At 44.6% G+C, this 68,212-nt stretch overlaps 9 protein-coding genes across 15 annotated transcripts; 1 reads left to right on the top strand and 8 right to left on the bottom strand.

Annotated features, from left to right (window-relative positions):
- Nucleotides 1-1,488: 1,488 nt before the first annotated feature.
- Nucleotides 1,489-5,349, bottom strand: c10h5orf24 (chromosome 10 C5orf24 homolog). Of its 2 annotated transcripts, none has more exons than XM_030101272.1 (2): nt 5,199-5,349; nt 1,489-2,711 (listed from the first exon to the last, which is right to left on the bottom strand). In XM_030101272.1, the coding sequence occupies exon 2, from the start codon at nt 2,703-2,705 to the stop codon at nt 2,082-2,084; it is 624 nt and encodes a 207-aa protein (XP_029957132.1). In that variant the 5' UTR covers nt 2,706-2,711; nt 5,199-5,349; the 3' UTR covers nt 1,489-2,081. The 2 variants fall into 2 exon arrangements, with proteins under 2 accessions (XP_029957132.1, XP_029957131.1); XM_030101271.1 differs by having other exon boundaries at nt 1,490-2,708.
- A 313-nt stretch (nt 5,350-5,662) lies between these two features.
- On the bottom strand, nt 5,663-13,647 carry ddx46 (DEAD (Asp-Glu-Ala-Asp) box polypeptide 46). Its single transcript, XM_030101005.1, has 23 exons — nt 13,541-13,647; nt 13,145-13,309; nt 12,892-13,017; nt 12,351-12,438; nt 12,056-12,224; nt 11,639-11,880; nt 11,341-11,451; nt 11,009-11,174; nt 10,759-10,879; nt 10,448-10,623; nt 10,240-10,361; nt 10,012-10,090; nt 9,270-9,352; nt 8,965-9,129; nt 8,695-8,857; nt 8,229-8,422; nt 7,939-8,076; nt 7,671-7,820; nt 7,356-7,583; nt 7,059-7,277; nt 6,819-6,963; nt 6,273-6,346; nt 5,663-6,158 (listed from the first exon to the last, which is right to left on the bottom strand). Exons 1-23 carry the CDS (start codon nt 13,555-13,557, stop codon nt 6,111-6,113), a joined length of 3,189 nt encoding a protein of 1,062 aa, XP_029956865.1. The 5' UTR covers nt 13,558-13,647; the 3' UTR covers nt 5,663-6,110.
- Nucleotides 13,648-16,228: 2,581 nt separating this feature from the next.
- Nucleotides 16,229-18,614, bottom strand: camlg (calcium modulating ligand). 2 transcript variants are annotated; one of them, XM_030101831.1, is made up of 4 exons: nt 18,306-18,614; nt 17,188-17,639; nt 17,030-17,095; nt 16,229-16,920 (listed from the first exon to the last, which is right to left on the bottom strand). In XM_030101831.1, the coding sequence occupies exons 1-4, from the start codon at nt 18,454-18,456 to the stop codon at nt 16,729-16,731; spliced, it is 861 nt and encodes a 286-aa protein (XP_029957691.1). In that variant the 5' UTR covers nt 18,457-18,614; the 3' UTR covers nt 16,229-16,728. The 2 variants fall into 2 exon arrangements, with proteins under 2 accessions (XP_029957691.1, XP_029957692.1); XM_030101832.1 differs by having other exon boundaries at nt 17,188-17,636.
- A 1,445-nt stretch (nt 18,615-20,059) lies between these two features.
- Nucleotides 20,060-35,129, bottom strand: sec24a (SEC24 homolog A, COPII coat complex component). 3 transcript variants are annotated; one of them, XM_030100856.1, is made up of 24 exons: nt 34,793-35,129; nt 31,924-32,517; nt 30,010-30,204; nt 29,685-29,762; nt 28,810-28,872; nt 28,459-28,592; nt 28,056-28,243; nt 27,797-27,899; nt 26,033-26,159; nt 25,823-25,932; nt 25,583-25,695; nt 25,163-25,281; nt 24,873-24,928; nt 24,512-24,718; nt 24,213-24,336; nt 23,927-24,085; nt 23,597-23,770; nt 23,393-23,503; nt 22,378-22,553; nt 22,077-22,214; nt 21,891-21,995; nt 21,571-21,663; nt 21,380-21,483; nt 20,060-21,259 (listed from the first exon to the last, which is right to left on the bottom strand). In XM_030100856.1, the coding sequence occupies exons 1-24, from the start codon at nt 34,851-34,853 to the stop codon at nt 21,145-21,147; spliced, it is 3,447 nt and encodes a 1,148-aa protein (XP_029956716.1). In that variant the 5' UTR covers nt 34,854-35,129; the 3' UTR covers nt 20,060-21,144. The 3 variants fall into 3 exon arrangements, with proteins under 3 accessions (XP_029956716.1, XP_029956718.1, XP_029956719.1); XM_030100858.1 differs by having other exon boundaries at nt 26,033-26,156; XM_030100859.1 differs by lacking the exon at nt 29,685-29,762.
- Nucleotides 35,130-37,915: 2,786 nt separating this feature from the next.
- On the top strand, nt 37,916-45,740 carry sar1b (secretion associated, Ras related GTPase 1B). The gene is made up of 7 exons (XM_030101066.1): nt 37,916-38,077; nt 40,911-40,986; nt 42,288-42,407; nt 42,635-42,700; nt 42,804-42,907; nt 43,734-43,865; nt 44,064-45,740. Exons 2-7 carry the CDS (start codon nt 40,929-40,931, stop codon nt 44,178-44,180), a joined length of 597 nt encoding a protein of 198 aa, XP_029956926.1. The 5' UTR covers nt 37,916-38,077; nt 40,911-40,928; the 3' UTR covers nt 44,181-45,740.
- Nucleotides 45,741-47,111: 1,371 nt separating this feature from the next.
- Nucleotides 47,112-48,080, bottom strand: LOC115395002 (olfactory receptor 1M1-like). The gene has a single exon (XM_030100341.1). It carries the CDS (start codon nt 48,078-48,080, stop codon nt 47,112-47,114), a length of 969 nt encoding a protein of 322 aa, XP_029956201.1.
- A 1,802-nt stretch (nt 48,081-49,882) lies between these two features.
- Nucleotides 49,883-50,860, bottom strand: LOC115395001 (olfactory receptor 1496-like). Its single transcript, XM_030100340.1, has one exon. The coding sequence runs from the start codon at nt 50,858-50,860 to the stop codon at nt 49,883-49,885; it is 978 nt and encodes a 325-aa protein (XP_029956200.1).
- Nucleotides 50,861-52,389: 1,529 nt separating this feature from the next.
- coa4 (cytochrome c oxidase assembly factor 4 homolog) lies at nt 52,390-53,590 on the bottom strand. Of its 3 annotated transcripts, none has more exons than XM_030101141.1 (2): nt 53,481-53,590; nt 52,390-52,908 (listed from the first exon to the last, which is right to left on the bottom strand). In XM_030101141.1, the coding sequence occupies exon 2, from the start codon at nt 52,876-52,878 to the stop codon at nt 52,636-52,638; it is 243 nt and encodes an 80-aa protein (XP_029957001.1). In that variant the 5' UTR covers nt 52,879-52,908; nt 53,481-53,590; the 3' UTR covers nt 52,390-52,635. The 3 variants fall into 3 exon arrangements, with proteins under 3 accessions (XP_029957001.1, XP_029956999.1, XP_029957002.1); XM_030101139.1 differs by having other exon boundaries at nt 53,454-53,588; XM_030101142.1 differs by having other exon boundaries at nt 52,390-52,914; nt 53,460-53,508.
- Nucleotides 53,591-63,527: 9,937 nt separating this feature from the next.
- Nucleotides 63,528-67,477, bottom strand: LOC115395000 (olfactory receptor 1L4-like). Its single transcript, XM_030100339.1, has 2 exons — nt 67,456-67,477; nt 63,528-64,474 (listed from the first exon to the last, which is right to left on the bottom strand). The coding sequence occupies exons 1-2, from the start codon at nt 67,475-67,477 to the stop codon at nt 63,528-63,530; spliced, it is 969 nt and encodes a 322-aa protein (XP_029956199.1).
- Between the last annotated feature and the right edge of the window lie 735 nt (nt 67,478-68,212).

The raw sequence follows: 68,212 nt of genomic DNA, 5'->3' as shown, positions 1-68,212 counted from the left end.
CTGGCTGGAGGTGTGTGTGTTCTCAGGTTATTCCTGTCCAAAAATAGCTTCAGTTTGAGGTAAGTTAGTGACTTTGGAGTGTGTGACGGACCGACAGCCTGCCCCGGTGCACCCTGGGTAAAGCCCTAGCACAGATTATTGAATGTACAGTGACTGGTGAGTATTTCTGATCAGAGTGTACGCAGATCAGCAAGATGTCTCTGTTGTTGATAACTGTCAGGCATGCAAATATTACATCAGATGAAAACATTTACGAGGGTTTTTTGTACCTGCTGTATTATTTAAAGAGAGTGCACTCAGCAGCACGATCATGACTGAAGTCCAAATAAAAAGAAAAAAAAAAAAGGAATTTTCTGTTTTCAACGAAAAGCTGCAACTGTGAGTTTTAAACAAAGGTCACAGTAATTCTTTGGGTCACAGACTTTACCTCCAATGTGACAATGACACAAGATTTCAAAGTATAAAAAAAACAATGTGCTCATTTCCACACAGAAAGACCTCGGAGCAGCTGAATCAGGTGGTCTGGGCTACATGTCTGATTCAGACCTGAACCAGCGACGACATGCCGACACACAAACGCGGCGAGACACACAGGTTTTGTTGAACGGGATGAAATTTAAAGCGATGCGTTTCGGTTGAACTGAATGAGAACAGAGTGAAAGGCTGGGTGTCAAACTGAGCTGTTACATATTCACGGAAACAAAGCCAGGTTTCTCCTTTGATGAAATAAATCTGAACTCTGACAGACATTTTTCGTATTCAGGGTGTTTCGGTGCAACGCTGTATTCATGGCTTCAGCTTGTGTGTCTACATGAGCAAGAATATTACAGTTGAAGACAATATAGTCAGATTTTATTAGTTTAGTAAAGGCAGTATTTCCATATATGTGGAACTCTTTGTTAGTTAACTGATTCTCTAGCTTTTCCTTAAATTGTGATTTCCCCCAACTTGAAAGCTCAAAGCTGTGTTTTTTTCTCCTTGTTATGCTACTTTAAGAAGAAACACATCAAATACCGATGGCGAGTTAATGACGACTCTAATTTTAACATCAACCGTAACTCCTAAATCACGCCCAGCAAAAATCAGAAGAGAGAAACACGAGGCGAGCCAGCTTCCCCTTTTCCCCCGGTTTGTCTCCCAAACCTGAATTTACTGAAATGAAACATTCAGAAGATTTAGGCATCGTTCAGACGTTCGATAGAACAACCCCCCCATGGTGACGAAGCGAAGTCTGAATGAGATGATACTCAGCAGAACTGAAGAAAAGCCAGAAGTTTCTGGGGTTTTTTTTTCCTTTTTAGAGTTTTAGTGATTAAAAGAAGTTGCATTACAAACCAAAGCTCAGGTGGGAATTAGAATAACAGCGTCGCTTCTCACAACAGTCGGTGACATGAGCCAGAATCTGCATGCAAACAATACGAACGGCTCCCAGCAAGTTACTCAGAGGAATTATGGTTTGGATGAAGTTAATTCTGGAGCCACAGAGTCAAATTTCAGTTTTGAGGGCACTGCTGTAGGTTTATCTCTGGAGTGCCAACGGGCCAAGCACTCAGATCCCAACCAGTCACTTGTGATCGCTGCCAAACAGCACATGTTCTCTGACCCTTCCTGACAGTGTTTCTCCTCCTCAGCCTGCAGACTGCAGAGCGACCAACATTCAAGCAGTTCCATGAACCTGGTGAGCGACCCTCTCTGCTTGGTTTGCAGCATTAATGCAGGAAATAACCTTTCTAGCCACGTTTTCCATTATGTGATGGTGTAAAAATGCTACATATAGCACGCTAAAAAAACCCAACTAGCACTACAGTAAGATAAAGCCCCTTGCTCGACGAACGTCTTGTCCTTTTTACACAGCTTCCCCACATTATAGACCTCCAGCAACAGCACTGAGAACCCGACAGTGATTATATGAGGCGGCAGGCACACACATGACACAAACACGATTAATAGAAAACGTCATCCCGGCAGCCGCTCGGCAGACTGGGAAGGATCGGCATCGCCCTCCACAGGCGGCGGGAAACGTGAACCTACGCGTGTCTCATTCCAGCGGCGAAGGACGGAGTAGAAAGTGAGTAAAGCTTTCACTCGTCGGTGGTCTTCTCTTTGCAGGAAGGTTCACAGAGGAGTTCTTTGTGCGGGAGCGGGTAAGGGAAGGCCGCTCCGCTGCAGGTGCTACTGTAAGGCAGTTTGTTGAGGCGCGACAGGCCCTTGATGCTGCCGGGGGGCCGCCCGGGGCTGACCTTGTACCCCGCCGCCCGGGTCGTGCCCAGCGGCCTCCCCGGGCTCGTCTTGAACCCGGCGGCCCTGGTGGTGCCGAGCGGTCGCCCCGTGCTGGTTCTGTACCCGGCCAGCTTGGTGGTTCCCAGAGGCCGCCCCCGTCGGCCCGTCTTCCCCGCGGCCTTGCTCTTCTTCTTGCCGTCTTCCGGCGTCTGGTCGGCGCCCTTCAGGCCGGGCAGTTTCCCGGCGGGGCGGGGGTCGGCCCCCAGGACCTCCTGTCTCTGGCACAGCATGGGCTTGTGGCTCTGGGCGGGTAAGCTCATGGGAGCCAGGGTCATCTGCAGCGACGAGGGCGGCGGCGGAGGGTAGAACTTGCTGGCCTGCGAGGTGCACAGGTCGAAGTGCGAGGCGGGGAGGTGGCCGTCCTCCGCCAGGCACGACGGCCTGCTGTTCATGCAGAAGTCGCTGCTTGTCACCTGGCGCATCATCTTCTGCTGGAGGACGGACGTCACACACACACACACACACAAACACACACACACGAAAATCATATTAACATGTCTGCAGAGTCAATTTATGCCTCATCATGCAGCTACATGTGTCTCATCCACTGTGCAGTAAAAGAGCAGAGCATCAGGTTGGTGTGTTTCTTCCTTGAACAGTCTCCATCACTCTGTAGTCTGCTCACTACTGCCCCTCTGTGGCTGGAAGGCTATGAAACCATGGAGCGGTTCATTCCTACTGCAGGGCACACCTGCATTTGCAGAACATGTTCAATTCAGTGACCGCGTGGAGGGAACAAAAGCCTGCAAATTTAAACAAGTGTGTGTAACATACTGACAACACGCAGGCAGTAAAACACACACTTCCACTGACAGCAAAATGAAATACATTGAAATGTATTGATTCAATTCAAATTCAGACATCACAGATGATGTACGAGGCCAAAAATAATCTGAAGATCATCATTTTGAAAGAAGGTGGCTGTAGTATGCGAGGAGAACTAAATATCAACAAATGTATGTAAATCTATGTACACATGGACAACCTGTATGCATGTATACATGCTTGCAGTGGAGTGTACAGTGATTCTGTTTCATGCTGAAATAATCATAATGCTGAAAACAATGTATTTCCATGCTGGACCACTGGTGGGTGATGTTGTTTGTTTTTGCAATGAAACCACACACACAAAAGTGCACAGAGAAGAACACGCTATAAATCTGAACAATGGTGACGATGTGGACAGAGGTATGGACAGATGAGCCAGTTGGGTTGTTATTCTGGGGGATGGACCGGGAGTTACGCCACTCTGGAGGCCGCCATTCCGGCTGTTGTCCATCTACTCCTGCATGAGCAGAACAGCTGTTCACTACAGCAGTGGTGCACGTGCACACTGGCAGCGTTTCCCTCGTCGGAACGTTTTCGAAAAGTTCCCCCTTGGGAGCCATTTTCAAAAAGTTGTGTTTTGAGCGGCTCCGAGTACCGATGATGAGGAAACAGACCCCTCAAAAAGTTTCACGCTTTCACTTGAAAAAGTGCCGTAGGGGAAATAGGGAGCTTAATACAGTAGGCTGGGACACCGAGCAACGCACGGGCTGTTTTCTGAGTATCTTCCTTTTACTCCACTCTGAATAAAAAGTTTTCATTTTTACTTGGCATCAAAGTAGCTGGGAACGTCCCCTGTCCCCTGAATTATTAACTCACTAGAGCGTTTTGATGTTAGGGTTAGGGTTAGAGTTATGTTGTTAATGATGCTTGGAGCAAGTGGAAACTTTTTAAAACAGCCTCCAAGAAGAGACTTTTTGATTCCACACCGACTCTGTAGATGATGGAGACGTCTTCCTGCACCTGAGTCGATGGACAATAGCCTCCCGCGTTCCTCCAGAGTGTCGCGACTCCTCCATATTCTATAGGATTTAATAGTAGATTAATAGTCGACAGTGTCTGGAATAACAATCCAGCCTCGTCGTCCGTCCGTACGAATGCCCGTGTTCTCCTCTTGTTGTTATTTACAGCAGACTGCTCTCTGCAGAGCGTCTGTGTGGCTTCATTACAAATTCCAACAACAGCAGCCACTAGTGGCCCAACATGAAAACTGCCATTTCTGTGTAAACGCACATCGTTTTTGAAGCGTCGCTGTGTAAACGCGACACAAAAACTCAAAAACACCGTGTTTTCATTGGACACGTCGTCACGGCACACACCTGGACTCACAGCTTCACCTGTCTGATCACACTTCTGTTTCTTTACTACTATATGAATTATACTGGCTGCGTTGTTTCCTCCTCAGGATTGTGGCACGAATATGATTCCGTGGAAATGAGCCCGCCTGCCTGATTCCGGGGCACCGAACACCCCTCTGCTGTTTACACTGAGGCGTTTCTCAAAGTGGGTCAAACTGTGACAACAGATGTAATTTTAATTGAGGAAAGTCTCAGCGCTTCATGCATGGATTAAGTCGGTTTAAAGAGATAGATAGCGGTGCCGAAGTGCCTTTGAGCAGCGCCTTTCACTGAAGTGAGATGATGTGTTTGTAACACGGTATATAATGTGTATTAACCCTTTTATTATTGATGACTGGAGCGAAGAGAAACCGATCACGAGCCTCTCCTCTTCTGCAGAGGGACTGGAGGAGGTGTGGACTCGTACTACCACACACTCCACACTGTAGTAATATTCATTCACAAAAATAAAATGAAATTAAATAAAAATATGCACAGGGGTTCCGCATCCGTGCGCCCAGACGAGCGAACCCGGCGTCCCCGGTGTCACTTTACCTCCCCGGTGCGATGTGCAGCATCGCCCACATAACGGGCTTTAAGCTATTTTTTTCTTTCTTTCTTTCTTTTTTTTTTTTTTTTTGTTCCAGGACGCACGGGAAAGTGCGCAAATGTCGCGTCCGCGCGGCGGGCGCGTGCGCCCGGGCTTCTCTTGTTTGCTCTAAACCGCCGCCGGCTCCGGATCGAAGGTTACCGTACCTCGATTGTTCGCAGATCGGGGAGCAGAAAGGGTTAAGGAGAAAAACGATCTTTCATCCCTCTCAGAGCGCGAGTCGATCCATTTCCCAACAAATGTTTTCCGCACCAGGACGTCGCTGAGGTCGCGCACGATCAGCGCATCGGATCGTTTTTCTAATGTGGCACAGTTTAGAGGGAAAAAAAAAAAACAACTAGAAGAAAGAGGGAGGGAGAGAGGGGCGAGGTGGGCTCAGTTGGAGGCGCTTTTCTTTTAATTCCCAGCTCCAGCGGTTTGGATAAGAAACGCAGCCATTTTCCATTAAAAATTAATAAGACGGGAGCGCAGTCTGGGCATGCGCACTGCGGCCGGCGGAGGATGTGGACAGGCTGCTCTTCTTCTCTCCCACACCGTGTTTTCACTCTAAACTCCTTCCAAAAAAAAAAAAAAAAAAATCGGATTTCCATGACACAGGGTGGAATAAAGCTGCAAGAACTTCCTTTATTGTCCTGAAACGGAGCCGTGATCCAGTTTTTACTCAACACTTCCCAACACTGATGAATAATATACAAAGGAAAGACTCTTGAATAATTAAAATTATCAGTTGGTACAAATACACAGTATCCTAACAGAGCTCTATTTCCTTTGGAGCATGTTTCATTGTGGAGTAAAAACAGATTTCATGTGGCGGCTCTCTTATAAAGACAACAGTCGGCATGTAAATAACAACAGAGCAAGAGTGTGTCTTTATTTAAAGAAACATGTCTGCCGATCTGATGACTGAAGACATTAGACTGTATAAAAACCACAGCGAGGCGAGCGGGGCGCCGAGGAGACGAATGGAACAACCCAAAGAAGAACTAAAAGACATTAAAAAATTTACACGAGAACATTTTGAACTGCTGAGAGGCGGACGGGCCTCCTGCCACACTCCTCTACAGCACTTTGTATCTTCCTTTGCTCGTTGGCTGGTAGGAGTTTTGCTAAAAGACAAAAAAAAAAAACGGAGGAGAAATATAATTCAGTGTCATGATGATGCAGATATTTCCTGAATAATTTCAGTACAACAATGTCAGAAATGATGAAGAGGTACTTACTAATCTGATGAGCTCCTCCTTGATTAAGCGTGTAATCTCCGTTTTGGCTTTCTGCACGGCCAGCTCATTTGCACCTGGAAAACAAACACAGCTTTAACCTTTGGTGTTTTTAATGAAACAAACAAAAAAAAACTCTCTTCATTAGAAATGAAATCATTTCCCTCAGATCATTAAAAACATGTTAAAAGAAAGCAGAACCGTTACAACTGGTGGCGTTTTCTCCTCAGCTCGGCTCCATTCAAGACATTTCTACTCAAAAACATAAACCCGCACAGGGGGAGGCCTGGGATGTATTGATCAATCCACTGCTAGTTTCAATCACGGCACAAGTGCTGGATGATCCTATTGATCAGAACGTTGCAGGGAAACTATGAATAAAACATGGCGGGAGCAGAGCAGTGTGAAAACCCCGCCTTTGAAAAGCCCGCTGCTTTTCACTCGAGCACAAAGAGCCTGGATTCTCCACGAACGCAGGCAGACAGCAGCAATGAGCCGACGTGAGGAAACAAAACATTTCCCGACAGACACACATCTCTTCAGACGTACTCTCAATAGCCAGATAGATCTTGCGCTCTCCCTCTTTGGGCTCTTTGCCGGGCGGGAAATAGGTTCCTCTGATGGTGATGGCGGCTTCAGAGTACTCCCCGATCCTCTGCAGAGCTTCTTTCGAGGTCACCTTCCACCTGGCCGTCTGGGGAAACACACAGAAAGTGACTCGGTGTCCTTGAGAGATGACCCAGCGAGCCGAGAGGAGTAAATGTCCGAGCGCGGCTCGGAGCTGCCGACCTGAGGGAAGTCGTTGATCTCCAGCTCCTCCTCGTATCTCTTGATGGTCTCGGCCTGCTCGGCCGCCTGCCGCTCCTCCTCCAGCTTCTCCACGGGGGTGTAGTTCAGCTTGGCGTTGATCTTCTCGGCCAGCTGCTCCGCGATGGTCTTGGCCGACACGGACGGCGTCATGATGGTGCCGCCTCGCAGGATGGCGTTGGTGGCCTGCTGCATCACGTCCTGCAGGGACCACACGCGCGCTTATTCCCTGGAGAACCGTGATACGAAGAACTACCTGAACAAACAGACGCGACGTACCTGAGCCTCGGCGCCCAGGTTCTTCTGAGCGTTGATCTTGAGCGCCAGCCTTTTGGCCATTTCCAGCTTCTGGATGTTTCCGGCGGACGTGGGTCCGAACCCGGGCAGCCCCCCGGGGGCGGCGGCTGTGGCGGCCACGGATCCGCCTGAACCGCCGGAGGAGCCCGGGGCTGACAGATCCTTCACCCTCTTCTTAGAGTTGAACATGCTTTCAATCTGCTCTTCGATCTGAAGAGGAAATATGGAAAAAAAAAAAAATCATTACTATTTACAGATCTGCACTTCAGGATTAAAACATTTCACGGCTGTACGGACATCCAGAGCTCCGTCCTCATCATCAGAGTCCTGCAGTCCCAGAGCAGCCTTCTGCAGCTTCTTCCTCTCGTTGGCCAGGGCGTGTTCCGTCTCATCGAACTTGAAGCCTTTCCCCGAGAAGCCACTGCTGCTCTTGATGGTTTTTCCCTCCTGCATTGTGGGAATAATCAGAATGAGAACAGAGCGGTGCAGCGTTCGGCTCTGCTTCAGGACGGACAGACGCCACAGATCAAACCTGCTCACAGAGTTCACGTTTTAACAATCTCACCGCTTTCTGCTGGTCTTTGAAGGAGGACCAGAGCCTCTCCAGCTCTGCCGGGACAGGAGAGCCCGACAGCTCCAGGGCCTTGATGATGTCTCCAGCATAGCGGACCTGGTCCTCTGTGATGAAGGTGTAGGCGTAGCCCTGAGGGGGGGAGCGACACGAGGAGAACAGCGGGCACGTTAGGGTTCCTCAAACTCTGGTGAAGCTACAGGATTATGGGTTAAACACACAAAATCAAATTCAGCTCTCAGTGAGGCTGCAGCATGATCACGCCCTTTTTAACAGAGCCTGACCTTATTGCCGGCTCGGCCTGTGCGCCCGGCCCGGTGCACGTAGTCCTCGTAGTGGTTGGGGCAGTTGTAGTTGACCACCAGGATCAGCTGCTTGACGTCCAGGCCTCTGGCTGCCACCGAGGTGGCCACCATCAGGCGGCACGCTCCGTTCTTAAAATCGTTGATGATGCTGTCTCGGTCGTACTGATCGATCCCTGAGGAGACGGCAGCAGAGGGACGCATGAAGAGCTGAACGTGGAGCGATACTTTTGCAAATGACCGTGGCGTTAAAGAACGCTCTAAAATCACCCACTTTAAGTTTTGACTCCTGATTTTTCATACTGAGGCTTGGAAAGTTTTAATCAATTGTAAGTCAATGCAATGCTTCACACACCAAAGTCACACAGTCATATTTATTCTGCCTGTTCTACATTCATCCGTCCACATGATGGCGCTGTAGAGCACGGCCGCTCTGAGCAGCAGGTACCTCCGTGTAGAGACATGCAGGGGTACGAGGCCTTCATCAGGTCTTTGAGCAAGCCGTCTGCATGCTCCTGTTTGTCCACAAAGATGATGACGGAGCCCTTCTCCTGGTAGTGGCCCAGGATCTCCAGCAGCTTCAGGAACTTCTTCTCCTCGTCGATCACCAGCTACGGAACGGAGAACGCAGAGCGCACGAGAGCGCCGATCAGACCCAAGAGAAGGTCGACCACTCGACCTTTCCTTCGCTGAGAGTCAGCTGAAGCTGCTGGCTTACCACATGCTGCTCCACGTCGGAGCACACGACGCTGCGGCCTCCCACCTGCACCTCGATGGGCTTCACCAGGATCCTCCGGGCCAGCGCCTCCATCGCTCGCGGGAAGGTGGCAGAGAACATGACGGTCTGCCGGTCCGGCCGCACATTGTCCACAATACGCATCACCTGGTGGGGAAAAAGCAGACGACATCTGTATCAGCGCGAGTTCAAACAACAAACGGATTAATGAAATTCCATTCCTGGTTTTGAAGTGTGCTGAAGTTCACCATGCAGGATGTGGTGTTGCTGAACTGCAAGACGCTCACCTGTGGTTCAAAGCCCATGTCAAACATCCTGTCTGCTTCATCCAGCACCACATACGTAGCTCTGCGCAGATTTGTAACCCGGCCTAAAAATCGACAGAGGACGGCGAGAGGAAATCAGACCGCAGTGAGAAAAATGTAGCCACAAAATCATCCTGAATTCTAAAGAAACATGTTCTAACAAGCTCTGAAAATCTTTTCAAGGATACAGCTACTTGGCATTTGTGACAAATAAAAGGAAAATTCTGCACATTTTCTAGCCGCCAGAGTTTGATAATATAGACTTTCTGCATTTGTCTGCTTGTCTCTGGTCTTGCGTACCATCTCAGGGGCACGAGGGACCTGTAAAAGTCAGAAAACAGCCTCAAGATACAAAACAAGAGATGAAGCCCCTTCGAGCATTATCTGACCGAGTGGCTTTTCACCTACAAGGGAAACATATTACAGATTACCTCGCATGTGTGGAAACAACAAGATCCCCCCTTTAGCAAAAACAAGGTCTGAGAACACAGGCATTAGGTCTAGACAGCATTGTGATCATTTCCAGCTCTGAGGTCCACCTACCTGCACCGGCCCTGCTCTTCAGGAAACACACCACTGTCTTGTTGATCCCAAAAGTGATCAAATAATAACGTCAAGAGTTTAGTAAAGAGGCACTGGGTTTGCTTTAACGTGTGCTTTGATCATACTGCAACATTTATTCAGTAGAATGGAGGAGCGAGGCGGTCGCTGTGGGTTAACTCACCGCTGTTGGCCCCCAGCATGTCGATCATTCTGCCCGGCGTGCAAACGATGATCTCAGCTCCTCGCTTCAACTCAGCAATCTAGAATTAACAAAACAGTTAATGGTCAGATTCCATTATTCTTCTCATGGTAATAGTTTAACCAGGAGCCAAAGTTATACTTTAGAAACATCTAATATATTTCTGCTGTGTGGCTGTAATCTCATTAAAGCTTTAAGACGGAGATTTACCTGCTCGCTGATCCCCGTGCCTCCATAAACACACACCACCCTGAGTCCCAGCGGCTTGGAAAACTTCTTACACTCCTTTGTGATCTGCAGAGCCAACTCTCTGGTGGGAGTCATGATGACAGCTGCAGGAAAGAGACTTCTGTTCAGATTCTGTTTGATTTTGATCAGCAGACATAAAAACAACACGACACTGCCATGTCCTCCTCACAGATGGGGCCCTCGCTCTCCTCCAGCGGCCTCTGGTCCATGATGTGTCGGAACATTGGGAGAAGGAAAGCGATGGTTTTCCCGCTGCCCGTCTTGGCGATCCCGATGAGGTCCCGGCCGGACATGATGGCGGGGATGGCCTGCGCCTGGATCGGCGTCGGCTTCTCGTAGCTGTGCCTGGGTGTCACCAGAAAAGCAGAAGGCCAGAGCGAGAGCCGGGTCGCAGGTGAGCGGCAGTTCAATCGTACCCTCTGCGTGAAGCAATTCAAACATAAGTCAGCTGAATGATCTGCTGTTATGAGTCAAACTCACTTCTTCAGGGCACTGAGGATCTTCATCGACACGCCACACTGCACCCAGGCCTTGATGGGTTTGGGGCAGCCCTTCCCCTTCACCGTAATGCCCTCCAGTTCCAGTCTGTACGAATTTACTTCTACAATTTACAAAAATAAAATGATCATCACAAGAGAGAAACTGAACGTTTAGTGACAGATTACAAAGGCAACTCCTCTACTCCCGCTGATCAGACTGGAGCTATGCTCTTGTCATTGTGGTCTCAGACCTTCTGCCGTCATCCGGGCCAGCTCGGGCACCTCCACGTAGAAGTTTTTGCGGTACGGCTCGTACTGGATCTTCCCGTGGTCGACGGGCTCCAGGACCTTCCTCTGTTTGGTCTGGAAGCCCGTCAGAGCCGTCTGCAGGTCCACCTCCTCCTCCTCCGACGAGTACTGCCAAACACACCACAGACTTTTCACAGGGAGGCTGAGGAGACACGCTTCGATGAATCAATTCTGAAAATTAACAAGTCTGTTCAAACAGAGGTGAAACCAAGAAAAATGGAGACTATTTCACAAGCGGAGAGTAAGAATTTGAGCTCAACGTTCAGAAACACACCTCCATGGCATCTTGGTCATTCTCCATCAGTTCACCCTTCTTTTTGTGTGTGTGAGGTCCTTTCTTGGTTTTAACAACTGTCACCACTTTGGTTACTGTCATCGCTCCTTTCTGTTGAAGACAGAGATGAAAATAAAATGTGCAGTCAAGAAAGGAAAACATCCACAAAGATGACACCTGGTCTGACACGAGGGGACAAAGGCACTGAAACACACTTTGTACACTACAAATTAACATCAAGAAGAAAATGACATGTACACTGATGCCACTGAGTTGAATGGATGAAGGGTTTTCCCACCTTATCGTTTCCCTTCATGGCTCCCATGTTGAACTTCTTCACCTCCTGTTTGACCTCCTCCATGTAGGCATCCAGAGGATCCACATCATCCTCCTCTGCCTCCTGCTCCATGGGCGTCTCCTTCTCCTTTTCGCCTTCCTCTTTCTTCTCCTCCTTTACTTCCTTCTCTTCATTCTCCCCCTTGACGTCAACGTCCTCGTCGTCATCGGCATCCATTACTGCCGAGCCCTCCTCATCATCATCTGAAACAAGCACATGGTTTCAAGACTTCCTTTGATAGGCTGATAATGCAGACATCAAATACCACACTATGAGAAATACCTATCAGGAACATTAACCATTAAAAAACAATGGAAATGGTCTAGATGTATGCTACGTAGACTGGAAGTGTTTGTTTCGTCAGCAGTGCTTCCTCACCATCGTCATCCTCCAGGCTCCATTTCTTGCCCTGTTTCATCTCCTCCAGCTCTTTCTTGATCTCTCCGATGTTTTCGATCGCCTTCTTCCGTTGCTCTTCTCTCCACTTTTCCACTCGCTCCTTCCTCTTCCTCATCTCCTCCTCCAGTTTGTTCTGATCAAAGTCTTGCTGCATGGGGACAAGAGAAACACCAGAAACAGTCTCCACCTGCTTTCCTTTGTTGTTATCATGACAGTACAACTCAAACACAGCACCGGAATGGCAGAAAGGTTAGAAGGAGAATTTGCTACTTACATCCTCAACCTTCTCATCTTCTTTTTCCTCTTTAACTTTTTTCTTCTCGGACACAGGATCAACGTTGTCTTTCTCTTTACTCCGAGGCCTAAAGATGGGATTAGCGAACACAAACTTAAAATAATTAGATTTATTAATAACAACAACAATAAAAATAAAAAAACAGACAGTAGTGCACAGTGATGCAGTGCTCTCAAAAAGGTCTGGGTTCAAATACCACCCAGGCTTTCTCTGTCTGGAGTTTGCATGTTCTCCCCATGTATGAGTGGACTGCATCCGATAATTCAAATACATAATCTGTGACCCTAAATCGCCCCAAGGTGCGAGTGTGTGTGGTAGTCCATCTCGCCATGTCTATGACCTGTCCAGGGTGCACTCCATCCTCACCCATAGTAAGATGGATCACAAATAACGGATGCATTATGTGCGCAGTGCAGTCGGAGATTACCCAGATTGCTTTACACACACACACAAACACACACACTTTCAAACCTGCAGTCAAAGGTTGGGTTAGCACTCATCGACTTATTCAAGTTCTCACTTTTCATCTGTCCTCCTGCTTTTGCTGGGACTTCCAGTAGACCGGGACCTGCGGGCTCGGCTCCTGCTTCCTGACCTCCTCCTGTCCCGACTTCTGGATCTCCTCCTTTCCCTGCTCCTGGAGCGCCTGGGCAGAGACAGACAGATCACACGTCCGGACACAGTTCTGCTGTGGTCTCGCCGAACAATGGAAAGACTCTGGGCTAAAAGCAGAACGCCCCCCACTACGGAGGGGGTCTAACAGTGCAGCCCACCTGGCCCGTTTCCTGTCTCTGGACCGGGACCTGCGCCGATCCCGGCTCCGGGACCTCTCTCTCCTGCTTCGGTCTCGGTCATCTTTCTTGGAGCGTTTGTCCGGGGAGCGACTCTTCGATCGGCTGCCTGAACGGCCACGGGACGTGGAACGCTTCCGGTAATGTCTGGGGAGCAAACAGCACAGTGACTGACTAACTGCGAGTGAAGCGTGTTGAAGAGGTCCTCAGTTCCTCCTCCATGGCGCTCCTGCAGACTGACGCGTGCTGAACGCAACAGCAGCCGACATGCTAACGTTAGCCACTGACATTAAAGCCGCTTCCCGTGAGCGGCGGGAGGTTAAAGTTCAGCCACCCGAGGACACGGAGGGCAACGTGAGCTCGTGAATGCAGACATACCTTGATTCACGCCCCATTTTAACTCCGCGGAGTTAGAGAAGCCAAATTATCCACAGATAAAAACGAGTCGAATCGGTGTTTATGTCGTTCAATTTCTACGTAGGAACCCTGCGACTGAAACGTCACGAGGTGGTGCGGTGAAAGAGCGGCGCGCCACCCCGCGGTGGGAGGGCGAACTGCAAGCCAAGCTGCAGGGAAAAAAACAGAAAAAACAGCTACAGTGCAATAATATGAAGATTGAAGTGCATGCTAAACATTTACAGAATTATTGAAAAGGGGAAAAAATTTTAATTGGTGTGTCATAATCACCAAATCAAAGCACCTTATTGCATCTGTCAGAATGTGTGGCTCATGACTACACATGCTGTCTGTGTATCAGACGACCTCCCTATTGTGTATAAATAATGTTGAAAATTCATTTTTACTTGTACCTTTTCACTCCGTTTCAAAAATTTGAATGAGAGCTTTACCTTTGCCAAAGTCCTTTTTGACTTTAACAGACTGTATTTGTCAACTCTTGCAGTTTCTTCGTGACAGTAAATTGATCACAGTGGAATTTGAATGTTGATCCACTGATATTAAGAGATCCTTTTTAGATACTTTTAAACTCTATCATCCAAATATTCAATCATCCTTCATCACCCCCTCACTCATTTACAGTTTCCAACTATCTAACTGGGTTCAGTTATGTCATTCTTTTTCACTGGAATGTGTTGAATTTTGTCTAAATGAGCAGTAAGAAACAACAGAGTCAAACTAGAGTACATCACACAAGTAGTATTTATTTGGTATGACCTGCTCTGCTCACGAGGCCGTTTACTTCACATTGACACTAAATCAATTACTTTAAATATGTAAGATACTGTCAGACATATTCAAAAATCTTTTTCTGTAAACCCATATCAAAAACAATCAAGTAGATCAGACATGATCACACAAAGTAGATTACATGAAGAGTATTCACAATAATAAATTAGTTTTGTGTCAAATTAATGGGAGGACACGTAGAAGTAAGGAGAATGCGACAGGTATGAATGAAGCTGGGCACGTCACCAGAAATACAGCATTTAACACAAATGAGCATATAAACTCCCACAAACCCCCAAACGTTCGCTGCGATTTTTAAATCTCACAGCCGTGCAAAATGAAACACTCTACATTTCAGGACTAAATGCTTCTGAGTTGAGTAAACCTAATGTCAGTGGACCCTTTAAGAACACTGGAAGAAAAACACAACGGAAAATGTACACTCTGCCGCGACGGAGGTTTCGAACAACACCAACACAAGCAGAGCAAAGAGAGAAACCCTGAAATGTGTCCGTCTGAAGCATGATGAAATCTGAAACGACAGCGGGACTAACTTTTAATCTCTAAGGCTGCGGGGCTCGGGTGTAAACATGAATGATTTGAGAAAGCCTAAAAGCCTGCGTCCGTCCTCTTCTCCACTCGTCCGGATGATGCTGACCGTCTATCCTGCTGTCACTCACTGCAACTTCCACTGTCAGGTTAAACAAAAAAAAAATCTCAGCTCTCCAAGGAATAAAATGGCAGTAATTTCATAACAAGAGTTAATCTGAACAATTAACCCAGAAACCTGAGGAAAAAAAACAAACGTCTGATTATTGAAGTGATTATTCTCTAAAGTTGTGATGTTTAAAGTTCAATTTCAGGAAATTTGTTATTTTATCCTTTTATTTTTGCAAACACGTGTGTTTCTCCCCAAGAACAGTGTAGTTAGGAGTTAAGGCAGGATGAGAGCCCGGCTCTGGCCGACACGCTGCAAGCCCCTCAAGTACAACCACGACCACTGAAAACGCTTCCCCCAAAATCTCTGAGCGCTTTTTCAACACTCTGGCAGCAGAATCCAGAGGCTCTGCTGTAGAATGACTCATATCAGGGCTGGGCCATCTTTCAAATGACTCTTATCTTCTTACATTTTAACCAATGAGACCTGAAGTACCTGCAAAGCTCAGATGATCGAAGAATTCATTTTTGAGTGACTAAAGTACAGGAAGAAAAACACAATCTTCTGACAGGAATACAAAAAGTAATCAGGCTGAGGTTCAGAAATGAAAGCCTAACAGCCCCAAATGAACATTTCCATCAGTTTAACAGACGGAGTAATCCGCCATTATGAGTAAATGGCGGATGTTGTAGTGTATTTGTATTTTACATCTGTCAGTGGATCAGAGTTGTAAGCAATGGAAGTGTACTGCAGCACTTGACATGACAGTAGAGATTTAGTTTGTAGGTAATCTGATGAAATCTGAATATTTCTGGATTGGAATTAACAGCTGGCAACATGAGGGAATGAGATATCCTGTCCAGGTATTCTGGGAGAAGATTCAATGGATATGAAATAATAAATCTCCCATTTGTCTGCTTGGATCCTTGAAAATGTTTCCGCTACTAAATCCAACACACTTAACAGGGCTCCAGCGGTTTTCTGGCCAAAATAAGAACAGAGACCCCTTTCAACTGATAATGTAAAGCAGACAGTAAACTGTGTGAGTGTTAAAATATTTCCTCAAGAATTAGGTTTTCCGATATAAGGCATTCGACTGGAAATGGTCATTCCCAAAATTCCAGAATAAAGTTTGTAAGTTAGTGAATAATATCAGCCAGCTGTGGGCCAAAACAGAAAGACACGGACCAACACAAGTTCACACACATCAGAGGAAGCTGGTGCACCTGGAGGAAAGCCACACAGGCACAGGGAGAACATGCAACTTGGAGCTCACACGCCGAGTGCTGCAACAAACCGCCTGGAATGAAGGCTGAGCGGGTAAGAAGATGGATGGATGGATTTGCGTAGTGTGATCTGAAGTTAAATGACAGACAACACCCAGCCCGTCAACAAACTGCAGCGTTCCCCAACAGAGTGGGCGTCGCCCAGTGCAACACCATTCTGTGCTGAACCTGACGCACAGTCGACGACGATACATTCTTCGCTCGTACGCAGAGGACAGACGGCCTGCTCTGCAGCTCCGGCGGCCTCGGCAGGCTGGGTCGGCTCAGTCCCCAAGAGCGAAAACAATGAGAGGTTGTCCAAGCGTTGGAGTGCGGCCCTGATCGTAAGGCAGCGGGGGTTCCATTTCCAGACCGTCGACGACAGACAGGCACCAGGGGGCGCAGACGAGCATGCGTTGTTGGAACAGGAGGGAGGGGGGTTTAGGGGGCCGGGGCCATCAGGGCGCCTCCGAGCCGAAGAGCAGCAGGATCTCGTGCGAGAGGATGAAGGTGAAGAAGTAGACGCAGAGGTCGGCGAAGACGTCGCCCATCCTGCGGTACGTGTCCATGGAGCGGTTGATGACCTCGGCGGGGATGCCGGACAGCAGGAGGGCCGCCGTCAGCACGGTGGTCTGGCTCTTCTTCTCCACCTGGAGGCCACAGCAGGCGCAAGCAGTCAGCAGGAATCTGATCACACTTCATTCATCATGCATCAGTTTAAAGATGCTCCTGAACTACAGCCAATGAGGAGAAGCTCACCTTGGGGAAGTACTTGGACAATCCCATGTAGGCCAGTTCCAGAGTCAGAAAGGGAGCGAATATTGACTGGGAAATAAACATGGAGGAATAAAACAAACTTCTTTTTAAATGCATAATTTTCATGCTCAAAACAACCACGTCATCCACAGTCAACTCACCAGATACTTGCAGACAAAAACACGGACGAACACGGCGAGGAGGACGCTGCCGACGAGCCTGAAGATCCTGAAGGGATCCAGCTCCTCTGCCTCCGACCCGCCGTCCTGGGCGGGCTTCTCATTGGCCAGCTGACCCCGCAGCTTCATGGCGTCGTCGAAACGAGACAGGTACTTCTGGAGGCCTCGGCGTGGCGAGCCGCCCACGTCGCCGGACGCCCACTCTCCCCTCGGCCTCTGCCGGAGCCCGCCGACGTCGTCGTCCAGAGGGAGGGAGGCCTCGCCGCAGTCCGGCAGGGGGGAGCCCCTCCGCTCGGGGGTGGCGCCGTGTGACCGGCTGCCGAGACCCGAGGCCTCGGCCAGGAAGGGGGACGGTCTGGTGGAGGACGAGGACCATGGCTCTGTCCTGTCCAGGTCCAGGTGGAAGCGAGGCTCTGTGGGACGCCGAGACGCTCCTGTTGACAAGATCACTTTATGTCACCTGTTGTGCTGCTTTGGGATCAGTGTTGCATTATACTTCTTTATTTCAACGCAATTCAACACAGATCAACATTGTTAGGAGAGGAGTGTGTGTGTGGTTGTCTGTCTGTGTTTGTGATGGCCTGGCGACCTGTCCAGGGTGCATCCAGGCTTTTATCTCGGATTTGCCCCAGCACCAGCCTGAACAAGTGCTGGAGGAGAGGATGGAATCCGTTCAGTCGCTTTAAGATTGTCCATTGATTAAAATGCAACCGAGATTCTCCGATCATCCCTTCCAATCTAGTATTTTATGATTTTCTTTGAAACAATGTTGAAATATAGTCATATTTCTATGAGCAAAACAGCGTGTTGTGGAAGCTGTAATAATGCAGATCTTCATGGGTTCAAATATTCCTGAATTGTTTTAAACCATAATTTTCACTTAGATCTGCTGATTCCAGTGCACTGGCACTAAGAGCACGTGACTGCTGCGTTGGGAGCCTCCCTTTTCAACGAGCAGCACATCTGAAGATCAAGATGAATCCTGATTCCTCGTGGACAAGCGGTCACGCGCAGACAAAAGCAGCCAGTCTCTCCAGTTAACCGGGACCGACCCAGCCGCCCGGCGGAGGCTGGACACGGGCCGGTTCATCTCCACTCACCGTTGTTTTCAGACTCGTTTTTGGCGTAGCCCACGATCCTGTTCATCCGATCCTCTGAGTTCATGAGCAGCTTCCTCCTCCGGATCTCGGCTCTCCTCTGAGCCGCGGACACGGAGCCCGTCTTCTCCTCCCCGCCCTCCGCGGACTCCATGTTTAATTAAAAACGGAGTAAATTCACACCGACTACAGGATGTAGAAACGGCAGGAAAACGCGTCGATGCTCGGGCCGAACGTTGAACACTCAGAGGCCTCGGATCCTCAGATTAGACGGTAAACATAACGGAGCGGACCGAACCTGTCTGCACACACAGGGCGCACACTGATGACGTAGAAATAGATGACACAGTGGTTTGGTGGGTGTTTTCGCCCGGAGTGCTGCCTGTCAGGCAGGTTAAACCCTGAAGGCTTGTGGAGGAGGGACGTTTAAATACGAATTCTTATGGAACCGGGGCATTTATTGGTCTAATCATGGACTGAACTTGTGTTTAAAATGTTGTCCTTAACCCCCTCGTTAGAGAAACAGCAAACAGTTGGACTGTTGTTAAGGTCTTAGTGTATTTTAGGTTCATATTGACATTTCACTACCATGCCAAATATCCCTAAATTTTAGTGAGAACTGAATACATTGTGTATAAATACATATTATCTGAAGTTTAATTCGAATAGTAAAGCCTATACACATTACACACACAAAGATTACTTTTGAGAGTTATCACTATCTTGACAATCTAAAAAATTATAAAACACATAATAAAAAATAAACAGTCAATACTTTGAGACTGTTTTTACAAAAATTACAGCACCAGACATTTTTTTCATCTCCTATTCTTCATCTCTTTCTGTTTTCCCGCTTTAAGCTCTTGTTTTATATCTATTGAGTTTTCTTTCAAAGTTGCTTCATATTTTTGTCATGTGGATATCACCTTATTTTGCACACTGAATTGTATTTTATGTACTAGTCGTCAGGTCTGCCTTCATTAGATTTCATTTATCAATTTTTTGAAAAACCAAATTGCGTCTTTTTTCTTGAGTGCCTCAAAGTTTTTGAATGAATATAAAATTACCAAGTTCACCTCTAAATGCCTTTTTTCAGTTAATTTTATTGTTGTAACCATTTAATTTTCGTCTTTTGCTTTGTCATATCAGTTGTCCTGTAAATACCTTGGACTGTATCACCCTGTATGAGAACTTTGGTGTGAAGCGAACGGTGAGCTGTGGGATTACTTTTCCTCCTTTAAACTGTTACCAACAGATTTTCCCTGAGGTTGGGGTCGGTGCCGAGCCGAGGAAAAGCTTCACCAACAAATCAGTTCTGAGGAGACTGAGCACTGACATCCAATTCAAACTCCTGCTGGAAAGAGAAATGAGTTTTGACAGAAGGGAGGCACTGACTTCACTTTGGGTCCAAACAGACAGCAGCTGAGCAGATAGGATAACTTTCCTGCTTTCAAATTAAAATACACTTCAGAGCTAAAACTATGGCAGACTGACAGGAAAAGCCTCCATCCATGACTCCTTCATATCCTCTGTACAAAAACAAGGCTATTTTTTTATTTTTATACTTTTTTTTATGAAAGACATTGTGCATAAGATCAAAACATGTTAGCTTCTTTCCTAAATACATCGTTTTACTCATATAATACATAAATTACAAAATGTGTGAAATCCATTAGCTTGAAAATTAAAATCACTGAACTGGTTCATTCTCTGTCTTGCTGTCTCTCCCCACAGAATAAACACTTTTCAGCCACCAAAACATTGAAAAAGTCCCAAACATTTTATTTTCTGAGCATCATTTCACCTTAGTTTATATACTAAAATCATCAGCAATTCTTTACCTTTATATAATGCAGTCTGTTCAATATACAAGTATCAATAAGCATGATTAAAAGATCACAATGGCTTTGTTATGTCTGTGTTAAAGAATTTCCCATATCCTATTATATTAAAATATTCCATATATAGAGTCTGTATTTAAACAGAGGTTTAATAATAAAAAGTGAGTTCCCATACAAGGCAATTATAGAATTTAATCAGGTTGGGAGTCTCATAAATTAAACAATTATAGGGAAAAAAAAGGAAACAGACTGAACAGGGATGTTGTCAGAGGTGTCCAGAGAGAGAGAGAGGATAGCAGAGTCTCTGAAGGACAGACCAGATCGACCGAACGGCTTCTCACTGCCAGATCTGCACATTCACGGCAGCTGGAGCGGCGAGGCCGGCCGACTTTCCGACATCGGTAAAAACCCCGAACGACAGAGTCTACGGCTTTGTTCATCACACAAATATAAAGACGATCAGATAAAAAGCACGCTGTCCTTCAGGTACATTAGAGTGTTAGATCTCAGGTGTTGCGTATACAAATACTCCAGGTGACGCCCAAAAAAAAAAAAAACAGTCTCGAAGCACAAACCTTCCTCATGAACCACACATACATCTGACTTGTATTAGTAAAGACCACAGTGCTTTTTCAACAAAAAACACTTCACACTTCTCCTTGCCTGCGCCGTATCTGAACGATACCTCACTTAGACAGCATTGTTCTATGAGAATAAACACTGATTCATTCAATCATTGCAGATTTCGATTTTTCTTTCCTTCCGACGTGTCGCTTGAGGCGAGCAAAAAGTGCCAAATGGGGGAACAGAATCTACCGTTTGAGGAATCCTCGCTTCTTCAGCCACATGATCTGATTCAGCTCGGGTTTCCCTCACAGATATGGTGGACCTGGACAGGCAGCCGAGGCGGAGCAACAAGCATCCTCGAGTGCGCGCTCACGTCATGTACACATTCACACCGCGTGTCCGTGCTTCAGTGTCCTCTCGCATCCCACGCGGGGTTATTTGGAAATCTTCTGCTGGAGGTGGAGGAGGAACTCGTAGTAGGAGAGCGCCGACTCCGTCCGGTCTTCGATCATGTTCTGCATAAAGGTGGGCTTCAGCTGGCTCTCGTCCCTGGTCACGCCACAAATGGAAGGAAACAAAGCGTCACCCGGACTATCAAGCATCTGAACACAGTGGAAACCAAACCCTAGAACCATTCCACTAGGCGAGTTTCCACCCTGCGACACTCACCTGATGACATGCAGGGAGGGGAAAAACGGCCTCTGATCCCTCAGCCAGCCCACAAACGCTCTGGTTCTCTGGGACTCTGCGGTGTCCAGCTCTGGGAGCTGATACTGTTCAGGGGGAAAGTAACGGTCAGAGTGAAGGTTGAGGAAAAAGATGGAGAACAGAGTGAATCGTGTGTGGAAAAGGTCTCCTACCAGATTATCAGGCACTGCAGCGTAGCTGGGAACTCCCAGCACTTGTGTGAGGAAGTTGGGGTGGCAGTTTCGTCCGATCCACAAGTACATCACCTGGAGGAGAAAATGGGGAAAGAAAATCCACAAGATTCTAAAAACACATGAAATACACAGCAGAATATTTATATAACAAAGCCTGTGTAAACATTTGCGGCAGAGGAATCAGGAAGTGGATATCTGCAGGGTCTTTAACGGGGATCAAATAAGTGGAGTTACTGACTAAATGAGACTGCTGTGTGAGTGAAAAAACACCACCGATGTTAGACGCTCAGAGACGTTACCATTCCAGCGTCCATGAGGAAAGCTCCCTCCCTGCTGAGCTTCTCCACCGACAGCTGCAGCAGTTTGGGCTGAGGGATCGTCCGCTCGTTGATGTTCAGAGCTCCCTGAGGACGAAAGAATGAGAGATGATTCAACCGCTCTTCCACTACAATTAGTGGTTGTATGATGGCGGCGAGCTTCCTCACCTCATCAGTCAGGTCATCCACTCGATACAGGGCGGGATGGATCATCAGCATGGCGTAGGCGAGAGGCTGGTACTTCAGCTGGCACATGGCGAACACTCTGTCGTCCAGCCTGGTGCTGGTGCCTGTCCTGAAGGCTTTCTGCACAGTGCAGGCACAGAAAACTCATCATTAGTCCTCCATGTGGAGCCACGAAGCAAGACCGGAGTACAAGAGGAGAAAAAAACGCAGGAAAACAAGTTCAGAGTGTCAGAAAATATTGTGTGACAGTGTTGTAGCAGAGGAATATAAACAAGTGGCTGACCTGTTTGAGGAGGGCGAGGATGTAGAGTGGGAAGAGTCTGAGGCAGGCTGGAGACAGCAGGCCAGGCTGCTGGATGGTCAGCGCAGACTGCCGGTACGACGCCAGCGAGTCGATGGCGGCGTTGGTCATCGCATCTCTGGCGTCACTCAAACTGGCCGTCACTGAACGGTCCACAGCTGCAGAGAGAGGAAGTTTAATCCTATAGCGGCAGAACAACTCGGAAAAGAACAGACCTCTGGACCCATCACAAGAATTACCCTGAAAGACAAAGGCGTGCAAGACCTGCAGCTTCACATCTTCAAGTTTTTTTTAAACAAATTCTCTGATTCAATGAAAATAAAAAGTCACAAAAAGTTCAGTGAATGACTCTATAATATAGACAACTCTCAGATGATTGAATTATAACAACATGGATAACATGTGAAACAAGACAAGTCAGTTAAATGCTATATGAGTGGCAGCTCCAGTGGGGAACTGAGAAATGAGCTGAATCTGTGGTGGAAACTCGTTTTGAAAATTTCAGAAAAAAAAAATCTGAATTCTTTTGAAAACAGCCGCTTAATTTAAATTTTATTTTCTCAAATCTTGTCGAACACTGAGCCGCCATTAAAAAGGGAAACAGTGGCAGCATCACAGAACTTCCACGGAGCTCAGGTTGATAATATTCATGGGGCCCACTCTGGTGTGCGACGTTCTGAAGACAGCAGCAACGTCTGCGTCTGTCCTCTAACTTAATGTCACACGAGCCGGGACGGAGTGCGGTTGCTAGGCAACCACAGCTGTCGCCACTCGTCACCATCTGTCAGCGCTAATAACAGTGAAGTGGATGGAAAGCCGGCGAGGATTTAGTGTCCTGCCAATCTAAAGCTTAATTACCGTGACGAGAAGAAGTGACCACATGTTTAAGGAAATGATCTCAGAACTGAACCATATATAAATGTGTGTGACAGGACGTACAGCTCGGAGACATGAAGAGGTGCACGCAGTGTAAATACAGCCAGTACTCAGAACGTACCCATACAAGCCAGCAGTCCTGAGATGGCCTGGACATCAGCGCCGGCAAAGATATCCGACATAGAATTGACCACAGGGAGACACAACGTGTGCACACGGATCCTCCTCTCGCCTGCAGGACAACGCTCGGGTTACACAAACACACCCTGGTTATGGAACAGTTCCTGACATAAAAAAAAGGCTGATAAACTGAAAGTGTGTGTACCTTTGCTGGATGTGTAAAGCAGGGCAGCTTGGAAAGAGACGACCTGCATGTCGTCCAAGTTTTCCTCGATGGACATTTGGACCGCGAAGCCGGCGTCCGGGTTGACGTTGGGCAGCGACAACAGGTCTGTGGAGCGCACGAAGAAGTTCCCGTGGAACGTGTGGATGGACAGACCTGCAGAGACGAAGCAAGATGAGTTAAAATCAAACAACCGACAAAGGCACTCGGCTCTAAAGCATGTTTTAGCAAACAATTTCCTAATAAAGACATGCATAATGCACGATTTTAAATATAAACAGTGAATAATCCTGAATAAAAAGCATTTCAAACCTTTGGTGCAGCGTATCCTCATGACGGCCTCAAAGCCAATCTTCCTGGTTAGATATCTCTTGAGATCCTTCTGGAAGCGCTCCACCTGAGCAGGGTTGTGCTGGTGGTGGTAGGAGGGGTAGTAGTGAACGCTCCCTGCAGAATACCTGGATATACAGCCTGGAGGAGAGACGGGCCACATGACACGGATGGCTTTATTGTCAGGCGAAAAAACCCCCACTACATTCCACTCTGAGCAGGTGAATGAGCCGTTCCCCCCTCGGTCTTCACTTCTGTCGGGACTCACCAAGTGAGGCCAGATCACAGTACTGAGAGCTGAGCAGGAACAGGTCTACGGCCACCTGCTGGCCCGAGCAGTCCAGAGCCAGCTTCTTGTAGAAGTCTGTGGCCGGGGCCAGGTGCTGGACATCCTTGTGGGCGCAAGGGAATACAATCAATGCATGAAAAGCAGAAAGGATCAAACACACATTAAGAATGAGCGGCCGTAACATTTATAATGTCTGAGTGAGTGAAAATAATCCATCAAGTGAGAGATGAAGACAGCACAGGTCTGAACTTCAGTCCCCGGGTGAATCCTGGCTGTACCTTGGCAGCGGCCCGCTGGTTGGGGTCCTCTCTGGACTGCAGCGCCCCAACGCCGAGGTTCGGCAGCTGGGTCTGGAAAACAGACATGCGCCCCCCTGTGGGCGACAACAGCTTGAAGGCTGCTTGCAGAGCGGAGCCCAGCGCCGACTGAGTCTCCATCGTCTTCTGAAACAGGCTGGGCAGGCTCTTCAGCAGGTCCTGCACCAGCTGAAACACAAACCAGGAGTTTTGATGAGACACTTTCGTGCATTTGCAGCTCAGACGCTCCTTCAATTAGCACTGAGACCACAGGAATAATGGAGTCTGCCTCTGAAATACACACGATTGGTGGTTGCAGATGTCCACAAGTCATATTTCTTACCTCTTTGCATTCGTTGAGGTTTACAAGAAGGCTGTCTGGTGTTGGTAAAAAGATATCTGTGGAGCACAAAAGGTTTTTCACCAACCAATGGCAATACGGTTGAAATACAAATTACACAAAACAAGCTTTTTTATGTTCACAACAAGATACTATTTAAGATACAATGAATGAATGAGACACCTGTCAGTTGGTTTCAAGTCAGCCACGCTTGTGGACTCGGAGCTTCCTACACATTTACCCTCGCCGAGCGTCAGCAGGAGGTCTGACCTTGGCCGTCGGCTGCGTCTCACCTTCTATGTCGGACACGATGAGCATCTGAGGCTGGGAGAGCCCCTCCTGGAGGTTGTAGAAATGGATGGTGCTGTCGAAGGTGATGAAGCCCACCTTTGTGCGTGAATCTCCAGGAAGCCTGAGGCACACAGAGAGAGGTCTAAAACGCGGAGACTGAGACCAACCTTTTGGAAACTGAGAGTGCCACTGGCGTGCTTGCACTACGTTGGTTAAAAAAACTCAGTCATTTCAGTCACTGTGGTACATGTAACACTCGTTGCAGACACACACACCATCTAGTTTTGAGTGGAGGAAAGCCTAAATATTTTATATTTTTGAACATATATATGTATATACAATGAACCATTCAGTCACCTGCTGTACAGTTTAAGCACCAATTACTTGGAGTTAAACTTTTTCTTTTTTTTAATTTTACGTACGCATTGATGTTGTCCAGTAGTGACTGACAGAAGACATTCAGGTAGCCCGTCTCCACTGCATTATGGGAAACGTCCAAAACAAAAAGGTAAACGGCAGGTTGTGGTGGCCTCAGCTGGACACAAACACAGGAAACACAACTTATGGCGAGGAAGTCCAACACTTCGGTTACGGCAGGTTCATATTTGTATGGTTTGCTTTAAGCGGTACGGAGCGGGTCACGCTCCAGACGAGCCGCTCACCATGTACTCTGAAGGAGCGATGAACTCAATGGTGGCATTTTGAACTTCGGGCCTTTTATGTGGTTCTCCATATGATCTGCTGACTGGGTTGTACATAAACTCCTCTGGAACTACAACAAACACAAAGGCCAATCAAATCTAAATGTATTCATCAATTTACATTTATACAAGTCGCAGAACATTACATTATTATAATCTCTCCCTTCTTACCGTCATTGACCCGGTAGCACAGGTTGCACTTCCACCTCCTCTGGTCCAGAAAAGACACAAACGGGTTGATGTAGGTTCTGCAGGAGCGACACCGGACAATAGTGCTGGATGTCACCACAGGAAGTTGCTGCAACAAAACCACAGGACAAAATCGACCTTTGTGAGCAAAAGTGTCTTCAGGCACACTCTTTTTCTTGTGTGTGCGGTGCAGCGTCCGTTTCTCATGTCCTTGTTGAACACATCAGGTTGTTGATACCGGCTGTAGCTCAGGAGTTCTTAGTAAAATCTCACTGTGTGAAACATTAAAAACATTAAAATCAGCAGGGATAGAATCTACTGAGGAATTAATTAAATGCTCAGTTTAGAGATGAAAGACTGAAATTCTATGTTCATTTCTTATGAAAAGGACCTTTTACCTGTTAAATTCAAAGTTAATATAGTTTGGGACCCTATTTATTTTAATTTTAAGAACGTGTGACATGCACATCTGCCAGCCATAACATTAGAATGACAGATCAAGAAACTCATACTGGTTACCATTTCAGTAGTAATATTTTAAAATAGGCAGTTTAGAAATTTGAATTCATTACTTTCATATAGAAATCTCTGATATTCATCTTCTTCAAAAACTAGAACTGTCTGGTCCGTATTTTAAATAGCACGTCAATAACATTTTTTTTTGGTGGCATCATGTGATTTTTTTTCCCAAGGAGTTGCACAGAATCATGTGGAGAAATGATCCCAACAAGAAAAGGATGAACTGTTTTGCAACTTGGGTTCCAGATAAACTGCTAAATTGATTTTTTTTGGATATGGGATATAAAGGCCAAGTTTGACCGAAACCAAATTGCGAGGATCGGACAGTCAGAACATTTTCAGAACTGGGTGGGTTCTACCTGCAGCTGTCAGCTTTTATTCAGACCGGCCCGAGCAAGGGAAAGGGTCTGATCAGTGAGGCTGCATGAAGGACCGCCTGTGAGGTCTGATGAAGATGCGCTCATGGAGCTTAAACTGAATCCTGCTCCTGTTAGACAGGCATCAGAATACACTGCCAATCACAATTCGCTGCGCACACACACTGTTGAACTCAGCAATTTTAAAAATAGAGTGAGCCAACAAGAAGTTACGATTACCTGAAACTAAATTCCAAGAGTTCATTCTGTAACTGCACACATTTCTATTTTTTTCCAGCCGTTGTTGCTGCGTCGACGCTCACTGGCGCAACATCAACGTTACGTCAGCACAACATCAGAACTGTTGCATCATGCATATAACAGATCTGCTTCTGTCCTCTAACAGGACAGTTTGATCATAAAAGTAGTAGTAATCTAGGATTCTTTGGTCTTCCACCGATGTAATCTTCACCTTCATTTGTTCTGCAATATGCTTCTGTTTGTCCATTGAAATACAACTGGATAGTTTCCACTTTACCTGAGTAAAATTAACTATCTTCCCCATACAGGAGCAAGTATTAAGTATTATTAAGTACTAAGGCATCATACTGTTGCTGTGTGCCATAATTCAGTCAAAAACATAAAGCACCTGGTAAAAAATACTCATGGAGCAAACTTAGGCAGAAGAGTTGAGCTGTGTTTGCAGTGTTCATAATCTGTTAGCCTAATAAGCAAACATGTTCCCATGTTTACACAAGCCTACAGAAACATGCCTGTTATCCACAGTGGAGGGGAAAGAAAATCAAACTGAAGCTGAAGTATTGCTGATGAGCTGTGTAGAGAGACAGTGAATATTAGAGCGGGGCATTACCGAGAGGTCTTTGAAGGGGTGGAGCAGGAGGCCCAGAGGCAGCTTCGCTTTGTTGAGCAGAGACTGAGTCTGAGGGATGCTGGTCAGCGTGCAACGGAAAACCCTGGAGACACGGACACCAAAGAATCAGGCCAACTGTGACCTCAATGCCGGCCATGAATAAATGTTGACACGTCAAGATGCAAAAACTCTCATTTTCAGTCACATGTAAAATAAACTACAACAAAAAAATGGAATGGAGTATTAGAGGTTGTGTTACTCCGGGCTGCAGTTAATCTTCTGCAGGTCCTGGGTGAGGCAGGGTGTCGGGGCTGGGATTGGGGTTGGTGGCAGCAGGTTCCTCTCCTGCAGCAGGTTGACCACCCTCAGGGCCTCCGGGGTGCTGGACTGGAGGCTCATGCCAGCTAGAGACGGACTCAGCTGGGCCATGCCGGGGCCACCGGGCATCTGAGAGAGGGGGCCACCACAAACTACTCAGCTCTGCATTCAGCACACTGACGGCTAAATTACAGCAACAAACCATCAACAGACATGTTTGAGTTTCTGAAACCGTAAGTGCAGGAATGGAAACTCGCTCCGAAGAAAAAGATGCTCCGCCCCAGTGACGACAGACAAACAGCGCTCGTTCCACTCCGGAACACGAGAATCGGCATCGCTCTCACCTGAGGGTACGGCTGAGGTGCTTGAGTGTAAGGCTGAGCGGGGTGCATGGCAGACGGGGCGTTCTGGTACCCGGGGGGGAGGGAGGGGTAGTGGCCCATGTGCCGTCCGGGAGGTCCAGGCTGAGTCCCACCGGCTGTGGAGGAAGAGGGAACAGAGATGACAGGCCTTCGACAAGACATTCAGAACCCTCTGCTTGTGGCGCTAAAGACAGTATTCTAATTACTACGAGCATATTGTGAATACTACAACATTAAGAAAAAACACTATTTAATAGCTTTAAAATCAAATTCAGTACTTCTATATTGTGCATGTAGTTGAAAAGACAAACAAGAAAAGAATCCAACTCTTACCGAGTTTGTTGTCAATGTGATTATAGCTGTTTGATGCTTGGGGGCCATTTCCAGTCAAAGCTCCTGTTTCAAAGCATAAACGGGTGTAATTAGAAAACCGTCAGTGGCACTGGGCCTCAGCAGGCTGCATCAGGAAGGGACGGTGATGATGGTGGAATGAACGGCACGGCGGAGAAAGAGTTCAGCAAGTTAGACGGAAGGGCTCAACTTAAAAAGCAGCAATGCTCATGGTGGAGACACTGATGGAAGAAACGGTGTTTGAGGGAAAAGGGTGCAATTTGAATTACGCGTCTCTTCACAGACCACATGGGCTGATGACGCTTAAAAAAAAAATGTTACATGACCAACAGATCGAGTTTAAAGGAAAGCATTGTTGCTAGTTCTTTCATGATACACACTGCACTGAAAAAGCAGTGGATGGTCATAAAGGCCCCGTGAAACGCAAAAATGACCTTTTTCAGTTTTCTCTTCATCTGTGCCAATCGATAGGTTAAAAAAAACATCTGTAGTATCTTTCAAATCAATTCTTTTTCTCTTGTTAAACCCTGTCGGTTTTAAAATGTGTCACCCTGCGCTTGCAGATATTCGTTTGTTGCATCCGGCTGGCATAAATGTGAGCGGAACATCTGCACCGGCTGACAACAGCCCAAACGAGCCAGGGGGTGGGAATGTACTACTGGCTGCTGAAATTGTCAATATGAACATTTCTATTAGCATTTTTTACTGGAACAACATGAACATATGGCACTTCCGACAGCATTTCAAGGGGCCTTTAAATAATCCTGAAGTAGCACATCTGAGACGTGTGTCGAGCAGCACAGAGAGGACAGGACTGGAACGGACTCTAACGGCTAGTGACTTAAATCTGACCACACCTGGACATTCAATATCCCCCTCCTGGCAGTCGGGCTCAGTGGGGGAGAGAGTGCTGTTCACAGCCCCCCCACACTGAGCTGGCATGTGGAGGAAGGAGGAGGAGAGAAGGGAAGGTAATCAGAACAGAAACGGTCGACGAATACAGGCAGTGTCAACTTACAATCGGCACCTTCTTTCTCAGGCTGACCCACCATCTTAACACGCGTTTCAGAACATGCGACTGGAAAATTGATCTCATGACTTTTTCTTTAGCTTTCCTTCTCTTACAGTCAAAAAAAAAAAGAAAAAAAACCTGGAATATATGATGGGGGAGAAAAAGCTTACCATCTGCTTTGGGTGGTGGAGGTGTGGCACTCCCCATTGGGGGTCCAGTGGGTGGTGGTGTGGGCCGCATGCTTGGCGGAGGGCCTGTAGGTGGAGGACCTGTGGGTGGAGGGCCTGTAGGCGGAGGGCCATAGGCAGGTCTGTTTGCTTGGTATGTGTGGGGAGCCATGGGATTCATTGGTGGAGGAGCTACACCTGTAGAGAATAAACAGCAGTAACTTTGAATCACAAGCGCCAGGATTCACTCTAATTTCTTTATGGTTTTAACAGATGACTCATTTATCATATGAAGAGACAGAAAAACGTCTTCCCCAGAGAGAAATACAATAAATTCTGAAAGCTAAAACACCTTAAAATTGCAATGCTTCCTCCATGAACATCCAGACATTTCATGCTTGCTGCTTCAGCAGAAAGTTCAACACCCCGGAGGGGGTGGAAAAAAAAACAAACAACCCCGGCGGCATAAACTCTCCTCGCTTCTAAAATTATGCTAACCTATCCACGCTGTGAGACACCTCGGCCCTGTTTACACGTATCGTGTACGTGGAGGACGCGAGACGTCACAGAAGTGCTGTGACCAAACGAGCTCGGAGTCGCGGCGACAACAGCTGTGCTCCTTCAAACTCACAGCGCAGCTAATGTCAGAGCAGCGGCTCATTTATCTCTACTCACAAACAGCCAGTCGGCTCAGGGCAGCGTGGACACAAACAAACCGCTCAGTGGAGGTATTGATCAGAAAGGGCAGCGAGCATACTCACGTCAACTCGCCACAGCGCATAAACAAACCAATTTGTGTTGATTCATCAAATCTTTTATCTTTTATTATGAGAGTGTTTGAACACATCATGGTTATGATTCCTTGTTTATTCCTTAAATTGTTAGTTAATAAATTTCGCTCTCATACTTTGGAAATGCATTTCAAAAACATTAAATAACAGAATATCATATCAAGCCTTATTGTTATTGTGTGTTTGTATGTATATATCATTATATTGCCATTTTTAAGCCAGTGTTTCTATACCATGAGACGCGCTGGTCATTTAAGGGTCATGTGAGCTCTGCAAGTGTCACACAAACAAAAAGTTCAGAAAAAAAATGGGTGAATTTAAAAATGCTGACAACTGAATATGAATCATTGGTCACAGATTACACATCAAACTTGTGCTCAGATTATGTAACAAAGCCACTTCCTGTTCCATGAGATGCTTCACTATTCTTGGTACTGTGAGAGAAAAAGCTTAGTCATAAAGCTCAATATTTAATTAAAACAAGAATCCATTAAAGGAAACAGTTTAATGATCACATCAAAACACATATTGAAATATGGATGTGTTTGAAAAGCCCAGTCCTGCTTTCAGCTGAAGATCAAATTGGAAACAATAAACATTTTTATTTGAACTTTGTTCAAAATTAATCTCTATGTACGCGATTGGGCCAGAAGCAACAGTTGCCAGCACGTTCAACATGAGAGCACAGGGCAACGTCCACTTCCAACAGATCACTATTCCAGATACGCGTATCAGCAGCACATGTCACAGAAGATCACAATGACAGTAAAATAGCAGAAACTGTGTTACATAAAGTTCAGTGGAGAGAAATGGCGGTAGGAATAATGACTCAAAAGACTGTGTCCACAGCCAGTTCATTCTGGAGCTGGTAATATTGAATCAGTGTAATTATTTTAAAGTTCACTGGCCTGATGTTATTAAAAGTGAGAAAAGATGATTCATCGTTGTATTGATCTGACCTCAGGGAGCGCCTGCATCATTAGTGTCTCATTTGTTCTCACAGGGAGCCGCTGCCTCGCTTCTGTGTGATTACCTTTTCAATTACAAATAAAATATTCATTGTATGTGGTGCATGGTGCAGAGGCAAATGCAAGGTGAACTCTCAGAGGAGTCTGAACATTCCTACCTGCTTGAGTGTATCCATGAAGAGAGGTGGGGGGCATCCCTGGGCCCGGGGGCTGGGTGGCGCTGTGGGACACACGGGGAGGGGCTGTGGAGCCATAAGCTGCTGATGACGGCGGCGGTGGTGGTCCTGCTAAGCTGGAAGCTGGAGTCGCGTGATTGGCTATGGGGCCTCGAGGAGGCATGCTCATGGGAGGAGGGGGCTGGCCGATCGGTGGGGAGGTCGGCCACGCTGGAGCCCCGGGCTGCTGGGGGTAGCTACCTGAAGACACGGCAGGAGGAGGCGGCGTGGCCTGTGCTGGCGGCAGTCTGGGTCCAGGACTGGGGCTTGCCGACTGTGGAGGGGTACGAGAGGGGGGACCTCCTACTGGAGGTGCAGACAACAGGGGACGACCTACAGCAGATGGGTAGGAGGTCGGAGGGGGGCCTGGCTGATAGGAGTTCACTGGAGGGACAGGCTGATAGGGTCCAGGGGGATACTGTCCAGGGCCAGGGGCAGAGGGAGCTTTGGCCTGCATTGGATTGTAGGCTGATTGGTGGCTCGTGCCATAGCTGACTCCAGGAAGCTGTTGGAGGGCAACTGGATTCTGTGATGGACCTGGTGACAGGATGGGAAACAAGTTTTCTAAGCTATATCATGACCAAAATGTTACTTAACACATACAAAGTCAACCATACACACACAGCTCAAGTAATCTCACTGATTTATTTAAATTCTGAAACGCTATTTTATGTATTTAATGTCAGATTTGGTTCTCAAAATTGCAGTTTATAGCATTTCCATGCATGACTACAGCTTATATACAACATTAAGGAAGAGTAATTTCACGTTCAAAGGCTCAATGACTAAAACATGCTTACAACTATTAATCTGAATGTTGTTATAAAGTTCACAATCTGAAAGGGAAAGAAATTTTACTTTATAATTAAAGCAATTATGAAAAAATAAATGGTACTGCTGCAGTTTTGTCAAAACCAAAGGACAACCACATGGTTTCACCAAATGACCAATGGTTGCTCATGGCTCAGGGTCTAATCTCTTTACATAGATTTAATTTAATGATCAGCTGTCAGTGACAGTGAGTGAGGAGCTCCAAGCTAAATCTGACCTTACTCAATTGAACAAAGCACTAAAAAAGAGCCACTAGAGATTTTTGCACAATGAAGACTCCCTTGACAGCCTTACACAAAGCCAAATATTAAAAAGAGGATAATTGTAATTGGCCTTAGAGGTGATGCATGGTATATTCATGTACTTATAAATATTGTATTAAAAAATAAAACTGGTAGAAGGGCTTTAACTGCTGAATCAAGGTGTTGTTGTTTGCATCTGACCGAGTCACGCAAAATGAACCAATGCTATCCACTCAGCCCTCTACTACATAACTCGAAGCACAGCTAAGCCAGTGTTCACGGGATTAGTGATAGCTTGTCAATGAGTAAAGATAGAAGAAGCATAATCCACCTCAAATCTCATTTCTTGTTGTGAGCAAACTGTCAAACTTAAACCCCCAAGTCAGTTACAACACTCATCCATATAGAGCAAGAGACGTGGAAACCCAAACCAACAAAAACTAATATTGTTGAAAATGAACACACAGGGCTGCCTTTCCAGTTAAGCTCATTAAGACTACTAGCCTCACTCACGTTAAGTGGGTGTGTCCAATATATACATGGGAAAAACTTAAATCAAAGGAGACAGACTGACTGTCCTATGGGAGGTATGCCCCCTGTTGCTTTCATCTGTATTTACAGTTGATGGACATGGACATGACATGTTATTATTGTAGATGCAGCCCTTGCAGGATTTGCAACATTGCACTTTAGTGATGCATTTGCATGAATTTTCATATTATCACCACATTAAGGAATTCATTTTGAAGTACTGTTGCCACAACTCATATTTTGGAACCTTTGACTGAATGTGATAGTTTATTACCACAGATTGATCCCCGCCCCAAAAGTGGCTTAAGAAAGAATTATGGGTTAATTTAGGTTAACAACTTTCATTAAAAAGAGACACGTGCCTATCAACAGCTTCAGAAAAACAGTGGAGGCATTGTTTACACATTACAAGATATCTCCTTCACATGGACTGATTAGAAAAAGCACAGAACTCAGCACACTTCTGCCAGATCGGCTGAACATTTCATATTAATCTTAGACGTCCTTGGGAATACTGCGTACCAAAAAATAGCTTTGTAGCATAGCAATTACATCACAGGCAGGAGAACTACCTGGATCTGTCCCAAAGTGCCACATGTGCAGCAAGTCGTATGATGGCAAACAACTGAGAGCAGCAAATCTAGTAGATCGAAGCAATAAACACACGGACGATGTTGTAAACGACATTAACCATACACACTCTGAAACAAGACAGAGGCAAGAGACACTAAACTTTAGTGGATGTTGATACAAGGCAGGGACAGCTGGAGCTAACGGAGCGGATCGAAAGGGTAAGGGATCACATGCGAAAACGAGATTTTAAAGGATCCAGGACAAAGGGTGCAGCCCCAAACCTGGGCTGATATCCATGGACCAATGGATCCAACCTGTTGGGTCTGCCACCTCGACAACCCAAAAGAAGAAAAACACTGGCTAAGTTTAGCAGAACATCTTAAGCGAGCGTACGTTCACAACGGGAACTATTTCGGACGTCTTAACTAAGTTGGGTAACACGGGTCAAGATTAATCGCCGTCACCCTATCGTAACCACACCTGACAGCTCAGAGCTACGTTACAACGTTACTAGGCAAGCCAGGTAGCTAGCTAGCCATTAGCACGACACAGTTCGCCTGACACTTTCTCTGGGCGAATTAACACTTGCTAATCCTAGCCGCTTTCGCGTTACACCTAATTTAAAAGTTACTCACCATTCGCGTACGCCTGCCCAGTCCCCGTCCCGTTCTGGGAGTTGAACCCCGCTGTTGACATCTTGAAATAGAAACCAGGCTCGAGTTTAGCGCTGCTAAAGCTAGCTGCGTCGTTAGCGTGCTAACTAGCTGGCCGGTCGTTTAAACCCGCGGCTGTGGCGAAGCGGCCACGTTACGACGACCGACTCCAAGTTCTCGAACAAAGTTAATAGAGAGATTCGGTGGGAATCACAAGGCCATGGTTGACGGCCAAACCCCGCTAAGCTACCCGCGGCGAGTGGACAGGCCTTGTCGGAGTAAAGGAGTGAGACACTTCTCCCCTTACACCGGAAGCAGGATCACCCAGCGAACTGACGTCAAAAGCGTCAGGCATGCGCAGTAAGGACACGTGGCACTTCCTCCGGTGCGCGGCTTTCCCCGCTGTACTGGAAACAAGTGAGGCTAGTCTCCTTCGTCTGCTTTTACTAATTTATTCCAATATCATGTCATTTGCAAGACTGCGATCGCAGGGGAAAATTACACGTTGCACTTACACACTGTTATCTGCTTCAGGTGGGACGACAAAGAAAGGCAAATACAAATAATTCAAACATTGGTTCAAAAACAAATGACCAGTAGAATTAGAATAGAAATGCTTGAATTAATCCCAGAGTGAAATTCTTTCAAAGAATCACCCCATACAGAAAAAAAACAAGAAAAGAAAGTAAAATATCCATAGGACAGGATAAAATGAAAAATTAAATATTAATTTGTATAGGCTTTACAGAGACCAATATAGACACCGAAAGGATTAAAGTTAACAGAAAACACAGCAAAAACCATAGGGAGGAGTTATAGAGTCCTCTGCCCACAGGACTGAAGGATCTCCTGCTGTCAGCCTTGACATCCTGAAGAGTTTGGTCAGGATCCTCCTCTCTGAGAAAACATGCACAGACTCCACTCCACCCCCACCATGTCAATGGCTTTTCTAATGAGTGTGTCCAGGCTGTTGGTGTTGACCACCCTCAGTCTGCTGTCCTCGCATGTACCAGCATGGACAGCGCTCACCACCATAGACTCATTGAACACCTTCAGCATAGTGAGATAGATGCTGAAGGCTCTCAGTAGGGAGACAATGGCCCTTCCTGTAAATGGGCTTTTTCATTCTTCTCTTAGTCAAGTTTATTGTTATTGTATACCCCAGATGTTTTTACTCCTCCAGATAAACAACAAATGACACATTAGATGAGCTTAAATCACTACCACTACATGTCAGTCGATAGACTTCAAAATCTTACCTTTTATCTATAAAGTTTTGGATAGTCTCGAACCTAAATACATCTCAGATTTACCCATAGAATATGAAACATCCAGACCCCTGAGGTCCTCAGGAACGGGATCACTAAATGTTTCCAGAGTCAAAAGAAACAAGTTGAAGCAGAATTTTGTTTCTATGCAAAATTATGAAACTTATGAAACAAACTTCCTGAGGACTGCTCATACACTCACTTCTTTAAAATCAGGACTGAAAACAATATTGTTGGCCCAGGGTTTCCACGAAACAATAGAGTTTTCTTATCTTTTAAATACATTTTAATAAAGTTTTTACTTTATTCACCCTTTTATGAATTTCTTCATTGTCTTGATTTCACGTATTTCTTTTATTTCCTTGTAAAACACTGAATTGTCTTGTATCTGAATTGTGCTATTGTTTGCCATGCTTTGCCTCGCCTATAGGAAATTACTCACATGAGAATGTAATTCATAAAACAAGCATTCATACTTTTAAGGACTGGTTTCGGTGAAATGTTTTTGTTTAGTCTGTGACTTTATCTGTCCTAACTGCACTTGTGCTTTCAAGAAAAAGGTCTCTTTCATCAGTATTTTCAATGTGATTCCTACATAATATTGATTAATAACATTACTTACAATTTTCAGGGCTGTTTTGCCTTTTCAATAATACAGTGTAGAAGATATGGAAATTAAAACAGCTGAAGGTAGATGTTTAAATTTATGAACAACAAAGTTTAATGTTTTTCAGAAGTCAAGTATCTCTTGTATCACTTTGTACATTACAAGTGAAAATCAACATTAAGTAAGATACCTTGGTCAAACAAATGTAGATTTTCTGATCCATCTGAAAATCAGTTTACAACTGTTCTTTGACAATGTTTCCAAACAGGGTTTGTTCAGACAGTACTGACTTTTTTTTCTTCTTTCCAGTGGATGATTTCAATTAATAAAACTATATGAAGAACTTTTAAATGTATAAAATTGATAGAAGCTTAAGAAAGATTAACAGAAAAAAAAAGTCTTTTAGTCTAGTTTAAGTTTTACTTGCAGTAATGTATAGCACAAGAGCACAGAGACAACTGAAGAACAAGTCACAATAGGGTGTGTGGGGTCATCCATCTTCTTTACTGCTTTATAATGTGCATGGTTACTGCTCACTTCAGGTCGAGGGCAGAATACACCCCAGACAAATCACCAGTCCAAAACAAACACTCAGACAGCCACACACACTCAGACCTCTGGGAAATTTAGGGTCACACACAGGGAGAACATGCAAACTCTACACAGACAGGCCCACTTCTGTTTCGGCCTACAGCCTGTAATGCCCCACGACCATTGCACCACTGCATGCCCCTTGTGAGTTCAAAATACTTTACATTTCAAAGATAATATATATATTTTTTAATATGTTTTTTGTTTTTCCTCCTGGAAGCATCCTGAAACAGAAGTAACATAATGGTCAATTAACTGGAAAAAGGAAAAAAGTGAAGAGCATTTCTCAAAAAAATAAATAAATTTTTAATCTTTTTCTTTTTTTTTTTTACAACGAGACAAAGTGCAATTAGGATTTAAATAATTACTTTCTTTCAACATGTGACAGCTCAGTAGGAAGCAACAGTTAGAGGTTCAACTCAACTTTATTTCGACATGATTTTGAAACAATCACAACATTTACCAAAGTTCTGCGTACAAATATTTGTAGGACTAACCTCCCACTAATGTTTGCAGTGTTTTGTGATGGCAGCAGCAGCAGCAGAGCTGTGCTGGGTGTGATGTGGTCTCCTCTCCGGTCGCCCGGTCGGTCGGACGGAGCGCTGATGTGACACATAAGCAGGAAGCGGGGCCGGGCCGGGGCTCGGGGTTTCGGGGAGGATCTGATCAGCCATTGCAGCGTCGTGGCTCAGTAACAAAACACGAAGGAGCAGAGGAAGACCTGGCAGTCCGCAGGCAGGCCCATTTACATGACAATTAGAGCAACCGCACGCTGTGAATTATTCTACACATAAATAACGGGTGAGTTTTATCCAGAGACACTCGATCTGTTCTGATCAGAAAACACTTGTTATGTGCTAGCAAACGATCCCGGCTGCTAGCGCGGTTAGCAATGCTAACGCCAAGTTAGCCTACTCGTTTGATAACTGTGCACTTTGAGTCAGATAGAACTTCATCTTGACAATATGTTACGTGTATGTGTCGTTTGGGAGTAGAATTCCTCGCACCACCACGACTCCTTTGTGTATTTTAGAACAATTTGCGGGGCTTGGTGCTAGTTAGCCTACGTAGCCATCAAGCTCTCGATGCAACGTCGCCCAAGTCTAGAATATGACACGTAGCTAGTAGCTTCCCGCTAACTTGGCCGTCAGCTGGCCTCACCATTCCTCTTAAAATTGGGTTTAATCGAAATATTAATCCTCAGTTTTATGTGTCATTGAGTTAACATTTAGGTCCAAGCTAACTTTATTTTAATGCCAACTCGCTCTCAGGCGGCTCGTTAGTGTAACATTAGCCTGTAAGGTTCGAGTTAGCTGACCTCTCCTATGTTGCTCTTCGTGATCTGAATCTAGCCACAATATTGGGTTAAAATTATATTTTGTGTTAGTTTGCGTGAGTTAGCACGTTCAGGATTTTGGGGAATATTAGTTTTAAGATGATAAAAACTGAGTTATTGCTGATTTTCTTAGAAAAATACGTTTAACACTTCTGATCACTATATACTAACGTGGTGTTGGACAACAACAAAATGAAGCTCACTTTAAAACTTAAGTTGGATCAATGCAGAATTTATTTGAACACATTTCCAAGATATTGTAATCAAATGGACATCTGAACCAAGATTGGGTCTATTAGATGTATTGCAGATAACATCTATTGGTTTGACCACCAGTGTTTTTTTCAGTTAATATCAACACATAACGAAACCAGCCTTCATATTGTTATTCACAGCGTTCTTAATTGCCACAGTTATAAACAAAATACTAATTGATAGAAAATAATCAGTTCAACAGTGAGTCACCCTTTAAACTGTTATGTGTCAATAACGTATAATCTGACAAATATTTGATAATGAATGTCTTTTCACACAAACTCTAAAGACATACAGAGAAACTGATGACTTGAACTAGATAAGGATTACATCTCAGAAGTTCAGGGCTGCTTTTCAGAAAGTCCTCTCAGCTGTAACTCTGGTAATTACTAAAAGCTGTTGGTCCAATGACCCCAGTGAGCACGAGGAGGTCTGTAGAGTGAAACCAGGAAGCCTTGATTCAGATGACGTATTTTGCTTGCGATTGCTATCTGTCAAAATGTCACTTCTCATTTCTGTCTGTTCACATGTGACAATAATGAGTTTATGAAAATATCTAACCCATGCAACAATGCTGTCAATATAAGCTGCATGGGCCTCGTTTTTCACTGTTGTTTACCATTTAGCTCACACTTTAAACGCCACCAGCAGACCTGAGAACATGCTGAAGTTACACAAACATTTCATTTCCACACACTGCTTCTGTTTTCAGTGTTTTAGAGTCACATACATCCTTGTGTGAGACCATTTTGACCTGGAGTTGTCATCAGCCCCTCTCTGTTTTGCTGTCATTTAGCGACACGTGTGAAGCTGTCAGTCTTTTATTTCCAGCTCACTCTGTCATGACAGGAGTCTAAGCCAAGCAGCTGACGTGTAACTCAGCTGTATTTTCTTTATTTGCATGTTCTTGACCTTTGTCTACCGTAAACTTTAACCATGGAGTTGTTTGCATGTTGCGTAAGTGGGGCTAGAAGTTGGCACCAAATTTTTATATGGTGATGGGTGAAGCATTCAGAGTGTAGAGACAGTCGATGAGGAATTTTCATGCTTTCCAAATTTCATTCATAAAGCTAAAAACACGAGGCATCCTCGTCTGTAAAACAACTGTAGATTTCACCCTAATAGCAAGTCATGTGTCAAGATCCATTTTGTTTTGAATGAAATACTGTCGAGTTTGTCCATGGAGTCTGAGATTAGAGTTGATTTGCAAAGCTCTTACAGCTCATGCTGCCTGTCAGACGGTCTGTAATCAGAGCTCTGAATCTTCTGTCGCACTGTCCAAAGACTCCTACTGACACAGGCTAATCATTGGCTGGAGACAGACGCTCGTCCTTATCACCAGTTGCATTGCAAGTTTCTACCTGATAGGTGGAGGCACGCTGCCTGCTAACTGACACGAGTCCGAGCTTTGCAGTGATTGGATTGCATCGATCATACTCTCTGCTTACTGTTGTATAATATCTTTCAGTCATTTTGAGTTTGTTTCTAAAGGTTTTTAGAGACTCTTTCCAGTGTGTCCCGGTTCTGTAATCTACAAAATGACACTATTCAACTGAAATATTTGACCTGAAAGCAGTAGATTGTAAATTTTGATATCAGTGTCATGCCATAACGCACCACCACAGTTGAAATGGTTGTACATTTCTGATTATCTGAAATAGCAGATTACCTCAGATTATTGTCACTGAGACTTTCCATGTATGCTGTATCCACATGTTATCAAGTGTTGAACCTCAGTATTTTTCTTTATGCTGTGTGTAAAAACACAAGAAAAGTTTCCACTTTGATAGTTTAGACATTAAATGTGCAGAATAGACAAAATCATTCTCAGTTTTCTAATTCCATGTAGGGCAATCCCAGAATTTAACATGCAAAAAAAGAGGAAAACGTTTTGAATGAACTAAGGGTGAAAGTTACTCAAGCTAACGGCCTTGTTGCATGCTTAAATTTATTGCAGCTGCATGGTATCAGTGGATAGCCCAGCTGAAAGAAACACCTTCCATAATTTCTGACCTGTTTCTCCTCTTTGTTGTTGCCTTTTAGGATTCAACAGCTCCGGATATGTCATTCGTATTCGATTGGCTTTATGCCAGTCTAAGTGGCGTACTACAGTTTTTAGGTGAGTAAATGTCATAAGCTGCCCATCGAATCAGTTAAAACCTGTAAAAACAACACCTTCAGCCCAGTTGGCATTATTTTGGTGTGAACTGGAAAGTAGTTATTTTTTTTATTTTTTTTTTTCCCAAAAAACTGATAGCTTGTGTGGATTTTGTGTGAACGGAGCGTCACTCCTTTTCGCAGCTCCAGCCGCCGATCTGTCCCGTGCGTTGTGCTAAATAGTGAGCTTTGTGCTCAGAAATCCATCCCTGATGTGGTAGCAGTTGCTTCCTCAGGGATGACTGTTTACCGTTTGCTCACAGTTCAGCTCGGCTCCTGACGTGCACAAGCATTTTTAGAAAACTCACGTCACACAGATCAGTTTAGTTCCCGATGAAATAAGTATGCTACCAAAACCTGGAAGACTAGTTCAGATAACCTTGAAATTTCTCATTTAGAGCTTCAGTGTCCTTTCCAGCCGTTCGATCGGAGCAGAAAGTGGCTCGTTGGGCTTCATGCTCGCTGTATTTTTGCATGCACGTTTATGTGAGCACGACACCAAGTTTTGCCTTGAAGTTACCCGCGAGTGTCCGATTTAAAATCCGGTGGAAAAACTGTGCTGCGCGCACCAGGTGCTCTTCCCCCCAGAGTGCTCTGTTCCAGTTTCTGCGTCGCAGCGGCGTGCTCGAAGCAGCCGGTCCTGTTCTCCCTGTTTGGTCGCATCGTGCCGACATGAATAACGACGACGTCCAGTCCGACCGAGTCAGTCAGAAAATTTAACAAACCCGGTCGGTACCACCTCGCTGACTCAGCGCGGCTAACACAAAGCCGTGTAACGTCTTGAAGCAAGAGCCATTGTGCTCTGTTTGTCTTTTTTTCTCCCCCGTCAGGCTTTTTGAAGGCCTGTTTAAGAAAAATAATAAATCAAGCTCACCCGTCTGCATTTCAAATAGAACGTAGTTTTAATGTGACTGTTTACTTATCTCTTAAGTAATTTTTTTACTACTTTTTACAAATTCCAATAATAAAGAACGCAAGGGTGTTAATTAATTTGGCTTGAATTTATTTTTGCACATTAAAAAAAAAACTGTAAAATGACCATGTTTGTGCATGCAGTGATCCTGAACTGATGTTTTCCTGAGTGTGAGAACAGCCAGTGAGTTCTTGAGAACAAGTCTGAGCTTGGCAATAGTCTCTCTGTTGTCACCTTCATGCTTTAACGGTGTGTTTTTTTTTTTCACAAGCTTGTGCAATGTGACACAGCAATTGAAGACATTTAGTGTCCAAAGCCGGTGTTTTGAAATCCTTCTGACTCCCTTCCAGGACTGTACAAGAAATCGGGCAAGTTAGTATTTCTTGGCCTGGACAATGCTGGCAAAACCACACTACTGCACATGCTCAAAGATGACAGATTGGGACAGCATGTGCCAACTTTACACCCAAGTGAGTCCATGTTTCTGTCACATTACGCACACGTCCACGTCCACACGTTGGTCTCAGTACTGCTTCACTCAAACTGGGGACATGTTTGCATTTTGTTCTCGCTGATCGCTGTTGAGCGGGTTCTACCTTGATCATTACGTAACTGTCAATGTGGTGATGCTTTTACTCTTTAATGACCTCTAGAGGTGTCCTTTTAAACACAAGGTCGTCCTCCTTTTCTCCCACAGCCTCTGAAGAGCTGACAATTGCTGGCATGACTTTCACCACCTTTGACCTTGGAGGCCATCAACAAGGTGCGCTTGTCTTCTGCATGTTTGCTTTTTTATTGATGTCGTCCAACATGAGCTGGGTGATCAGACTGAACTAAACTGTTTTGGTTTGTTTTGTTTTGCGCAGCTCGCAGAGTGTGGAAAAACTACCTCCCTGCCATCAATGGCATCGTCTTCCTTGTGGATTGTGCAGACGGAATAAGATTGGCAGAATCAAAAGCAGAGCTTGATGTAAGTACCTGATCGTTGCTCGGTCCGGTGAGTTCTTCCTTCAAATGCGACTCGGGCTTGTGTTTACTGAAATACCACAAGCATGAAACAGGCAGATTTGAAAACTAGATTTTGTGATTCCTCTTTTTGTTTTCTACCTGTGATGTTCATGTGAAGACCACAGCCTGGTGCTTCTTTGAGGAAGTAGATCAGGATGGTTGAGTTGCTACATGCAGCCCTGAGCGGGACCGGTAAATTAGTGCCATAATGACCTTTAAGTTTAAACTTTTTCTTTGAGTAACTGTGATGAAAATGTCCATATTTTCACAAAAACAACTGCTCGTGAAAATTACTGCAGTGAAGCCAATTTTAATGAAACTTTCTGATTGAAAATACATGGAAATGTCCAAAGAACTTCTACAGCCGTTTTAATTGATTATTCATGATCTATATACACACGATGGCATCTACCAGGACCAATATGCATTTTCTTTTGTTTTTAACCATCTGCTCTAACTGGCAGCAACACCTTCAAAAGATGGTTAGCCGTCACCATGGAAACGGCGGATTAGTAGTGGAGGCTCGTCTTTACTGTTTAGCGTTTTGTGATTCAGCTGCTCCACCACACGGCGAGCCGTGGAACGACTCACAGGACACAAGAAATCGGATAATTAATTTTCTGCCTACATTTTGAATGAGTATAAGGAGGAAAGATCTTGGACTAACAGACTCAGGTGTCACTGCATGTCTGATTTAAAGAACTCTGAGGACGTCATGGCTGTGGTGATGAGTTCCAGAATCCTCTGTGATCGTCTGAAAGAAAATAAACCTTTTCACCTCTTTCCAGGCGTTAATGACAGACGAGACCATCGGAAATGTGCCTATCCTGATCCTGGGCAACAAGATTGACAGACCAGAGGCCATCAGTGAGGAGCGATTGAGGGAACTATTTGGATTGTATGGACAGACGACAGGAAAGGTGAGACTGTTCTACTCCTTATAACATGTTCCGAAAACAGAGCTGCAGTGGCTCTCACTTTTTTATACAGCAGAGCCTGAATCGAATGTCTGTTCAGCGAAATAGAGCTCATAAAAGATTCCTGATGTAAATAGTAAACATCAGACTGAAAGTCTTTTTCATTGTGTGTGTGTGTGTGTGTGTGTGTGTCTCTCTCAGGGCACCGTCCCCATGAAGGAGCTGAACACGAGACCACTGGAGGTGTTCATGTGCAGCGTTTTGAAGAGGCAGGGCTACGGCGAGGGCTTCCGCTGGCTCTCCCAGTACATCGAATAAACCCAGCCAGGCCCCACAAACACACCGACATCCACCCCTCCTCCTCCTCCTCCTCCTCCACCACCACATGAGGGGGGAGGGGGGGTGGCGTCGGCGGCAGCGGCGGCCAGCCTGACCACCCGAGACGCCCGCCGCTGCCACCAGTACCGTCACACTCAGCCCCACGTTCGGTTAATCCAGTCTGCCTCCATCTCCAGAGAAACCAGTACAACTTGATCCCAATAGACTTTTATTGGTCGAACATTTGGTTCCGCACTCGCAGCCATTCGAATCCATACGCGCACATTACACATTTGTTTCCACCTCTTTCTTTTTCTAAGAGGGTAACATAGCATAGCCGCAGCAGGAGGGTGTTTAAAAGAAAAAAAAAAATCAAACGGATGAATCTTTTCTGTACTGTCTGTTGTCCGCCGCCCTCTCTCTCTCTTTCTCTTCTCTCTCTTTCTCTCTCTTCTCTTTCTCTCTCCCCTCTTCTCTCTCCCCTTCCTGCCATCTGTTGAGTGTGACGATAGATGCATTATAACTGTAAATCTGTACATGATTCCATTGAAATATCAACTCCCCAATGCCTCTATCCCCCTCTTCAGCTCATTTTGAACGACGAGAGCGCGCGCCAGATAGTTGTATACATTGCAGTACACTTTTTTAACAGTAAAAACATTCATTCAACATGGTATTTAATCACAGCGTCGTTTTGTCTTTGTTTTTCTTTTTCGTTCTACATGGTTTAAGATGTGGCCACGTACGCAGCCTTCGCTATAAATGTCGGCTGTTGTTCCACCCATTTATTAAAATGGACCAGTGCATTACTTACTCTTAGTCAAAAAAAAATTAGAATAAAATTCTTTACATTATTTTGAAGTAAAAAAACAAAACAAAACAAAAAAACAGCAACCTTTGGCTCCAGGCTCCTGTTTAATGGGCACAAAAGCAACGAATGGATGTGAACAGTGACCGGGCTTCTTTTCCACAAGAAGCCGGAGGCGGAAGTCTCACCGGTGGAAGATTTTTAATAGAAAATAATCCTGGCTGTAACTACGGCATGGTTTGAAGGAATTCCGTGATCAGTGGACGCAAAGCAAACTGTTTCAGTTGAATAACACTTTGCAATAATTAGCTTGATAATAACGTGCAGTAAGAGATGACGGGAGGAATTAGGACATTAAAAAGACGGTTGTGAAACATCAGGGAGTGGATATGAGAGGAGATGTGTATTCCAGCTCAGGCCTTTGTTTTTCCCTGGGTGATTGCAGTGACCAAGTAAAGACGCAGTCCCACAGTGGGAACGGCGAGATGGGCCTCAGCCACCTCCGAGCAGAAGGGACCAGCTATATTAATATGAAATGTACATCAACACCGTACATGGATTTTGTATTTCTGAGTGGTTTCCTTTGATCTATGTGCATTACCAGTACCTATTATGCATGCCTTCTTTTGATTTTTAACGACCATTACTCCAGAGAGTCCAACAGGAGGGGAAGATGATGCCAAAATTTACATTGAAAGATGATTGTCATGTTTTGTTTTTGTTTTTCTTTTCTTTTTTTTTTTTTTTTTTTTTTTGTTAAGGAAACAATGGAATTGCGCATAATACACAACTTTTTCTGTCCCTGTCCCTTTGTGTCTCTTTCATTCCTTGGTGATAATCGCACCGTGAGCTCCGGTTCCAACAACGGCGCCACTCAGATGTTGTTTGAAACATGTAATAAATGTTTGAATTGAATAACAGCTGTTAACACGGATCCAAATTCAGTCAGTCTTTATTTTTAGCTCAGTGCTGGCGGCTGTGTTTATAATGCATCTGTGGGTGGGCTAATTTGGCTTTTCTTTCATAAAGAATCACTCCTAGTGACCGACAAATAATGGCAAAGTTTTTATCAAATGCTCCTTAAGTTCCATTAAAAGTAACGTAAACACACACTTATCACAAACTTCAAAGGTATTGACAAAATGGGAATTAAAGTACAATAACTTCCAAGTAGCTAATTGATCCCAGTGACCTTTAGTTATCATGGGCTGTGTGGAAAAAGTCATTAGATTGACAAGCTGCACGTCAATTTGTGACCTTTGACATCTTTCAGTGGGACTAATGGGGTAAGAAGAGGGGATGAAGGGATGTGAAGCTTTGTTCCAGCTTGTTATATTGGTTTCTTCCGGATAAGATCATTTCAGAAGGTTTGTGGAAGCAGAAATGAGTCTGAATATCATCGAGTAGCTGTTCCTGTTTCAGCGGTTTCACATGCAGGAGCGCTGCACAGCCACTAGAGGGCAGGCACTCACCATGTTTAGACACAAGCTGCACTGAAAGGATTTTTCTCACAATTACTTCTATATGTCATTTTCAGTGCAGTTTGTTGCATGATTTTGATGAACTTTTCTGCTCCACATCAGTCAGGCTGTTCTATTTCTTTGTGCGGTTTGGATGAAGATGATTGTGATCTCTGAAAGCAGGGAAAAGGTGCACCCACTTAGACGGCATACTGGAACAAAAAAAGCTGCAAATTATGTTGTACATCATCCATCTAGCTTATTTTCCACTTTCTCCACTTTAGAGCAGCAGAGTGCATCATCCATCATGTACTTTAATTTTCATTGGATTGCAGATTTCATATTGACTCCAGAGACCGCCGCATGGATATGTGTTACATTCTGTCCAGAACAAAGGCATTAAATTAAAAACACGTCCCTTTAACCAACATGACATGCATGATGAACATTTGTTGTGATGCCATATGTGTGCACATTTTTCATTTCTTTAAGGTATCTTCTTAAATACAGCGAATGAGGAAGAAGTGAACATGATCAGAGGTGATCTGGCTTAACATGACACACCTGACACAAGAGCAGAGGTGAGGAAGCAGTGAAGATAACAAAAACATGGAAAACAGACACAAACCACATTTTTTACGTTTGTATTAATCTTTCAATTTTTCACTGGTCTGCGCCGACACAGTTTTTTCCCATCAGTGCCAGCACTCTGATTTTGATTTCTTTGGTTTTCAGAGAGTAAACGATGGGATTTATGCACGGCGGGATGCAGGAGGCCAGAGACAAGCTGAGGACCCGCTGGTCTGGGTCAATGAGCCTCATGTAAAAGCCAATGGTGAAAATGACAATGAGAGGAATGTAAAATATCGCTACGAGGATGAGATGCTCAACACACGTGGACAAGGCCTTCACTCGGCTCTGCAGGGACTTCATCTTGAAGACCGTCACCAGGATGCTGACGTAAGACAGGAAGATGAAGGTGAACGGGCCCACGAGGAGCATGAACGTCAGCATGGAGGCCACCCACCACTGCATGGAGTAGTCGTTACAGGCCAGCCGAAACACCGGCGCGTAGTCGCAGAAGTAGCTGAGCACTTCCAGAGAACTGCAGAAAGACAGCCGGGTCATCAGAGCCACCGCATATGCGATGACCCCCAACGCAAACGACCAGGACAGGCTGACGATGCAGCACATGCTGCGCAGTGTGTTGATGGAGTTGTGGCGCAAAGGGAAACATATTGCAAGCAATCTGTCATAGGCGAGGATGGCAAGAGCGTAAGACTCCAGAGTTCCAAACGTGTAGTAGACAAACATTTGGACCAAGCACAGGTTGAAGGGGATGAAGTTGTCCTTCAGGAGGAACACCTTAATCATGCTGGGAATCGTGCACGTGTTCAGAATCACATCAATCACCGCAAGGTTGAGAACAGCCAGAAACTTTGGAGTGTGCAAACGATGATTATTAGCAATGATGTAAATGACCATGCTGTTAAACAACACCGTCATCACGTAAACAAACGCCAGGAAGACGAAATAGAAACGGACGTTGGAGAAAGTCTCAAAACCGATGATGTAGAAGCCCGGAGGATGAATGACCCCTGAGCTGTTCAAAACACTCCGGAGAAAAGACATTTTTCATCTCCACAGGGTGCGCTGGAGGACCTCCTCAGCATAATAGCTCTCCGCTCTGAAAAGACAAAAGAAAGAGATCTCATCAAAGTGACGCCGTTGTAACCATATAACATCATGTAACTGAAAGCCGCTGGGCTGCAGGGCCTGGTCTTACCTGGATCTGCAGCAGCTCTGTGCGCTGCCTCCAACAGCAGAGAGCACATCTCCACATAACTGACCGAGACAAATATATAGGCCGCGCTGGTCTCCGGGGATCCCCTCTGATAGTCGCAAGAAAAAGGCTTTTAATTTGGTCCAAGGAGAGCAGCAGAGAGGGGCTGGCTTAGGAGTCTTTCCACATCCAGCCACTGGTTTTATCAAGATGAAGTAAAACACAATGAATAGGTCAAGACTGCGACACAGCCGCTTGACTGCATGTGCACAACGGTACTGAAATAACATTCTATTCTATTCTATTCTATTCTATTCTATTCTATTCTATTCTATTCTATTCTAGCTTGCCAGATAGCTTGGTCTTGTCACACCAGAGGTGACATAAATGTTTAAGCACAGCCGTAATAACCTTTAAATTTACACTCTAGACAGGTTTTTTTTTTTGGAAGTGTTTCTTTGTGTGATGAAAACAACATTTTACTTTTTGCTCTGCATTCATACACAGATCTGGCTTATTCATTATTTCAACCTGATTCAGAGTCACAGTGAAATTGTCAAAGCAGTTATTAGTGCTGAAGGTGCAGAAGTGGACAAATGTACAAATCAAAGAACTTTTACTTTGTAAAGAAAGGAGCAGAAACGTTTGAAACTTTAATCAAAGTCTTATTTCCACAAGTCGATGTGAAAGAATAAACGATAAAGCATTAGTTTGGCTCAAAATGACTCCAGTTCATGTTGCATTTCATCTGTTATGTTGTGTGTGTTTCTATCTCATCAGCTTAAACTTTATATATCAAGTTATGGCTGATGCCATTCAATCTGCATATTCATGTTAGATGGCAAAATGAAAAGACAACAGCATCAACATTTCATAGATTTTTAATAAGACTGTTGAACTCACAAACAGCTTCACTTAGATCTCACATGTTTATGCAACCGTTTCATTGAATCTCACAACAACAACAGCAACAACAACAACAACAACAACAACAACAACAACAACAACAACAACAACAACATCAAGAGTAACAGATCAAGGTCAGATTTCACCAGAAAAACAAATTTATATTCAAAGATAGTAAGTGAGTGGAAGTCTACCACCCTGACAATGTCCTCCTGGAGAGAAACTGAATTCTATCACAGACAAGCAACAAATAGATCAATGCACTCTTAGTGCATTTAAACCATCTGTAAGCAGGCTAATCTATCTGAGCTACAGTTGTACATTTGTTTTTTGTTTGTTTGTCTGTAATCAGTTTGATGAATTAAGCAGGTCTTTCAGATGCTTAAGAAGAACAAGTAAAGACATTTTAAGCTTTAAGCTGTGACCTGAAATGCTCAGCGGCAGTGAAACATGACTTCATTCTCATCACGCTGCTTTATGTTTGTGAATAAAGAATTTAAAAAAGACTCAGCAGAATCATCAGGAAGAGAAAACTGAACAGAAATCAGCTCACAAGCACAGTCGTTCAATCAGCTTTTAGTCTGTCAGAGAAAAAAAAAAACTGTTGCGCCACACAGTTTCTTGTAACTTTGCCTTCTTGGTCAAACTAATCATCTAAACTGTTCTGTTTTCACAATTTCTTCCTTAAGTTCCTAAAGGTACACACATTTCATACATACACATTTTCATACATGTTCAGCTCTATTTACTTTAAATTTCTTTTATTTGTTACTTTATTTTTTCTGACCAGTGCCAGTGCTCTGATTTTAATCTCCTTTGTTTTTAAAGAGTAGACTATAGGATTCACACAGGGCGGGACGCAGGAGGCCAGGGACAGGCTCAGCACCCGCTGGTCCGGGTTAATAACTCCCACAAGAAACCCAACACTGAAAATGACAATCAGGGGGATGTAGAAAATCGCCACGAGAATCAGATGCTCAACACAAGTGGACAGAGCTTTCACCCGACTGTCCAGAGTCTTCATCTTGAACACGGTCAGCAGGATGGTGAGATAAGACAGGAGGATGAAAGTGAACGGGCCCCCCAGGATCAAGAGGCTGAAAAAAGAAGCTGCAAACCGCTGCAACGAGTAATCATTACAAGCAAGTCTGAACACAGGCGCGTAGTCACAGAAGTAGCTGAACACCCTGACGGAGCTGCAGAAAGACAGCCGGGTCATGATCTGTGTTGCGAATATGTTTATCGCCAGAGTGCAGCCCCAGGTGATGCTGACCATGCAGGCCATGCTCCGCGCCGTGTTGATGGAGTTCGTGCGCAGAGGGAAGCAAATCGCTACGAGTCTGTCGTAGGCAAGTATGGCAAGTGCGTATGACTCCAGTGAGCCAAAAGTGTAATACACATTCATCTGGAGGAGACACAGGTTGAAAGGAATGAAGTTGTCCTTCAGGAGGAATATCTTTATCATGCTGGGAATCGTGCATGAGTTCAGGATCAGATCGATCACTGCCAGGTTCACTACAGCCAAAAACTTGGGAGTGTGTAAACAATGATTCGCTGCAATTATATAGATCACCAAAATGTTGAAAAACACAGTAACAGCATAGACAAACGCCAGAAAGATAAAGTAGATGTGGATGTTGGGGAAAGTCTCAAAGCCGATGATGTAGAAGCCTGGAGGATGGACGATGCCGGAGCTGTTGAAGACGGTCCTGAGAGGGGTCATAGTTGATCTCCATAGAGAGAGCCGGAGGACATTCTCTGCTCAAAAAGCCAAAATAACATGAGATTCCATCATGAAATCGACGGCAAGCAGCTTTGAAATGTGTGCATAATTGTGATGTGGGTTTGATGAGAAGATTCCCATTCGGTCCACATAAAGTTCAAACAGAAGAAAAGTGTGAAAGTGCCTCACCTGATGCTCACCAAACTGCTGCACTGTTTGCTGCAGGCGTCTGCGTGTCTCACCTGCTTATGTTACAAGATATATCCTCCTCATGGATCTCATGAGATACAGAGAGGGAGTAGCAGGAGCTTCTCCAGGACATTAATTATACACACAGAGATCTGGGAAGTGGCTCTGCATGAGTAAAGAGACTTAGAGCTAATTACTAGTACTGAAAAATCTTGTTTTTACTAACCCATATTTACTCATTTTCAATGATAAATATGAAGTAAATTACTGTTCTTCTCAGGTTAGTGAAACCCTCTTTCTGTCAGTACTTTTGTAAAGGGATGTGAAATTATAACTTATTCACTGCATTCTGAGGTGCCTGTTAACTTGATCTGACGAGGAAGCCTTCTGATCATCCACAGCACAAGTGTACCAGGAACAGAGATACAATTTTTTATGTCTTCAAAAATAGTTGAGCCTGCATTTAAAATCATGTGACAAAATCACTAAGTTTAAGCATTTTCCTTCAATAAATCAATCAATCAGTGCTTTATTTGAACATGTAATCATTATTTATATGTTGGAAATGGTTTGATTTACATTTGTCTTGAAAGTGTAGCGTTCATTTGAAAATATTTTTTTAAAAAATATTCAAAAGCCTCTGCAAGATACACAAAGATAAGCTCCAAAGCAGCAGGAGAAAAAAGGTTTGTCAGGCTAAAGAGAAACAGAAATCTGTCAAAATGAAAGAAAAAAAGGGTGTACTAACAGAGTTATACATAGAGGATGTCTTCATTGAAGTAATGAATCAGATCAGAGCTGAAATCATCTGTTGTGGTGGATGACACAGAGAAAAGGAACTCTGTTCCAAAATATAACAAAGAAACTGCAGTCCACATTTGGTGTTATGATGTTACTTCAACTGTTTGGGGGAATTGTAAAGAGGGTGGTGTGGTGGGGGTGGAGTGGCCAAGGTTTCCAATGGTTAACATTTAGGCCCCTCAAAAGAAAAAAAAAGTTTGGGAACCACTGATCGAGACATGCTGGAGGAGATTAGAGGACTTCTGGAATCCCTGTTTCATTTTATATCAGACAGACTCAGTCTAGATTAAGTAGATGTTATCCTTTCCTCAGTGAATAATTTGTTTGTTTCAAGCTTGATTGCGGGTGTTTCAGTGTGGAGTTAATGTTGTCCCTGTGTGTGTGTGTGTGTGTTTTCTCCCAATGTTCTGGTTTTGGCTCCGTCCAAAATGACACACTGGATATTCAGTGTTCACTGACTGTCATTCCTCCTATAAGCAGTAATAACTGTGACAGAGGTGGTAGTACTCCTATTGTCATTCTTAGACACAATATTTTTATTTAAAAATTCAGATTTTTAATGCCAACTTTTTTTAAATGAAGACAAATAGTTTAGTACTTCACTTGGTTTATATACATTTTTTTTTTTAAACAACATACAAACAGAAACCTCTTATTAATAGGTAGAATTGATCACTCATTTCAGGAACGTACATTGCTGCACAAACTTTCATTTTAATATGAACACATAAATAGTTTCTCTGAACACATCCCACTGGATGGATGAGCAGGTATCTCTCCTGGGTTCAGCTGGGAGACGAGGTAGGCAGCTGCTTCAACAGCTGTTGTTTCCGAGCTTTCTGGAAACTCATCATGCAGTCTTTGAAAGTCTGGACCTGGTTCCGGCACGCCCGCCAGTCCTGGTGTTCGGCCATGCACTCCTGCACTGCGTAGTGCAGCTCGGCACAGCCGGTGCGGGAAATCATCTGCTCAACGGGGTCGTCTTCATCGTCCTTCCTGCTGCGGTCATGGGGAGAAGCAGCTGCCATTCTTCATCAATACACTGCGCCAACAGGTGTCTGCAAATGACAGGAAATAATAGATTGTTACTACAACAAAACTGATGAGCATTTTGGGTTAAACCCCTGTTAGTCAGACCTTGTAGCTATTAACGCCCCTAAATCTACTGTTTTAATGGAGGAATAGTTCCTACGAGTTTGTTTTTCACTTTCTGGTGCATTATTAAAACAATCTGATTACCATTAACGACTGGTTTATTTTCAATTAATTCCACACTAACAACAAATAAATTACAGTGTTTCAAACATGATGAAATCTTAAGCTGTGATGATTATGAGCATTATGATGTGAATGACAGCAAGAAGAGTGCCAAGCAGGAAGTGGTCATTTAAGAGTCAGTAGTCTGATCGTTGCTGAGATGTAACTGCAGTTCACTACTATTTAAGCACCACATTTATTTATCGTGTCTTATGATGAAACTATAACATTAACACTAAAACAGCAACGACAGTGTCAAACTTCGTTAAAATAATCAGCTGTACTGTAGCATTGTTCGAAGAAAAACGCTGTAAAATGATCAAAAATTAGACCTAACATCACAAACCTTGGCATCAGTCTCTGGCGGTGTTACCTTTTAATGTCTGTGGATGTCTCAGTCGAAGAAAAGACTAAATCCGTGAAACTCCCAAACCTTTCGTAACAAAACAAGCGGAGGACACATGTCAGTGAAGGACGAACGTGTCACCGTTAAATGGTTCCGTCCATCGCACAAATGTTCCGTTTCTTTGGAAATAAACAAAATTTCAAAGAGAACGACATAAACAACAACAAAGGTGATAATAATAATAATAATAATAATAATAATAATAATAATAATAATAATAATAATAATAATAATAATAATCATCATCATCATAAGAAGAAGAAGAAGAAGAAGAAGAAGAATCAGAACAAGAAAAAGAATTGTAGTATCTTGCCTGGGTTTTTTTTTTTTTTTCAGGAAAGAGAAGTACAATCACATATATTTGATGCTAATTACCAAGTGGGCAAATGAAATAGGTGGTTCTGGAGTAAAGCAAATTACTCCATAGCAACAATTACATCCATCCATCTTTGCTTCTATTTGTGTCATTCCTTATTGATGGGGCCAATATCAATATCAATATCAATATCAATATCAATGGACAATGCCAAAGACTGGATGGGGAAAACTCTGCAGACTCTTTGGTACAGGTATGTAAACCAGATCTGTTCTGCATAGCTGCAACCTGTGGATCTGCACTGTGAGCTCACTTCTCAGTTTCTTTATCAGACTAACCCAAAATCACCTTCCTGTGTTTGTCTTTTCCAGGTCTCCACAGGATTTGAATGTATGCTCCGGCACTTTGTTGTTGCCACAGCTGAAACTCAGTTAGGCAGCAACAAGCCGATTCAGTGCAGTACCTGTCAGCTTGTTTCGAAGCTTGTGAGGTTTAATGGAAAACAGATGTGTTTGTGAAGAAGTTTTGCTTTTTTGCTGAATTGCTTAATTTTTCTCTCCCTGATAAAACTCCATCAGAAGAGACCCGGAACGCTAAGTTTGACCCGGTATCCTTCAACATCCGTTTATTACAATGAGCCACCTCAAGGGACAAAGCTTCCACAGCTAGTAAGAGTGTGTGTTCAGATATTCCTCTTTATCATCATCTGTCATCTGCTGTTGACTGCATGCCTGCAGTGGCTGGTGCTCTGATGGGGAGGAAACTGTTTCCAGCACCACCGGCTCTGACAGCTGCCGTTCAAGCAGTGAACATCTCCATGTGAGGGAGGAGCAGCTGCTGGAAGCAGCGCATTCCTCCAAAACAAGGTGACTGGATGATTTGGAGTATTCAGAGCCCGAAGGAAGATATTTGTGTGATCTTTATCCCTCTGATAATTATGCAGTCTTTTGAACATACTCGTACAAATTGATATTTTGGGAAATGTTTTGTGCATGTGAAAGCTCTTCAAAACAACAGGAGGGTGAGGTGCAGTGACTCGACATGTGACTGCAGTCCTTCCAAGAAGAAGTCACCAGACTGAACTATAACCTCCGCTGCGACCCCTACCCCTCCAAGAGAAGACGATGGGGACAGCATCCTGATTATCAATAAAACACCTTAAAAGAATGTCTTGTCAACACGGCTCCAACTAAAAATGTGTCATCTGATAGTTTAAAAGAAATGTTATTATTGATCATCAATTCATCATCACGCACAGCTGTTTGGAACTGTCCATACTGTGTTGTTGGGGATGGGGGGGGGTTAATTAGACTACAAAGATTGTGTAAACTCAATTGTTCAAAAATAAAACAAAACTTTGTTGACATTTTCCTGAAAGAAAACTTTGAAGAAATCATTAAATCAAACTTGACTTTTTCGATACGACGGCCCCAGTCGGACTGCACTCACATCTATTTTTCACAGAGGGAAGCGCGACTTTTCCTTCTTTCCAGTCACGGCTGAACTTACAAAAAACACAGACTTCAGCTCCTGGGAGAACAGCTGAAAACAGCTTCAACTTTATTATTAGTCATAGAAAAAACATTTTATAGAGTATCTATAAATGCACTAAAGGCATACTGAACCTAATTTCAATATTATACTGATGTCTTTTTTCTTTAGCGTCTGCGGCGACTTAGTGCAGGAAAGAAGACGGGAAAGCTTCTGCTTCCACAATCCAGGGCTTTATGGTAACAACAAGTAACCCGGAACACACACATCACGGCGGCATGCAGGCCGAGAGTCACTTAGGCTATATATAAATATACAGTATATAAAACTTATATGTCCACAACGGTGGATACACACCAGTTTCTGATTATGTGTCTAATGAAGAAAATAGAATGAAATACTCCACTGCTTCAGCTATCACTGAAGATGTTTTCCCCTCAGGTACTTTCCTATTGTACTTCGATTTGAAATCAGCATGACTTTTGCTTGGTAAACAGCCTTCATCAGTTGTTGGTCTGTATATTTCAGAGTATCATGTTACCTTTCCTCCATATTACGTCCAGCAGCACCAGAGGGACAGACGATCACAGAGCTTTCAGGATTAGCCACTGAAGAGCTACAATTGAAGAAGCGTAATTGAAAAAGGCATCGAAATGTCTTATGGATCTCCATTTATATCCAATATCATGAATCTTATTGCAATATATTTGAAGTTAAATAGGTGTATGGTTACAGTTTTATGTATTTAACCTATATTGATCACTAAAAAGTTCTATATTTTGTTAATCTGACACTATAATCATGTGAAATTTAGAAATTGATGGAAAAAAAACCCACTCTGGGTGAGTTTTTATGCTTATTTCCAGTTACCTTTATTTCCCCAAATTTCAGAGCTCTAACAAAAATACAAGCATATTGTTTTATAATATGCCCTCTGAGAGAACTCGGGCAGCTCGGAGGGAGTGTGGAATAGCTGAACACAGGTGGAAGAAGGATAAGTTGCACGTTTCACTTCAAATTTTAAAACCCTGGATGGCCCTAAACTTTCTAAAGTTTAATGAGGACAAGATAGAGGTGATTGTGTTTGGTCCCAGTGACTCCTGTGAACCTCCACCTGCTGACCTGGGCCCCTTGACTCCACACGTGAAGGCGACTGTTTTAAATGTGGGTTTTAAAATGGACAGCGATTTTAAACTAGATTCTCAGATAAGCGCAGCGGTTAAGTCCAGCTTCTTCCACCTCAGGAAGTTGGCCAAAGTGAAATCCATTCTTCCACGTCAGCACTGTGAGACAGTAATCCATGCCTTCATTACATCTCGACTGGATTACTGTAATGCACTTTATGTTGGAGTCAGCCAGTCGTCCCTTGCATGTCTCCAGTTGGTCCAAGATGCTGCAGCGTGGCTACTAACTGGAGTACATAAGAGGGACCACATGACTCCCACCCTGGCCTCCCTCCACTGGGTACCTGCATTCAGAGTCCTTTTTAAGTTTCTTTTATTTGTTTTTAAATCCCTGAATGGTCTCGCCCCGCTTTACCTCTCTGAGCTGCTTCACCTCTACACTCCTGCTCGGTGGCTCCGGTCAGCTGATCATCTGCTCCTGGAGGTGCCGAGGTCCAAGCTTAAGCTCAGAGGGGACAGAGCTTTTTTCCGTTGTGGCCCCCAAGCTGTGGAATGAGCTGCCACTGCGCATCAGACAGGCCCCCTTGCGGTCCATTTTTAGGAAAGATCTTAAAACACATTTTTATTCACTGGCTTTTAACTCAGCCTGAGACTCTGCACTTGGTTTTTCTTAAATGTTTTTTTCAAATGTCTCGGTTTTGTTGTTTTGCTGCTGTTTTTGTGTGCTTTGTTTTTACTGCATTTTATTCTTGTACTTGCCCTTATATTTATGACTTTGTACAGCGCCTTCGGCCAGCAGGAGTTGTTTTAAAGTGCTGTATAAATAAAGTTGAGTTGAGTTGAGAAGTCTACAATTTGAGTCTGCCCAGGTCCATTGCCACAGTGCAGCCTAGAAATTTACCTACCATTCAGGCTGTACCAGCTCCTAGAGAAGGCATCTATTCATCTATATCGAATCGACATGAGCCTCCAGTTCTAACAGCAAAGATAACTGTTGTTATACAGTGGATCAGTGGACAGCTTCCCTACTGGAAAAGGATCCAAAGCGACCTGCTGAAGCTGTTGGTGGATTTTCTTTGCTTTGATACAGATAAGATAGCAGAAAACAATTCATTAATGCAGTAAGAAGTTAAGAAAGTTGTCTTGTGTCACTGATTCCTGTTCAATATTTTTAATATTTACAGAGCACTGCTTTCAAAGGGTTATCTATACATCTGTCTACGGAGACCAAACTGGGACCCTGATTTGCAGGTTAGCCAGCCAATAGACTTACCACCGCCTATCACACCTTGGACCAATCCTCCTCAACATGATACTGCACAGGGTTCTACTCCCCAAGGTGATCGAAGGCCACAAAGTGTAGCCTATGTCCTGTTTCCAACAACCCCTGTACCCAGGATGTAATGATCGACAGGCTGGATTATCTGATGACAGGGCTGACATTGTTAAAGCGACAGGTATCCTTATCCTCACAACCACCTCCCACCAGAGCGAGCAGTACCAGACAAGACGGCCCTCCTCCTTCTCGAGTCGCCTCGTCCTATGGCTACGATGATCAGAGGTTCTTACCACAGATTCAGAGGGCTAACTGTCCAGCTGTGAACAGACCCGACCCAACTGATCAATTCTACCTGCTTACACAAGCGAAAACCTGCAGAGGTTTGCGACTCCCTCAATCCTTAGCCTCACCATGAGACGACCAGGAGAGTTTTCTCGATTAAAGATTGCCCTCAATAATCTGCTTGCATCAGACAATACAGAGCTGTTCGAGACTCAGATCATAATGGACCATTTAAACCTGGATGACACTCGTCTCATTGCTGATTCATACCTCCATTCACCTACACCGTATACAGACACTATTGCACCATTTTCTGAGAAGTTTGACCAACCTCACCAACTGGCTCTTCACAAAATACACATGTTATGGATTCTCCAGACATCAGACATGGACATACAGAAGACTTTGAGAAGTTTGCGCTGCACATAAGAGCGACTAGTAGGCATGCTGCGGACCTTGGACCCAGAGGGAGAGTTAGAACTAGGGTGCGGCTCTCATGTGCCACGACTTCTCAGTGAATTGACCACTGACACACGGTCATCGCTCCAGTACTTTATGATCTAATTGAGTTCTCTGATTGGCTGCAATTAGCCAGTATATCTATCTATCTGTCTATATACCTATATCTATATCTATATTTTTTTCTGCGTGTGTGTGTGTGTGTTTGTGTGTGTTTCGTTGTCAGAACTCAGGTTCTTGGAAATCTTGTCCCACACTACGGGGTCAGGTTGGTTCGCCACATCCTCTCATGACTCAGCTTGGTAAACGGATAGCGGTGTGTGTTTTTGTGTGGGTGTGTGTGTGTCCAAAGGTTTAACCACTTTTTGTTGAACGGTCGGTGGTGTTTGTGGACGGTGTGAAACCTTCTTAAAGCCCAGTCCTTCCACTCATTCCTAAATTTCCAAGACAAACGGAAGAGGTTGGCCCTGTGCTGATGAAGCACAGTGAGGCGATGCTCTGTGAAGATATTTTTAGGAGTGCAAAACAAATTTTCACAGAGGTGCTGGTTCCAAAAGTGAGCCATGTTAAAATGTTGCGAAGATGGCGGGCATTGCTTCCAGTGGCCTCTGGAACTGTTTGAGAATCTGTAGGGATTGAGAAATAAGGTTGAAAATCAATCAAAAAGATGCTCTTCTTATTAAACCAGATGATATTGGATGTGATGTGTAGCGTATCTGGTTTGATGAAGAGTTGGTGCTGAAGCATATCACAGTTTATTTTAAAGTCTCAAATGATCATAACATAAACTGTAGCTTTTTCAACAATTTTAAAGGAGCCTTGTAGCTTTTTGAGATTTCTGAATCTAATGGAAAACAATCCTGAACTTTTGTCTGACCTTAATCACCTGTTTAATTGTCCTCATGCCTCGTCCAGTGGAGAAGACGCTTTCATTTGTCTCCAGCAGAAGTTGCGAGCCACCTCGAATTCAAGTCCACTGCAGGTCATGTCTGCACCGTCACTTGTCCATCTTTTCCTTTTTACAAATAACTGAGTAATTCCATGTTTAATACCAATGGTAATAAGTGGGAATTTCACTATCCAGTGACAGTGACTGTGGTTGATTGACTCAGTGACCCACTGTCGTTGATCTCTTATGGACTAATACGTTGCCTTGCCTTCATTCTTTGGTTGGATTGCTGCTAGACCACCCTCTACTAGGTCTCTTTATGGCTGTAAGTGGAGGGTGTTTGAGGAAAGTGCACTGCTAGTGTAGTTTTATCATTCCTACAGTACTGGATTGACAAACAAAAAGCATTTTTCACAATGAAGGTGTGCCTGGCGGCTACCACGGGACTTGGCAGTGGTTTTGAGTGGGCTTTCCATTTGAACCACTGGAGGAAGTTAGCTTGAAGCACCTATCTCTGAAGGCAGGGCTGCTTCTGGCTTTGACCTCTGCCAAGCATGTTAGTGACATTCATGCACTCTCAGTCACTCCTCCTGCATTCAGTTTGCCCCTGGGCATGCTGGGGTGTCACTGAAGCCCCACCTTGCCCTTGTGCCTAAGGTGGTTGGCTCATGCTCACCCATTGTTCTAACGGCATTCTTTGTTTGAATTTTCACGCAATCCTCTGTGAGAAAATTCACAGAGAAACTCTCTTTTTTCTTTGCTTTGTGGAGATTGACAACCATGAAAAGAAACACTGTCAAGCGCCAACAGACTCCTGACAGCAGCTGTTACAGGAGTGATAAGAGGAGCTCTTCAGTCTGCAGGAGGAGTTTCACAAACATTATGATGAGCTGGAAATCTAAACAAAGAAATGAAAATATACAAGGGGGGAAGTCAAAATGCCAACCAAAATCAAGATCGTGTTTGAAGAAGACTTTAGAAAGCTCAGTGTGCAGAAAGAAAATTTCGAAGGAAAAGTAGAATAACTGGAGTCCGGTTGTTTGTCAAAAGAACAAGAGACTGTTTCCCCGAGGAGCCAGATCACGGAGATAGACACCAAGCAAGGAGTTCTTACTGAGGAAGAATGAAACAAGGCTCACGCCCTGAATAGGAAAGCTCTGCCCAGCGGTAACAGCGTGTTATAGACAGTGCTGGATAAGACCACCAGAAACTATCAGTCTGGGAAGAATAAAGTGCACAAGCTCACTAATCTGCTAGAGTGAAAATAGATGGAGATTTAAAGATAACCCCGAGGAGAAGAGCTGCTCCTTAGAGGAGAAAATGAAGGCCAAGACAGCGGTGGGACAGGAAGAGCTGCAGAAAGAGCGCAGGCACTGCTAGCTTTAGCTGATGATTGTTCAGGATAATCTGCGAGAATCGACGAAAATCACACTTGAAAACTGAAACAAAAAAGACGCTCAGATCAAGTGTCTCAAGATGACCTCGGATCTCATGAAGCTACAAGCTAAAGATAGGCTCAATCAAGCTTTTAACTTGAAAATCCAGAAAATAGATGATGACAAAAAAACCCTCAAAAGCTAATGTAGAAACTATTCAGAAGGTTTGAGTTACACCCTGATTTGTAGTCTCCAAGATTTATTGATAGAAATATATAAGCTGTGTATGAACAAACTTACAAACTCGAGTGACCGGCGTTTTTACATTGAATTGCACACTCTTCATTTGCTTTATATTTCACACAAGACAATTATTTTCACTGAACCATTCAAGGTGTCTGAAGCAACATTTTAAGTGGGCTTACCCATTGTTTATTTCACTCCTGAAGCCCGGCATCTTTAACATTTTGCGAGTGCATCGATGTCGGGAGTGACATCCTGAGTGGCAGCCAAATTCAGGACGTTATTCAAGTGCTTGTGCGTGAGCCTCGAGCGCAGCTTTGTTTGACTGATGCTCATTACTGAGAAAACTTGCTCACAAAGGGATGTGGGTTCCAAACATACACACCACATGTGCATGAAGTTGGGGTAACGTGGAAAGAGTTACTGATAGCAACACACATGTCTACATTCTACAAAACACCACCGTCTTCATTTTTCCCTGTTTTAATTCAGTTTCATAGAAGGCACATTTTCACAGCAACCAGAAAATGTAATATTCATTTCATGTAAATTCAATTCAAGCAAAAATAAAACAATAATACACTACTGTAAACACAGAAAAACACAATTGTGTGTAAGTGGGCTTATGGATGCTGCAGTCTGTCGGCGTCTCGCCACAGGATCTCATCGACATCACCAGCAATGTCTTCTCTTGCTCAGCATGGGGGAAAACATCCCCTTGTGTGCTGAATCCATTCCCGGACTGACCTGACCTCAGTGACCCCCAGGCTTGTTCCACAGCCTGCAGAAGAGGCATGCAGGCATGTGGTTGGCGTCATATTCAGGCCATCTCCACGCAGAAAAAAAAAATCCTCAGTAGGATTTAGAAATGCCGAGTAAGGGGGCAAGTACACAAAACAATCACTTCTGTTGGAAAAGGAGCTTTAGCCACCCTGCACTACGGTAACGTGACTTGGAACAGAACCCCAGATGCAGTCTGAGTAGTGAGTTGAAGACACAACTATTTTCCAGTCAGAATGGCCTCATTATAGAGAAAACTGTGAACCGGTTTCGATGAGGGTGAACTCTGTGCAAAGCTTCCCTCCGAATCAGGCCGTGGTTCATGACATGCTCCACCTCCTGCCATGTGAGCGCCCGGTCCTCACATGGCCTCATGGACCACGTCCTCCTCTCTCTCTGTCTTCCTCTTCCTCTGCCTCGAGCTCTCTCTGCCTACATTGCTTGCAAAGTTCTCTAAAAAATGTCTAAGATGAGTTCTTTTTGGAGCTGGTTGGTGTTCAGTTTTAAAAGTCAGTGTATTCAAGTGTGTGTCTAAGTATTTTCAGTTAACCACTGTGTGTTGTATTTTGAATAAATGTGTTTTCCCAGTGCTACCCTGAGATTTCATTTGTGAACAAAGTGTCCTATGTATCAAATGGTGTATAGTGTGCAGGAGCAAGTGTGTTACAGAATTGCAACTGAAGTGCAAAGCAGTGCTTTATTTTAAGATATGGTTACACTTTATTTAAGGTATAGAGACAACAACTTCACAGACAGACTAGGATAGACTGCCTTGGACTATCAGATCCAAATGTAATGCCCTCTGAGAGAAACAGATCCACTCCAGCATTTACTATATTGCATTCTGATTGACCTCACAATCTAATTATAGGGAGGACTTCAGTTCAAGAGTTCATATCTCTAAGGTCAGAAAAATGTCCAAGTCTGAACTTGAACTGATTATTCATGCTTTTATTTCATCCTGTTTGGACTATTGTAATTCTCTTTTTACTTGTTTTAACACAACTGTTCTTAACAAACTCGAAACCACACAAAACTCTGCAGCCAGACTCCTGACAGGTACGCCCAGAACATCCCACATTACCCCGGTCCTGTCAAGTCTCCGATTGACTTCAAAATTTTAGTTAGCGGAATAAAGCTTGAAATGAAATTATATTAAAACAACACGCAATGAATATATAGGAGAAACATCATGTTTCCTCAGCACCAACAGCTTGATAGTAACATTTTCACTTGCTGACTTAAGCCAGAAAAATAAAGCAAACCAGGCACAGGTAAGCAAGTTAATAGATAACTGTGTCAATGCAAGTAAGTTTAATTTCAGGTATACATGCACAGATGGAATATCAGTTTCTAAGAGAAAATCTGCAAATATTTTACAGGTCATAGTTAATCAAAATGAAATTACTTCAGCGAGTCAAGTGTATGCAGCCATCACAGGAGAATAATAGTTAATGGAATCAATAAAACATAGTTTTTACTGTCCAAACAGACTCATCAATCTCAGTTGCACTTATTCAGATAGTGGAGAGAAATGGCTGTGAGTGTGTGTGTGTGGATTCTTCATAACCTCTTCAAATGCTGATCTTTAGGAATAAGTCATCCGGGGTGTTTCTCTTCCACCGTGAAGAATTTCACACAGACGTGCTCGTGCAGTTGTCTTTCAGTGACTTCTCGGGGCATCACATTAACTCACGCTCCTTTCCAGTAGGGACAGATTCCATTTTCACATGTAAATACACAATTCCCTGATTCCACTGCACATTCGGAAATTGTCAAGGACTTGTTTTCATTCTGCGGAAAAGCGCCATCGCTCTGTTTTTAATTTCTTTGGTTTTTAAAGAATACACGATAGGATTGACACACGGTGGGATACAAGAGGCCAGCGACAGGCTGAGCACACGCTGGTCCGGGTCAATGCCCTGAAAATAAAGCCCAATCAAGAAGATGCTGAATAAAGGGACATAAAATATAACAACAAGGATGAGGTGTTCAATGCAAGTTGCGAGAGCTTTTATACGACTCCCCACTGATTTCATCCTGAACACAGCCGTCAAGATACTGATGTAGGACAGGACCGTGAAAAAAAAGGGGAGCAGCAGGTTCACCATGCTGGACGTGGAGGCTACGGACCACTGCCTCGAGTTGTCATTACAGGCCAGTCTGAACACCGGTGCATAGTCGCAAAAATAACTGAAGACTCTGACAGAATCACAGAAGGAGAGTTCAGTCATGATGGACACGCTGTACACGAGCCTCCCCAGACTGTACACCCAGCACAGGGCGACAAGGCACGACATGATCCGCACTGTGTTCAGCATGTTCTGGCGCAGAGGGAGACATATTGCAACCATTCGGTCGTAGGCGAGTATGGCAAGTGAATACGACTCCATGGACACGAAGGAATAGTAGAAATACATTTGCACGAGACATAGGTTGAATGGAATAAAATTATCTTTCACAAAGAAGACTTTAATCATGCTGGGAATGGTGGTCGTGTTGAGGATTATGTCCACTAATGCAAGGTTGAAAACAGCCAGAAATTTTGGAGTGTGTAAGCAGTGATCAATGGCAATTATATACATTAAGAAAGCATTGAACACCAGAGTAGCCATATAGACCACAGCTAGGAAGATGATATAGACGCTGATGTTAGGAAATGTCTGAAAACCAATGATGTAGAAGCCTGGAGGATGAATGATGGCAGAAGAGTTTGACATAGCTGATCCTCATTGGAAAGGCCCGGCTCCACGAAGCATTACACCTCTCCAGTCTGCGAAAGAGAAAAACAATTCATTCCTATCCAGGCACTCCTTTCACTCATCAGTCCAAACAGTCGAGCAAACACCTGGACACCGATGATCGCAAAACCAAAGACCCATATTCTTTGTAAACATTTAAATGTGTTCCGGATCATTCAAACATGCCAGATATTACAGCTCGTGTTTGCTTCACCTGTTGTGTCTTGAGCTGTGTGGCTTCACATGATAACCACGTCCATCCAGCCGCCAACTGTCTCCACCTCCGATCTGTCTGAAGTAAAGAATCGACTCTCCTTATCCATCTCCTCAAATAACAAGGACGCCTTCTAATTAGGAAATGCATTAATTAAGGTTGCATGTCATTATCAGCGTCTATTTGCCTCTCATTCCACTGGGAGAAATGTAAGAAACTGCGCTGAAAACAAATGCATGTTTCCAATCATGTTCAGTACCAACTTTATGTAAACTTATGGCAATGCTAGATGGAGCTTAGTCCAGAACTCAAGGCCAGCCACTGTAGGCCTCCCATTTGAAACTGAAAATGATATTTTTTGAAAGGAACTGGAGCTTACACCCCCTTCACACGGACGAACTCGCTCCGCCGGGGTGTTTCGGATGCAGCAGCCGACAGCTGTGCGTGCTAGCGCGTGCTTTTAGCCACAGCTGTACCCTCATTCACAAAGAACAGCGAAGGCAAACTGACTGGTGCATGGCTTTAGGAAATGATACAGAATCAATGCACCACAGTATCAAGCTTTCTGACAATGTCTGAAACGATGGTTCAATATATGAAACATGTTTAATCTTTTGTTGCGGACTGTGGCGGAGTACGTGACGTGGGAAAGTCCAAGAACAAGCCGCCATATGCAGCAGGAGTCTGAAACATGTGGCGCCTGCGGGGTCAGTCCCAAATCCGAGATGGTACACAGTCACAGGAAAAGGAAAAATTCCATCTTGGACAGTCGCAGATGAATGAGCCAAGTCATCCAAACGCGCACTCTCCTCATGTTCAGTAACTGAGTTAGTAACTGAGTTACAATATTTTCAAAGTACCTCACTAGGTAAAGTAAGTATTGCGTCACTTAAAAAAATGTGTTTCAATCTATCAAAGAATTTTGATCCCCTCTTAAAGCTATAGTGCGTAACTTTTAAATGTCTATGAACGTTTTAGCCAAGCCACTACTAGTGGAGATGACAAAATGCAGATTAAGCCGATTGGCTCCTCTAACATGTCGCGGGACTTTTCAGTATATATAATTATTGCTTTGCGTGTCGACCGGCGACATTCCCGCGCTGGCGAGCAGGAAATTACGCATTTTACGTCACAACAAGAAGGGAGGGGGAGGACGCATGGAGGGTCTCATCGCAACAGGCTCAGCTCACAGTGTCAGGCAGACCGAGGAAGCCACATGCGACTTCAGGGTTCAGTCCGGGCGCCCCGCCCGCGCTAAGTTTTGCAGCACCCGGACAACGGAGAGGGGGAAAAAAAAAAACCTCTCAGACGGCGAACACCGGCAGCATTAGCAGCATTAGCGGCGTTAGCAGCCAGCGGCGTTAGCAGCAACACCACACGCTACCCCCCACCCCCCCGCCGCCAAACTCTTTTCCTGCAGGAAACACTGTACTTTGTGTGTAACACTTCGTTTTTCATCAAGAAGCAGCTACTGGAGACCAACGGACAACAAATGATTTCTGCTGACTACCACTGGGTCTTTTCATCCACTAACCTGTCAGTTACAAATTAGCAGGCACCTTGTCTCCCGTTTTAATAAGCTATTTACATTTCTGTGGCAAAAAAAAGAAAACAATAATTACCTCTTCGAAAGAATCCATCTTTTTTTTTCACCAGCTGTCCTTATTCACGCAGAATAAAAACCGTTTCCAACTGTGATTTTCGCTGTGGAAATGCGAATCACCGTGGCAGATTGGGGGGAGGGGGGGGGGGGGGGGGGCACTGGGGACACCCGAGCGTACATCATATGGAAGCGCCGGCTTTATTGTTGTAATAACGCAGAATTCCGCTAGAGGGCGACCGAAGTTACGCACTATAGCTTTAATAGAACTTTAGGATTCATGTTCAATTATTTAATATAAAACTGCTTATATGACTGATGAAATAAATGGACACTTGACTGACTAAATAACAAACCAGAAATGCTACATTCATCTAAATTATTCATCTGCTGGTGTGTGATAATATGAAACAAGACACTAATCAAATTTGATTTATAACTGTGGTTAGCATTTCTAGATCGACTGACATACACCTATTGACTTTGGGTGTTTTCACACCTACCCACTTTAGCTCGACCTAACAGAGTTTTTGGACGGAGCACGGCGCGACTGGATTGGTGTGAAAGTGCCACTCGCTCCAGTTGTCGCTCTAACTCGCCCGCTCTGCAAGCGGCTGAATGGGGGGATCTCGGAGCGGCTTGGGTCGACCTTGGATGCGGCGCGGCAGATGTGTGAAGTCCAGATACTGTGCCATGAACCACACAGGCACCCGTAATCAGCCCAATCCCGGAAAAAGTTGATTGCATGTAAAAATGCAGAAAGAAGAAAGTCTCTGCCGCTCACTCTCTGGCAGACTCGCGTGATAACAATGCTTTTTTTTCCACTGGTTGTTGCGTGATTTTAGTCCACTCCTTTCCTTTTTTGATTGACAGGTAAGTGACAGGCTTGCACACGTGTTTGATTCTTTGCGGTTCCATAGCAGCGGCGCACCAGACAAATTTACCGGTATTTTTTTTTTTCAGCATGAGAAATACATGTGTGGCGTGAGTGCGTGACAAAAGACCGAAATGCGTTACTGTTACGCTCAATGCTTGAGACTTGTGAGCCCTGCAGTGTTTGCCATTAGCAAGGCTGCTGTTTTGGTTTTACGCCAAATTCCGCCTGGTTGTCATGGATACCCCACACTTCCCTTGTTTAGAGTGGCCACTCTGCGCGGTCATGAAAAGCATATGTGAAAAGGACCGTGTTAGTTGAAAATTGAAACATTGTATCTTTTTTACCGGTGCAGCTGCCTTTGGCCCGACCCAAATATATGTGAAAACAGCTTTAGACTTACGGTATTATTATGTCCACAATAAGGGTCCAGACAACGTCGTGGCTTCAATGAATGAACACTTTATTGGCATACATTTCCCATCATCCCACAGGCTAAAACAGCGCCTACAAATACCCAACGCCGGATGACGTCACACGACGTGACCATACACCACATTTACCTCCCCCCTCTTTTAAACCTGTAAACAATCAAGTACCGTGAAAAGATAAGGCGATCAAAATAAGTAATACATTAACACATTAACACAACCCGCCTAGGTAAACTGGGTGGACCACCAGTTTACCTCCGTAGCCCCGTGGATTATTCTGCCACTTCATGGGCTATGTATCTAAGCTTCAAAAGTCTGTGATGTAGTCCTGGAGGTACGAGGGCCTCTGGCGGGCCCTGACAGGATGAGCTTCTGGCAGCACCGGCTCAGATGGCACAGCCAACCCACCGGGTTGTCCCGCTGGAGTCTCTTCCTGTTCACCAGGAGGATCCCAGACCATATCTGTGGCGAGGAGATCCAAGGCAGTGGGTTGGCCAGACAGAGAAGGTGGCGCCACCCGTCAGAGGCGACTGGCATGCCAGTGTGAACCATCTGCCAGGTGGAAAGTGGTCGGTCCCAGCTGTGCTGCGACCTGCAGTG

This window comes from Salarias fasciatus, chromosome 10, assembly GCF_902148845.1.
Source record: "Salarias fasciatus chromosome 10, fSalaFa1.1, whole genome shotgun sequence".
In the NCBI taxonomy this organism is placed as follows: domain Eukaryota; kingdom Metazoa; phylum Chordata; class Actinopteri; order Blenniiformes; family Blenniidae; genus Salarias; species Salarias fasciatus.
Note: the sequence above shows the minus strand (reverse complement) of the source record. Positions and strands in the feature narration are given on the sequence as shown.

Bases quoted from the DNA above. Each gene is read 5' to 3' on its own strand.
- c10h5orf24 (XM_030101272.1), bottom strand. From the start codon at position 2,705: ATGATGCGCCAGGTGACAAGCAGCGACTTCTGCATGAACAGCAGGCCG.
- ddx46 (XM_030101005.1), bottom strand. The intron at 10,362-10,447 runs GTGAGGAGGACA...TCTTTCCTGCAG, and splicing joins GGAGAGCGAGGGCCCCATCT to CTGTCATCATGACTCCCACC. The intron at 7,584-7,670 runs GTCCGTACAGCC...TTTCCTCTTCAG, and splicing joins ATGAGGACGGAGCTCTGGAT to ATCGAAGAGCAGATTGAAAG.
- camlg (XM_030101831.1), bottom strand. From the start codon at position 18,456: ATGGAGTCCGCGGAGGGCGGGGAGGAGAAGACGGGCTCCGTGTCCGCG. The intron at 17,640-18,305 runs GTGAGTGGAGAT...TCTTGTCAACAG, and splicing joins AAACGAGTCTGAAAACAACG to GAGCGTCTCGGCGTCCCACA. The intron at 16,921-17,029 runs GTGAGCTTCTCC...TGTGGCCTCCAG, and splicing joins TGTCCAAGTACTTCCCCAAG to GTGGAGAAGAAGAGCCAGAC.
- sec24a (XM_030100856.1), bottom strand. From the start codon at position 34,853: ATGTCAACAGCGGGGTTCAACTCCCAGAACGGGACGGGGACTGGGCAG. The intron at 32,518-34,792 runs GTGAGTAACTTT...TCCTGTCACCAG, and splicing joins TGGGCAGGCGTACGCGAATG to GTCCATCACAGAATCCAGTT. The intron at 28,244-28,458 runs GTGAGAGCGATG...CCCCTCTCTCAG, and splicing joins CACCTCAGCCGTACCCTCAG to ATGCCCGGTGGCCCCGGCAT.
- sar1b (XM_030101066.1), top strand. From the start codon at position 40,929: ATGTCATTCGTATTCGATTGGCTTTATGCCAGTCTAAGTGGCGTACTA. The intron at 40,987-42,287 runs GTGAGTAAATGT...ACTCCCTTCCAG, and splicing joins TGGCGTACTACAGTTTTTAG to GACTGTACAAGAAATCGGGC. The intron at 42,701-42,803 runs GTGCGCTTGTCT...TGTTTTGCGCAG, and splicing joins CCTTGGAGGCCATCAACAAG to CTCGCAGAGTGTGGAAAAAC.
- LOC115395002 (XM_030100341.1), bottom strand. From the start codon at position 48,080: ATGTCTTTTCTCCGGAGTGTTTTGAACAGCTCAGGGGTCATTCATCCT.
- LOC115395001 (XM_030100340.1), bottom strand. From the start codon at position 50,860: ATGACCCCTCTCAGGACCGTCTTCAACAGCTCCGGCATCGTCCATCCT.
- coa4 (XM_030101141.1), bottom strand. From the start codon at position 52,878: ATGGCAGCTGCTTCTCCCCATGACCGCAGCAGGAAGGACGATGAAGAC.
- LOC115395000 (XM_030100339.1), bottom strand. From the start codon at position 67,477: ATGCTTTTCATGACCGCGCAGA. The intron at 64,475-67,455 runs GTGGCCACTCTA...AATGAGGATCAG, and splicing joins GCTTTTCATGACCGCGCAGA to CTATGTCAAACTCTTCTGCC.